The 57,125-nt window shown below is 33.2% G+C and overlaps 7 protein-coding genes and 1 long non-coding RNA gene across 22 annotated transcripts; 6 read left to right on the top strand and 2 right to left on the bottom strand.

The window, feature by feature from the left end:
- The first annotated feature begins 1,668 nt into the window (after positions 1 to 1,668).
- On the top strand, positions 1,669 to 3,288 carry LOC133677579 (transcription termination factor MTEF18, mitochondrial-like). Its single transcript, XM_062099657.1, has one exon. It carries the CDS (start codon positions 1,669 to 1,671, stop codon positions 3,286 to 3,288), a length of 1,620 nt encoding a protein of 539 aa, XP_061955641.1.
- A 7,807-nt stretch (positions 3,289 to 11,095) lies between these two features.
- Positions 11,096 to 15,031, top strand: LOC133676838 (squamosa promoter-binding-like protein 9). Its single transcript, XM_062098610.1, has 3 exons — positions 11,096 to 11,752; positions 13,950 to 14,089; positions 14,209 to 15,031. Exons 1-3 carry the CDS (start codon positions 11,370 to 11,372, stop codon positions 14,832 to 14,834), a joined length of 1,149 nt encoding a protein of 382 aa, XP_061954594.1. The 5' UTR covers positions 11,096 to 11,369; the 3' UTR covers positions 14,835 to 15,031.
- Positions 15,032 to 16,775: 1,744 nt separating this feature from the next.
- Positions 16,776 to 20,641, bottom strand: LOC133677668 (uncharacterized). 14 transcript variants are annotated; one of them, XR_009835805.1, is made up of 6 exons: positions 20,492 to 20,641; positions 19,368 to 19,904; positions 18,047 to 18,112; positions 17,717 to 17,872; positions 17,489 to 17,589; positions 16,776 to 17,315 (listed from the first exon to the last, which is right to left on the bottom strand). XR_009835805.1 is itself a non-coding variant. In XM_062099785.1 (4 exons), the coding sequence occupies exons 1-4, from the start codon at positions 20,627 to 20,629 to the stop codon at positions 17,813 to 17,815; spliced, it is 801 nt and encodes a 266-aa protein (XP_061955769.1). In that variant the 5' UTR covers positions 20,630 to 20,641; the 3' UTR covers positions 16,776 to 17,812. The 14 variants fall into 14 exon arrangements, 1 of the variants encoding a protein (XP_061955769.1); XR_009835808.1 differs by having other exon boundaries at positions 16,776 to 17,270; XR_009835809.1 differs by having other exon boundaries at positions 16,776 to 17,256.
- Positions 20,642 to 20,826: 185 nt separating this feature from the next.
- LOC133677578 (uncharacterized) lies at positions 20,827 to 22,326 on the top strand. The gene is made up of 3 exons (XM_062099656.1): positions 20,827 to 20,922; positions 21,115 to 21,247; positions 21,968 to 22,326. The coding sequence occupies exons 1-3, from the start codon at positions 20,827 to 20,829 to the stop codon at positions 22,324 to 22,326; spliced, it is 588 nt and encodes a 195-aa protein (XP_061955640.1).
- Positions 22,327 to 22,353: 27 nt separating this feature from the next.
- Positions 22,354 to 24,681, top strand: LOC133676812 (uncharacterized). 2 transcript variants are annotated; one of them, XR_009835668.1, is made up of 3 exons: positions 22,411 to 23,148; positions 23,244 to 24,146; positions 24,258 to 24,681. It is a non-coding gene; the product is annotated as an uncharacterized LOC133676812 (long non-coding RNA). The 2 variants fall into 2 exon arrangements; XR_009835667.1 differs by having other exon boundaries at positions 22,354 to 24,146.
- Positions 24,682 to 30,722: 6,041 nt separating this feature from the next.
- Positions 30,723 to 31,788, top strand: LOC133677577 (11-beta-hydroxysteroid dehydrogenase-like 4A). Its single transcript, XM_062099655.1, has 3 exons — positions 30,723 to 30,905; positions 31,018 to 31,210; positions 31,697 to 31,788. The coding sequence occupies exons 1-3, from the start codon at positions 30,723 to 30,725 to the stop codon at positions 31,786 to 31,788; spliced, it is 468 nt and encodes a 155-aa protein (XP_061955639.1).
- A 5,955-nt stretch (positions 31,789 to 37,743) lies between these two features.
- LOC133677729 (11-beta-hydroxysteroid dehydrogenase-like 4A) lies at positions 37,744 to 39,827 on the top strand. The gene is made up of 6 exons (XM_062099863.1): positions 37,744 to 38,089; positions 38,300 to 38,492; positions 38,600 to 38,682; positions 39,013 to 39,144; positions 39,238 to 39,366; positions 39,449 to 39,827. The coding sequence occupies exons 1-6, from the start codon at positions 37,901 to 37,903 to the stop codon at positions 39,650 to 39,652; spliced, it is 930 nt and encodes a 309-aa protein (XP_061955847.1). The 5' UTR covers positions 37,744 to 37,900; the 3' UTR covers positions 39,653 to 39,827.
- A 3,643-nt stretch (positions 39,828 to 43,470) lies between these two features.
- LOC133677340 (uncharacterized) lies at positions 43,471 to 49,918 on the bottom strand. Its single transcript, XM_062099318.1, has 9 exons — positions 49,286 to 49,918; positions 48,405 to 48,545; positions 47,748 to 48,131; positions 47,090 to 47,194; positions 46,353 to 46,493; positions 45,698 to 45,901; positions 45,300 to 45,392; positions 44,970 to 45,081; positions 43,471 to 43,781 (listed from the first exon to the last, which is right to left on the bottom strand). Exons 1-9 carry the CDS (start codon positions 49,769 to 49,771, stop codon positions 43,738 to 43,740), a joined length of 1,710 nt encoding a protein of 569 aa, XP_061955302.1. The 5' UTR covers positions 49,772 to 49,918; the 3' UTR covers positions 43,471 to 43,737.
- Positions 49,919 to 57,125: the final 7,207 nt, after the last annotated feature.

Raw genomic sequence — 57,125 nt, 5'->3', positions numbered from 1 at the left:
TTGTGGGGAAGAGGAGGACAATGGATGGTCGACTCTGAATGACATTTTTTTTAATATGAGAAATTGACTCATTAATTTTCTTTTTATTGGTTTTAGATGTTGTATCTTTGAGTGTTGCATCGACAACACTTGCATTACTTGTCTAACCATTGCAAAAGCATCCTCTGTTTTATAGAAGAAATGTGCTCAATAGTTTTATTTTAATTTTGAGTTTCCATTAAAAAAAAATGTTTAATGCATATGAAGAAGACTTTTCAAGATTTTCCACATCAAACTCTTATGCTTATGTTCATTTACTCTTCTCTACCATAGTAAATATGTCGATTTATTTGTTTTTTTTCAATATAATAGTTTTTTTTCTAAACTTTCTATTAATAACCGATAGATTTTGTTTGATATTGTTATTGTTTTTACTATTACGGATTTAAAAAGTAGGATTATAAAAAACACTTTTAATTACAGTTTTTTATTTATAAAAATAGGTTTAAAAAACATGTGTGTTTGTTAAAACTATTGTTAGATAAATTTTTATATGTATATTTTTATAATGGAAAACATGTTATTTTAACTTTTATAAAATTAAAAATTAAATTAGTATCATGTATGGAGCACAATGCAAACATTAGATACTATTTAGTTAATCAAATGATTTTTCTATATGATTAAACAAAACACATGAGCCACTATAATATCAATTCTACTATATGATTTAACAAGAACAAATCTAGCATTAAAATTATGTTGTACCAAAGTGTAAACAAGATCAGAGACCCAAGAAATTCTTCTCCTTTACACAAAAGCCTTGGAATGGCAGGAAATCATCCTTTCTTCTTTCTTTTTTTTGTTCAGCTGAAAATTAAACAGAAGAACTAAACAATAAGAAACACAACGCCCATAGAATCATCTAGCAAGAGGCTACTCCCATATAGAACTGTACTCAATCTTTTTGGCTGAATTATTAGCCAAATAATCAGCACATGAGTTTGCTTCCCTAAGTGAAAAGAGAATATCAATCGCCCAATCTCCCTTCAACACCTCCCCAATATCCATGATGAGAGGACTAAACTTATAGAAAAGAGATAGATCATCACGCATGAGTCGGATGGCATCCATCGAGCGAGAGTTCCAAAGTACTTTCCTCTCTGTTTCTTTTCTTCTTTTTTTGGCCTTTTAAGATTAGAAGTCTTTAAAGTCATGGAGTAAAGTGTAATAGGTAGAAAGTTTGAGGATGCCACTATAGCTTAGTTTTATGCTATTGAGGCAAAAATAGCCTCTCCCCGATCCCTATTTAGCTTTCATCCTTATAAACCCGTGAGGAGTGAGGACTTGCCGCTCAGCAGCCCCTTCCAAGTTCCATGCTTTGCTCCACTGAACCAGATAGAAAGGGAGGAAATCCTGCCCCCTATATCTCAAAATCTCTCTTAGAAATCACTAAACTCACCAAGCCTACCACACTAACAAGGTAAGAAACTCTCCAAGAAACTCGCTTTTATACATTTCTAGTGAACTTATCATACTTTAGCCTTTCTTTTTGTTTGTTAACTCTCTAGCTATCACCGCTCTTCATTTCTCATCAAAATAACCATGACCCATTTTGGAAAATTTAAGATTTTCAATTGGGTTTCTTCCAATTTTGTTGGTAGCTACAAAACCCCGTTGTCCTCAATGATGTCATTATTCAACATTGCAGAAAGCCCTATGTTCTATAGGACCAAGAGGATAGTTCAAGCTGAAAATGGACAAAGCATAAACCCAGTTTCTAGGATAGCAGCCCAAACTGCGTTATTAGAGTATCTGTACGTCACTAGAAACATACAGTTTACGGATGCAGATAATATGAGTAAAAATTCACCTCATTTTCTTGAAAAGTTATTAGCAAAGGTTGATATTGATGCAGATATCGGGCATTCCATTACCCGTTTCTTGTGTTTTCACCCTATTAATGAATTTGAGCCTTTCTTTGAGAGTTTGGGTCTAAAACCTCGTGATTATAATCCTCTTCTTCCACGTGATCTGATGTTTTTATGTGACGATGATTTACTTTTAGAGAATTATCATGTTTTGTGTAATTATGGGATTGCAAGAAGTAAGATAGGAAAGATTTATAAGGAAGCCACGGAAGTTTTCGGGTATGATTATGGGGTCTTGGTGCTGAAACTAAAAGCTTATGAGGAATTGGGGCTTGTGCAGTCTTTTATGATGAAGTTGGTTGTTTGTAGCCCTTATCTTTTGATTGGAGAGGTGAATGCAGACTTTATCAAGGTATTAGAGATATTGAGAAAAGAGGGAGTTGATATCAGTAGGATAGAGGAGCATTTGTCTGAGAAGAGTTCTTATGACTGGAGCAAGTTGCTTGCACTGCTCAACTTATTTAGGCATGCAGGTTACAATGAGGAGCAGCTAGGTGGACTCATAAGCCGGCATCTGGGGATTTTCTTTGAGGATTCAGTGGATAGGATATATTTGCTAATCGGTTTCCTCCTCAAATTTGGATCCACGATGAATCAGATATGTTCTATGTTTTTGTGGTTCCCGCAAATGGAATTTGAGGAATTCTTTTCAAATTTAAGGCATTGCTTTCTGTTCTTGAATGAGATCCAGATGGAGGCACATGAGATTCAGAGTATTTTCCGTTCTCACCCACTAATGCTTGGTTCATGTAGATTGAAGAAACCCAACACATTGCGTTTAGCTTTGCATGCTGCAGAGAAGAGAATGTGTGAAGTCATCCAAGAGAGCCCACAAGTTTTGAAGAAATGGGTGATGGGATCGAAAGTTAAACGATTGCCAAACTTGAGACTTAAATCGCGGAAGCTGAAGACCAAGTTCTTGTTGGACTTGGGAATTGTAGATAACTCAAATAAAATAGGAAAAGCACTCAAGGTTTTCCGGGGCAGTGGAGAAAAGTTCCAAGAGAGGTTTGATTGTATTGTGGAAGCTGGTGTGAGCAGAAAAGATGTTCGTGAAATGATAAAAGCATCTCCTCAAATTCTTGGCCAATCGAAAGATGTTCTTGAAATGAAGATTGATTTTCTTGTAAATAAGGTGGGTTATCCAGTATCATATTTGGTCACTTTCCCATCATATCTTAATTTCACAACGCAAAGAGTGGAGCTTAGGTTAGCAATGTATAATTGGCTCAAAGATCAAGGACAATCTGTGTCCATGCTTTCCTTGAGAAGTTTAATTTCTCTCTCAGACAAAAAGTTCATTAATGAGTATGTAAATAGTCATCCTAGAGGCCCTGAAATTTGGCAGAATTTGAAGAAAGAAATTTATGCTGAATAAAAAGCCTATAAAAAGTTCATTTATACTTTCCTTGATGAGTTTTTCTTGTTAGTTTTCACTTCTTCTGTCACCCTTTCCATAAGAACAGAATGTCTCAAGTGATTTTAGGCGAGGATTGTTGAATTTTCATGCATCCCTATTCTCCAGCATTGTACTAAATTCGTTGCCCGCGCTTCACCGCGGAACTTGATCTTAGTTGCTTGGTGCTTGGTGCTTGGATAGAAAAGAACTTCTTTTTATTTTCTTTCTTGTAATTCCAGTGAAGATGTCATCTATTTAGGGCACTGTTTAGTCTACAACGAACTAAAACAACATAAACAGCTATGTCGTTCGGAATGTTAATTGTGATTCATCTTTGAAAAATTCATCTGAGCCTAATAGAATAGAATTCTGTATGTAAAATATTTACAATTCAGAAAACAAAATGCATTGCAAGGATGCCACCCAAAATTTTAAAAATGTTGCTAAGATAGACCCAAAAATGCTGGAACGAACAAAGGAATCAGTCTTGTCGCAGCAACAACAAATCAGAAGGCACAAACTTTTTGCATAGAAACTTGTTGAATGAACTGATCTTCCCTATGATTTATGATTCGTATTAGCAAAGTGTTGGATTAAAAAAGACAAAAAGTCTAAAAATCATCTTGTAGGTTTTAATGAAACTCAGACATATGAAAGGAAACAACACACATGCAAGAAACACATGGCAATCTGAAAAGGCAAATGAAAAAACATATATTCATGCAAAATAAATGAAAATACTTCAATAATACAACATTCAACTAATTAAAATACCAAAATATATAAATATATCTCATTCAATTATCTACATTTATGTCGTTTATTGGATAATCCGGGCTCATCAACAGAATGACTGAATCCAGCTCTTGCACCTTCTCATGTAACCTTGTTCTCTAAAATTTATACCTATATTTGAAAATGATTGGATTTACCTCTTGCACCTACTTGAGTGGCCTTGTTCTCTATCACAACATTATTAATACTTAATCTCTCTCTAAAAGTTTAAGTCTAGTGAAGCAAGCATTGGACCACCAGAACATATATGTATAATTTTATAACTTTTGTTTTCTTCGTCAATATTACAAAGTATAAATGTAGCCTCTCAACCCTCCTGTAGAATAAAACCAACTAAATATTAATAAAACATTAATATTAAATTAAAATATCAATACATAAAATCCAATGTTTAAGATAAATTAATTATAACAAATTTAGATTAATTACAATTTTTTTGAATCTATTGGGCATGTTACTCTTACTACATGTATCCAGATAGAGAAGTTTGCTCGAGATCCATAGTAATGACACAATGTATGATACTCATGTATCAAATAAAATACTCTTAATTTGAAATCACAAGATGCATCTTTGTAAATATTTTATTTCTTTGTGCATCCTACTATAATTCATAAGATTCATGACTGCTTAATCACTCATAATCATTATTTTTATCATGACAAGTTGTGGCCTGCAAAGCATCACTCGTATTGATATCGACTAGAATGTGTTGTTTATAGTTGAACTGGTGCATTACTTCTTCAGAAAGTGTTGGGGCAGCCGCGACAACAAAGGTGACAATGGATTTTGAACTTAAAAACATCCAAGGATACTTAGAGATTAGAATGAGTTTGATTTTTGATTGTTTGAAGAGCAAAATAAAAGTGTTTGGTAAGTTTTTTAAAGAGATAAGTGGTGAGGGCGTCAGTCGGTTTAGAGAGAGAGGATGTTGTGTTTAATCTATATGTTCTTTGATCTGAAAAAAAGTTTAAATTTTAATCGATGTCGCGTTTTTAAAACACGACATATAAGTTGTCGTGTTTAGAAATTGCGATATTTAATAAATATTGCTATTTAGAAACGTAATAAGGTGATAATGTATTATTTCATTAATTTTTTTAAAAAAAAGTGTTATTTCATCCAAACTTTAAATTTATCATGCTAAATTTGAAAGAAAAACAAACTCTTTCTAATTATTTTTTCATCCAACAAGAAAATTATGGTCATATTGAAGCTGTAGCCAATTTAGGGGTAAATGGATTCGTCACAATTTGAATCTCTACCGTTTATTATTTACAAAAACCTCCTTTGATTTTTAAAATTATTTACATAAGAATATAAATACAAAACAGTAACCAAACACATCTAAGTTATTAAATTACTAGGTGATGATGTTTGCCTTTGGTTCAAGAGAGTGCTGGGAGCTGGTCGAATTGTGTTTCTAGAAAAACTTGAATTTTGTTCTTTAAATTAATTTTTTTATTGTTTTAATGTATTAATATTAAAAATTAAAGAAATAAAAAATATATTATTTTAATATATTTCTAAATAAAAAACATCTTAAAAAGATATTCATACTACACTTCTAAAAATCATTATTTAATAATTGGAATACCAGGCAGATTATGATTTTTAAGATCATCAGTATGCTTGAAAGCGTATATGCAACAAATGGAAATCATTTGGATTTTGATTAAAGCCAATTTCATTTTGTATTGCAAACCTAACCAGCAGCACATGTTGGTAGTGCTTCGGGTCCCTTCCCGGAGCTTAGATGTGACAAATTAAAGATGATGGAAATCTTGAAAAGACAAGAAATACCATTTTCTTCTACCACCATTTATTCTCTTTTGTTTGAGAATACCTTTGCCATGAGCTTATAAAAAGAGTATTTGATACATATACATATATACATACATACATACATATATATATATATATATATATATATATATATATATATTATTAAACCTCGTGTAAAAATATTTCTTTTTAGTTTAACATGGATGTCCGGACCAGCTTGCACGCACCTCGATTAATCCCACGAGTCCTGAAGTGAATGACCATGTAAGCCTACATCCAGTGACCATCATATAAGCAATCACAGGATTCGAACCTAAAACTATAGAAGGAGCAAACCTTTTGGTCCCAAGATCTTACCACTGGACCACCATCTAAATGGTTTGTAAGGGTGTCTGAAAATATAGTTATAATTATTTTTTAAAGTTTTTTTTAAATATATTGAAATAATATTTTTTATTTTTAAAAATTATTTTTAATGTCATAGCATTAAAACAATTAAAAAACATAAAAAAATTAAATAATAAAAAATTAATTTTTTTAAAAAACGTGATTTCATTTATTTTTTCTAAACGGTAATTTAAAAGTAAATAGCTGAGATGAATACAATTTTCACCTGGTTAGGCTTTGGTGAACAAAGGGTACATTTTAATCTAACCAAGGGGTGCGGTGTTTTTAATTTCATAACTTCGGTGGGTCTTTCCCCGTTATAACACAGTTTGGTAAATAGATTACGGGAAAAAAAAAACTAAACTAAACTTTAAATATTAGTTTTGTACATAATCATTTAGGATAAATTAAAAGCCAAAATATATATCTCATATAAATTAATTTATATTTAGAAAAAAATTATAAATATACAATGATTAAGAAAGAAAAAATATCTAAATTGATATAGCAAGAAAGAGAAATAAAAAAAAAGTAAATAATAGATCATTGGAAGATTTTATTTTTAACACATTTGTTATCATTAAAAAATTTTGATAAAATAATTTTAACCACGGCATTAAATATTATCAACCAATATCATAATTAATTAAAAATTTTGTTTTGAGATAATTTAAGATTAAAATAATTTACAAGTTTTGTTCATAGTTAATTTTAGGAGGATCGTGTTAGGGGTGCGTTTCAACCAGAGTTTAAAAAAATAATTTTTTTTATTTTTAAATTATTTAAATTAAAAATAATATTATTTTAATATATTTTAAAATAAATAAAATATCTTTAAAAATATCATAACTATTTTAAAGAAATAAAGAAAAAAAGACCGACCCCGGATCATCCGATTTCCAAAACAGGACCTCGTACTGCGCTTTTTTGGCTGTTCAACTCTGGTTCACTGTACACGAACCTAGGATGGGATGGGAAGTGTCATTCTGACCTCTTACATTACCAATGAGAGAGAGAGAGAGAGAGAGAGAGAGAGAGAGAGAGAGAGAGCCCCTTGGTGGTGGTATGGGCATCCTCACCTCGCCTGTGCTTCACTCTCTTATTTCCGCAGCCAAATCCGCCATATCCATCTTCATGGAGGGAGGAACTCCCCCTCCTTTCTGGGCAAGCCACGCGCTATCAGAGTTTTGTGTAATAAAAAAGAAAGAAAATTTTTATTTTTTGTTATAAATTAAGTGTTTTGTTTATACGAGAAACCCCGCTGTCGGAGGGGAAAGGACTATAAATATATATATATCCTTCTAAAATGTGGCATCTCGAGTATTTGAATCTACCAAGAGGCTCGCAATTTGGTGATCCAACTGGGATAACAATTTTTTGGAGTTTTAATGGAGAATTGGATTATAATTTAGAAATGTTTTCAATATTTCAGACAGTGCTTGAGAATATGATGGAATGCGAGAGGAAGGAAAATGAGGGAGAAGAAAGTGCAGCTGCTAGTGGGTTCTAGAAGAACTAGCTCGATTTGATTTCATATTTTATGTATAGTTTTCAGTTTATTTCCATGGGTTTACAATTACTCTCTACTTATTTTTAGATTTTTTAATCATTATCTAGATCTATTATTTTAAAAGATATCTCAATGTAAACTAATAGTAAACTTGCACCATGAAAGAACCAACACATCTGTGTGTTTAGAAGATTAGTGGTTTTAAAAGTTTTGTTTTTAATTATTTTTAGTTTTATCTTTTAATATCATGTTTGTTGTAGATTTGTATTTTTTATGGTTTTATACTGATCTCATGTCTTAAGTCATGAATTTGATAAATTTACTAGGGTTGATTCAAGTCTTTTTTTTTTTTGCATTGCTTTTTTTTATTATTATTTTTAAATTTTGAACCTTCAACACTTTATTCATTTGAGAATTAAATTTTATAATTTTATTCAATTTGTTTTTTACAGATTTACCTTAGTCTTATACTATCATTATTAAGTCATATATTTGGCTTACTGGCTTGATCAATAAACTTAGGTTATTTTTAAAAAAATTTCACCCTTCAACATTTTATTTGTTGAGAATTGAGATTCTTTTTTTTTATTTTGCTTTTTATACGACCATTCCGTTCTCATTTAATTTTTATCTTGTTTACATATAAGATTATAGAGATCTTTTAAGAAAATTGATATTTGCAAGCTTTTTTCTTTTGCATTAAATCATTGTTCTTTTTTTTTCTCTTGATTTGTTGTCAATGTTTTTTTTCTAATTATATTATTAAACTAATCAAGTTTATCGAACTCAAACAAATTAATTTCCCAAATCTCATGTTTTATTGCTTCTTTAAAAATGTTAGTATCATTTTAATATTTTTTTACATTGTTTTATTCACTTTTCTTTTCACAAAGTTATCTTGATCTCATGACTAGGTTACAAATTTGGCTTACTGGTTTGGATAGACTGGAGTTGGTTTTTTTTTTCTTAGTTTCATCATTCGATATTTTATTTGTTGAGAATTGAGATTCAATTTTCTTTTTATTTTACTTTTTATGCAATCATCTCATTCTCATTTAATTTTTTTTTGTTTACAAATAAGATTATGGAGACCTTTTAAGAATATCAAAGTGATACATTTCCATGATATTTACAAGTTTTTTTCTTTTGCATTGAATCATTGTCAAATTTTTTATCTTGATTTATTATCAATGTTTTTTTTTCTAATCCTATTAGTAAATTAACTAAATTTATTGAACTCAATCAAATCAATTACCCGAATCTCATATTTTCTTGCTTCTTTAAAAATGTTAGCATCACTTTAATTTTTTTGTTATGTTTTAAAAATATACCTAGCTCGCGAGGTAGCGCGAGCCACCTATCTAGTAGATACTAGATAAATATTTCTTCAATTATCAACAAATTAAAAGGGCACTAGTTAAAATTTGCGGAGCAAAACTCATTTTATAGTGTATTGCTACACTGAATTGATGTTTTTACCTTCCATAATACAAGCCAAGTGAGACTATAATAAAGCGTAAAATAGTTTTTTTACGAGGTTTAGCTAGCATTTTCAAATTGAATAAGGGAAATTAGTCTCTTTATATTTTTGTTGCATAGCAGAATTATTAATTTACTATTAAAATAAAAATTATTGCATGGATAATAGGGGCTTCAAGGTCTTTTTCTTTCAAAACAAATAAAAGACTAAACTACCCTTAAAAGAGAAAAAAACTAAACATGTTGTTTGGTGCATTTTATCATGGTTTTCTTTTATTCTCAATTTACATGGGAAAAAAATGTTATTAAAAAGATAAAGTGATTGACATGCGGAAGTGGATATCATCTGCGTCTTTCAGACATTACATCTAACGATGTTCAATGTTAAAAAATAGCCAACCATTGTATCCCATGAAAACACAATGTGGTGGCGCAACTGATGGTGTGGAGGTTCAATCCATGGTGGTTTGTTGGTAGCGAATGTTTTTCTCTGCCCTCTCTTTTCTCTCTCTTACAGTAGAGATTCACGTTTGAATTTTCAAAATTCAATTATGTTATTTAGTTTGTATATATTTCAAACTTAATTCTCATTATTTTGATTGCTATTTATGTTTATTTTCATGTCTTTTGAAGTATTTTTTTCAATTTTGTCTTTTAGTATTTTATTTTATTTTATCCCATCCACTCTCAATTATTTTGATTGCTTTTTTTTTTAATTATTCTCTTGATTTTTTTTTATCAATCTTGCCCCTCAAACATTTTATTTTATTTAATTTTTGTATCTAATTTTGATTCTTATTCTTTTGATTATTATTTTTAATTATTTTCTTAATTTGTTTTGTTTTTCAATTTAACCCCTAATTATTTTCTTTCATTTAGTTTTTGTATTAAATTTAGTCCTCATTGTTTTAATTGTTATTTTTTTTAATGACTAGGAATTTTGCTTCATTATTTTTTCATGTTTGCCTTCTATGGGTTAATCATTTTCTCATGATCGGGTTAATGGTTTTGAATGTTAGCCTGATTTAAGTTCGATATGTTTTTAGGTCTTTTTTAATAAAATATTTTTTTTTTCAGTTTCATCATTTGACATTGAGTTATTAGGCCTTGATCTTTGTGAGTTGTTTCACTTTTATTTTTTTGGGTCATCTCAATCTTGTATTTTGGACAACGAGTTAATCTGATTAACCCATATTGCCTAGAGTTTTTTTCCTTGATGTTTTTGTTTTTTAAAAATGTTTATTATTTAATATTAATTTATTAAACCCGAGCTTTATAATGTTTTTTTATTTATTTTCTGGAGGAGTATTCCAATCATATGAAGTTACATATCAACGAAATTATTCCGGTTTAATCTTGGTTATCATATCGCATGGGTTTTTTTTTTTATTATTAAATTGGAAATAGTTTAGCTAGCATGAGGACACCGCGTGGCACCTAGTATAATTGAGAGGGAATCACCATCCATCAGTAGAAGAACAAAAGAAATGTACTTCCAAGAACAGGAAAGAAAAAACCCAAGCATAAAACAACAGCTCAGTTGAGGTCAATTCCACCATACCCAAACCTCCAGACAGAGAGTTCAATCGGACAAAAGAAAAAAACAGTAGCAATCAAGAACATCAAAGAAAAAGCCACTCCTATGTGTAAAACGACAGTTGGAGTTTAGTTGCCTTGTGTAAACCAAAAGCTCCCCACAAGTAGACCTCCTCGAGAAGTACCCCCCCCCCCCTCTCTCTCCCCCTCCCTCTCTCTCTATACATCTCCATCTGCCTTTTTCTCCATTATTTTGGACAGACAATAATACATAGTGAGACTCTCCACTCTCCAGTCTCAAGTCAGCCAGTGTACTACAGTTTTCTGTGCTGGCATGGGCCATTGTCAAATGCCTTCTTTTCACTGCTTTTTATTCTCTTTTTTACCTCCCTCTCTCTCTCTCTCACCTAAAAAAGAAAAGAAAAACTAAAAAATAGTACCATCTTCCATATCTTTCTTTCTACTAGGAGTTCTATCTTCCATATCTTTCTTTCCCTGTACTTTTCTCTCCTTTTCTACAACCACAAAAACACAACTCAATGACCCACTAAACATTCACACACCATGAATGAACTCTAGGCACTTACTAATGGAAATGGATTCAGGCTCCCTAACCGAGTCAGCTACTTCCAATGCAACTTCTCCGCCAGCTGAGTCTGTTAATGGATTGAAATTTGGTAAGAAGATTTACTTTGAGGATCACGCGGGGGTCGGTGCTCCGGCTAAGAGCGGAACTGGGTCATCCTCATCCGGTTCCGGGTCAGGGTCATCTAGGAAGGCTCAGGGTGGACAGCACCAGCAGCCACCAAGGTGTCAAGTTGAAGGGTGCAAAGTAGATCTGAGTGATGCTAAGACTTACTATTCAAGGCACAAAGTTTGTAGTATGCACTCCAAGTCTCCTAGAGTTATTGTTGCTGGTTTGGTGCAAAGATTTTGCCAGCAATGTAGCAGGTCAGTTTGTCTATGTTTCTTTCTCTCGATGCCCTTACTTAACTTTTTTTTTTATTATTATTCTTTCTGTCTGTTGGGGGTTAATTTTGTTTCTGTTGGGGGTGTTGTTTTTATATTTCTTCCAAGTTATAGCTATGGAACTTTGTTATACCCTATTATTTATGTATGGTGAATTTTCTGTTCTGTTTTATTGAGTGTATCTTTCTCTCTTTTTTTCAAGGAAAATTATTTGTTGGGGAAACCAAGATTATTTACATACAAATAGTTTATCTTCATCTTGTGGTAGATAATGTCCTCAGTTTCTTAAGCTATTCAGGCTTTGTATTATGTTGATTGAAGTTTCCTGTACTAGCTATTCATGAATAAGTGGTAGCTTTCGTTGTTTTATCGTTGGCTTTTTTTTTTTTTTTTTGGTGTTAGTCAGTTTCTTGTCATCGCAGCTAGCTATTTGTAAGTTTGTAGCTGTTGATTTTGATGGGCTTTTGGACTTTTTGAATGTAAAGAAAATTTTTAATCTTTGGTAATCTTTTGGATGTACTAGGCGACCAAATTGGTTTTTTTACTTTAAATTTTTTGAATATTGGTAGTTTTGTTGGATCATCCTCGTGAGGTTTTTTGTCTTTGGATGTCTGTCATGGATTAATAATTATTCTGGAAAAAAGTAAGTACTACTGTGGGTAATGCGGCGTTTTCATAGTTACTTTTCTGGGAGTTCAGTAAGTATTCCCTTTCTGAACATTGTATCCATAAATGGTAAATGGTCCTTCCATAGGAGACAGGAAAGCTCATAAATAGATGAAGAGGTCTAATTCTGTTTCCGAAATTGACCGTCTTGTTTAATTCTTGGATTTTCTTTTTATGGTTAAAGGAATTTGTTGTGGCAACAGAAACTACATTTTTGGTTGGGGACTTTTAGACATGAAGCTATTGAGCTTCTTCTTATTGGCAGCCAAAGAAAAACTGAAGAAACCAGCGGATACATGATGTTTGTGCTTCTGCCTTCGTTTAACAGTGCAAACAAACGTTTCCCACTTGCTCCTCAAGTTAGTTTGGTCTCGATGACATGATTTAAGAAGAGGATGCATATCGACTCTGAACTAATTATTCCACCAACTTATCTGTAGTCCTTGAGACTTCATGAATATGAAAGCGAAGGGTCAAGATAGTGTGAAATTGATGGCATTTGCTGTTCTTACACAGCCTGTTCTTGTCTTAAGCACTGACAGAACGAGTTGGTGAGATTTGTCAATTTTCTACAAACAGGAAGACTTGGAGGGTCTCCTTGGGTGGCATTCTTAAGAGGTTAAATTGTTGCAAATAGTGAAATTTGTCACAGAAATTGGTTTCTAACTCACAATAGTCATCTAGATGAAGTTCATGATGCACATAAATAAGCTTCTCTTATCTACAATATCATCCTGATTGTGAGACTTTCCTCGGTCTGGAGGCAAAATATCCTTACCTTATTGTCCTCCTTTTGCTGCGAGTTCTAACTAGGACCTGTATTTCTGCTTGTTTGCCAAGCTGAGCTGAAGAATTTGAGTTCTGGGAGCTGGTATATCTGTTATTTATTGTTTTGGATGTGCTTGAAACTCATGTTTAAAAGTATTCTGAAATAAAGTATTTGGTCTTGCTCTTGCTAGTGTCATTGGGACCATTACATATGCATTGAATTGTAACAATTATGAGGCTATACCTAGTCATGTCTATGTCTAGTCCTGGAGATTCCAGTTTTAATCAAATCCTGTTTGTTTCTATTGTTATATGTAGCTCGATATTGTTGGATTCCTTTCTTGATAAGAGTCTATATCTCATATGTTGGATTCCTTTCTTGATAAGAACAACAGGATGTGTGCGATAATTAGAATTTCAATTTGAAAGATGCTCGTTCTACTGTGTGTGGTCTGCACTTGCAAATCTTTGCCAAGTTTATAAGATGCCTCTAAACTAAGGCGCAGCACTTCAACTTGGTAGGATAGAAGGTTTGTGCCTGCACAGTTGTGTAAAGAATTCGACTGTCAGGAAAGGAGTCTTAAATGTTCCCATCCTAGTTTCAAGTTGTTGCAAAAATCATATGCTGTTGTGCTGAATCCTTGTATTACTTGTTTGTTTATCAGTTTTTTCCCTGTGCAGAGATAGGTGGTCCTGGTGTTTTCCTATCATTTTCAGTACTAATAGCTTTGTTAGTCTTACCCAGATTTCATCTACTTCCTGAATTTGACCAAGGAAAACGAAGTTGCCGCAGGCGCCTAGCTGGCCATAATGAGCGACGGAGGAAGCCACCATCTGGATCAGTGTTGTCTGCTCGCCATGGCCGATTCTCTCCCTCTTTGTTTGGTGAGACATTACCTGAAGATGTCATTTGCAACGCCCCTTTAGTTTACTTTCTTCCCACTGTCGTAGTTAAGCTTTCCATCTTGAGTCTATAACTCAATATTTGATTCTTGCAATGGCAGATAATAGCAGCAGAGCTGGAGGCCTTCTTGTGGACTTCAGTGCATATCCAAGGCATACTGGGAGAGATGGATGGCCTGCAGCAAGGTCTTCTGAGCTTACCCCCGGGAATGATACTGCTGCCACAGGAAGGTCTATATCTCATATGTGGCAGATAAGCTCCCAGAATCCTCCATCCAACCTTTGCTTGCAAGGCTCAACTGGCGGGACTGGCCTTTTCAGTTCAGGAATTCCTCCGGGAGAATGCTTCACAGGAGTTGCTGTTTCAGACTCGAGCTGTGCTCTCTCTCTTCTGTCAAATCAACCATGGGGCTCCACAAACCGAGCATCAAGTCTTGCGGTGAATGACTTGTTTAGTGCCGAAGAGGCACCCGTGGTTCAATCAACAGCTCACCATGGTGCGGCTGTCAATCAGTATCCAATTCCTTGGAGCTTCAAGAGCAATGAAGGAAGTAACAGTTCACATGAGATGTGCCCTGATCTAGGTCTGGGTCAAATTTCACTGCCTCTCAGCAGTCAACTTGCTGGTCAGCTCGAGCAGTCTCAACAGAATAGGAGGCAATACATGGACCTCGAGCATTCCAGGGCTTATGACTCTTCAACCCAGCACATCCACTGGTCACTTTAAGTGGCCCTGCCTTGTTGGTTATTAAAGGCTACTCGGATTAATAACTAGGAAGGTGAACTTCTGCCTGATCTTTTGTTTCGGTTAAACCCAGGATGATTACTCTTTGGCTCTTGCCCGTGTTTTGATTGTAACATATAGACAAGCAAGGTGCTGTACTTCTTATGCCAGCTTTAAAGGTTGTCAAGAATTATCTATTATGATTGTAGGAGTTCCTTCAAAGATTTTAGGCCATGATGATGGGATCTTAAGCCTAGTTACCCTGCGCAAGGGAACTCGGTGGCTCGCGAGTTCCCATGGCAACTGGCGATTCGATTCTGTTATCTCGGAATGGATATGCCTTTAGCACGTTCTCATTTTCTGGTCTTCTGAAAGAGGGCAGACAGATAGGGATACCTGCAATGACAGGTGATCAGTTACTTCAGCTGACGAGGTTAGCATGAGTTGGACTATAGTGCTCCTGCGTGATCGGTATCTCCGATGTATAAGAAACGTCACAGCCACAGCCACATTCAACCACTTTTCAAGATTGAGAAATGAGGACAGAGGAACCTCAACCTTTTTATCAAAAAAAAGAGATCTTGACAGAAAAGCCATGATTTGTATTAGTTGTTTTACCAGCCTACTCCGTGGGTCGTAATGATTTCAGCGCAGAAAAAAAAAAACCAGGTTTTTGTAATGTTTCTAGATTTTAATCATGAATTAAATGATAACTTAGATTCATTTGTAAAATTAATAATATTTTAAAAAATAAATTAAAAAACTCAATTATAAATTAATTTAATTTTAAAAAATTAAATTAAAAAAAAATATTTAATTAAAAAAATAAAATTAACTCAAGCCAATTAAGCAAAATAATGATGAAAGTCAGTCGTGCATATTAGAAGATTAATTTTCATTTAATTATACGATAATAAAACATAAAATATTTGTTTTTTGTATGAAACAATATATTTTTTTAAAAGTAAAGAAACCGTGATAGGCACATCGAGTCAAGATAAGAAAGTTAGATTATTGATGACAAAAAGTGAAAATGTGTATTTTTAGGTTTGAGTTAAAAATGATGTGGATTAACCTATTATTCGGATAATAGACTTAATTGGATTCAATGATTTGTTTTATCAATTTTTTTAAACAAAACATAAAATAGCTAAATAAAAAAAATTCAAAAAAAGACTAGCTGCGTGGGTCTGGGCATTAAAAAACAAACCTAGGTGAGTGGGCCTTCCAGCTCTGCTCATTCGCCTAAGCCTATCTTATTTTTTTATTTCTTAAAGGGGTGAATGGCACATTTTTTTTTTAAAAAAGACAATAGATGATGTGTAGTCTGTTTTTTACAGATTCCAACGACAAGGGTCGCATGAAAATTCAAGGTTTGGTTTTTTCGATTAAAAACTCATTTCAATCTATTTTTGACCCAAATCACTCATAAAACACTCTAAACAACTTGACAAACCTATTCATGGCCACACAAATCTCAAAAAACAGTTTAAAAAATCAAAATCAACTTAAAACCAAAACTATTCCCCAACCATATCTACCTCCTTAGGCAAGGAGAAGGAAAAAAAACATTTAGTCAAACTCTCCCATGAAATGGAACTCAATGACATAAAAATCAATATTTTTTTTGGTCTGAATCTCTCTATCTTGGAATCCAACGAACCTCTCTCTCTTCTAACAAAAAATTAAAAAAAATAAAGGAAATAAAGTTTGATACTAAAATTGAATTTCAAAAAACTAAAGGCATCGATTGCCTAATAGCTAAAAAAGTTGGGGACAAAAATGAACTTTTAAAATGAAATTCTGAGACACCTCTATTTTACTTTCTCCTTTTACTTTAGTCCTTCATCTTTCAATTCAACTCTTTTCTAAAAAAAAAAAAGCAATTAAATACTAATTTATACTCAAAAGAGCTCAATTGTGCCAAAATAATAATAATAATAATTCAAGAATCAAAATATTTTTTTTTAAAAAATTAACTAATTAAATTTATAGTAATTTGTAAGAGAATAAACCGTTAAAAAATTACAATGAATTACCCACAGGGAGAATAAAGAGGATAAGACAAATGGAGGACCCTGTCCCTGTCTATCCATGGTTGAGGACTGGGCCTCCCTAGCTAGCATATGGCTACCCTATTTGAGTCTCTATGATAGCGAATTGCACAGCTCTACCTCAACAAGCTTCTCAAGGGATATCCATGTCCCTCCCACGTCTCTATTAGTCCACTCTTGAGATCATCCATGGCTAAGCATATCCAGCTCCTTGGAATTTGCCTCGTCGGAGAGGAGGAAGGCAGTCAACCAATGTCTGCAACGTGACCTTTATATAGGGCCAGCCCCCAATCGCGTGCAAAGTGGACACACTATCCCTTTATCTTGTTCACCACTTGCCACATGACATGTCAACCACTGAAATTGCGTCCCTGGATTAATGGACCTTCAATTTAAAAGATACTTCAAAACATATGATGCCTGTCTCAATCTGATTAAAGTATACACAAGACATTATAGAAACATGTTACACAGGCAAGAGAACTAATACTTGTGATTTCTATCTTGAACATGTGTCTTGATTTAGCTGAAAATTGGCACCAAATTGCCGAAAGTGTAAACATGCATATCCAATTAACTGGATGGTGTTTAAAATCCTCTTACATGCACAAACACTCCTGCTTCTCGCATAAATTAGTAAATAGTGATCCAGCCTATGAAGAATGGTTGATATTGATGACCATAGATCTCATTCCCAGCAACATCTAAATAATAAATTTGAATGATTAGGCGCCTTCCCTTTTTGACTCGATCCTCTCCAGAAAGCACCATTACATATGACTGAAAAGAACAACCATTTGTGAAAATGAAAAAGAATTATATCAAACTCACTCGATTGTGAGCAAGCTCACGTGCAAGAGCAATATGCAAAGTGCAACTTGCAGATGTTGAACAAGTTTGCATAAGTGCCTCTTGCACTAGCAACATCTAGTGGTCGTCTTCGTTTATTCCAGGGCAGTTGGATTGGAGGGCTTCCACTGTTTCGTACTGAAACAAACATCATGTGCATGTATAAACAGTCAGAAGAGCAAGAGAAGAGGTTAGTGCCACACACTGGCGTCTTTCTAAATGTGCAAAAAACATAAGTGCGCAGCCATCATTTTTTAATACTTCAGGTTCAGTGTTGATGTGGGATAACTAATAATGACACACACAGCTTACCTGAAAGCCACAAAACGGGCAGTATTGATATTCATCTCTCAGTTTCATCAACAGTTCTTGCAAATCCTGCATCCAAATAAGAGCTTCATTCCATGCTCCAGAAGAAATCAAAGATAATACTTCTCGAAGTAAAGAAGATTGAACAAAATTATTAATGAAGAATTGTGAAGGATATAGTTGGCAATTGCTCTACTTCGAGGCTGGATTATTTATAATTTGTAGTCATATTGTATATAACCATATATTTGTTTCCTAGATAACTGCATTTATGGTCAGCTCTATGCATCCTATCAATCCCATTAGTCAAAGCACAGAAATTTCAAAATTTGACTCATCCAATCAAATCCCAAAGGTAGACATAAATAATCTATACAAGACTGCACCAGATTTCCATATACATGTACCTTAAGGAAAAGATAAAAAAAAGAAGCACAAACCAACTCTCAAATTGACAATTAAAAACTGTACATTGTGTGTGGAAAGTAAAAGAAAAGAGGATTCCCCAGAGTATCAAAAGGCTGGGGAAAACAATTTGTAGATGATGCTCTGGTCTTGAGAGAGAAAAAGCAATCAAAGATCATCTGGCCAGCATTTTCTGGAGTTTTTATATACATTTCCTAAGCCAAAAAGCAATCAATTATTATAATATTTGCGCCCCAAAAAAATAAAAAAGAATCAATTATTTGTAACAAGGTACTTTAGTAAACATCAAAGGAGGTGCACATACAAGCTTAAAATACATAGATTCTTCATAAGACATATTTATATCATCGTCGACACTTTTTCTAGGTTACTGGTTAAATGTTGGGAGAAGTTAACAACCTAGCACCTATTACACCTAAAAGTGTGAATGTAGTTGGTGTTCAAGGCAAAACACAATAAAAATGACTATCCATCATGGCATTTTCCTTGATATGAGAATCTGAGAAGGACAAGGAAAAAGAAAAGGTCGAACCACAAAAAGTTCTTCCTAACAACAGCCCAACTGGCATTCAAATGCTGATAAAATAACTTGAACCCAGAAAAATAAATCATGGAAATCAAAATTTGGTAATTGGTTCATAAATAATTTAATCTCAAAGGAATTAACAAAACACCAGAACATTAATATACAATAGCTACAGCTACAGCTAAACCTTGTGGCTACAAAGACATTTGGCAAGTTAACACCAAAATGCATGTATGCCAATATCAAATAACATGAACTATATGAGCTCAGGTTAAATACATTCCTCAACTAAATGCAATCCCACTTAATTTACTAAACAGCATAACTAACTAAACGAATGTTAAGTGCAGACAACGATTTTAGAAAATCTACCTCTTCTGTTATCTCTTCCTCTTCCTCCTCATCCTGTTCACCATCCTCTTCATCTTCATTCTTCTTTGGTTCCACAACTTCTTTGTTCTCCAATTGATCAAGAGCTGCTTTTGCTTTCATAAAATTTACTACAACTCTTCGACTTCGCCATTGAGACTTTTGCCTTGACCCAAACTCTTCCATTAAATCCCTCTCCTTCATTCTGTTCCTTTCTGCCTCAATCTCTTCTCTCTTCCTCTTCTCCTTATGCGGTTCCTCTCTTCCAATCCCTACTCGTGTCCGCCGAATCTGAATCCCCACTGGCTCAGCTCTTCCTGAACCCTCCTTACCAAGGGCTGAACCAGGGGTGTAACCCATTTGCTTTAACAACTTAAACCCAATGTTAGATGGAGGAATTGGAGCTTCTATTCTTGCCATGGTTTGCTCATCCTCCTCTTGTTGCTTTTTCTCCCTTTCAAGTCTTCGTTGTTCTTGCCAGCTAATGTTTTTGGACTTCTTATTGAATGATTGAAAAGTTGGTGTTTCCTTGTTGATGCTCTGCACAAATGATCACAATCTCAACAAAAAACCACAAATTAAAAACATGAGTTAAAATATAGAACACTATTAGCTTGAAACTTTTCACTTCCAACACATAATATGCTTGGGAAATATATAACTGAGAAAGTTACAAGCATATTCTTTGAAAAACACTCCCCATAAATATATAGTTCCAATTAAATAAAAAAAGCCCGTGTACTTTCCTAAACAAAACCACAAGAACACACTTACACCCCTTTTTAGATGCAAAATCTACATTAACATAGCTATCTAAGTAAAGTTCTTTACCTTTATTTTTTTCTATATCACTCCTTCCACTAGAAAAAGAAAGCTTTACCATATAAATCTTCAACCAACAGTGCTTTGAATCAATTCAGGTTTCTAACAGGATAATCAAATTGCATTAGGGTTTTTTTTTAATCATACAATGAAATACAAAATGCCTATTCTGAATATCAAAAATCTCTACCAAAGCCTTGATACGATAAATTTTAAAAAAGTTCTTAAATTTGTTTCTTAGAATGATAATATAAAATAAATGCTTTAGAGACTTCATTATTACAAGGAAACAACCAGATACTGACCTTTTTGGCAGAGGATTTTGAAGGGTTTGTTGTTTCAGGAGGAAGAAACTGAGACAGGTCTCCCATGTAATCGTCTTCATCTGCTTCTTCATGCTGTTTTGGTTCACTGTCTCTTTGCTTTTCTGTTGATTCTGCCATTCTTTGTTGATACACAATGACAGAGAGCTCAAAACACAATTTTTCGAGGAACTATATGGGCCAATTTTGGGCCCATAAAAAGACTTTTTGGCAGCCCAATTCCCAAAGAGCCCAAAAAGAGTGCTGCTTGATGCCACGTGTACTCAATAGCCGTAACTGTCTTTGGCTGAAGTGGCTGATCTCAGTTATACACACATATGTCACGTGACCAATCACCTTTCTTTATGACTCCCTCTCTCGCAGCAGTAAACAGAAAGTCAGAAACCGCTCCAAATTCTCTCCCTCTCGCTCATGTAAGAATTTTCTGCTCTGTTTGGTCACTGAGAAAACAAAAAAGGAAAGGGAAACTAAGAATCTTTCCTTCATTTTTTAATTTGTTAGTCTCTGTAGTATCCAAGCTTTAAATTCATCTTCATTTTCTCGGGAACCAAACAGGAGCCAGAGAAAAAATTGTAAAGATTTGAGTGCTTCCTGTTTGTTTATAGGCGAAAGAAAGTGATGAAGTGTGGTTTCTTGGATCTACAATGCCGAACCAGAGGCTGCACTCATGTTTTACAGTGATTGTGTTCTTGGCGATTCTTGCTTTGCAAGCTTGTGCTTCTACTAATCCTCCTGATGGTAAATCCTATCAATTTCATTGTTAACCTTTCCTTTTTTAGTGATCTAATGAGTGTTCTTGTGTGGTTTGTGAGAATGTTGTTTTTCGTTTTTCTGGACATAATTCACAGGAATGCATGTTCTTTCTCGTCTGTTTGGATGATAAGAAAATGCAGGGATTTAAGGGCAGGATTTGTAATCAGAACTATTATTTAGTGACTCATCAACAGGGAATAAATTTTTCTTTTTATGCTTTTTAATTCTTTGGAAGATGCAGAGGATAGACTCCAGATTCAATTAACAGTTTAATGTCATTTTCTTATAAAAATAAAGATCTTAATTCAATTTTCTTTTCTTCTTCTTGGTTTGCTCAGAAACCAAACAGAAGGTCAGAGAAAAAAAACACATTTTTAGCTTCCTTTCCTTTTAGCGGGAAAATGCAAGGGAGAAAATTGGCGGGGAAAATAAGAGAATAGGATGCGATTCACTATAATCTCGAAGTTTCCCGTTATTTTTAGGCAATCATCTAGTGTTTTAAATTAATTCTAAATAGTGATGATTTGGGCTTAATTGCATCATTTTGACTCGTTTTTATGTGCTTGTTTATCACCCAATAAACTATTGACTGATTATCCTGGATAAATAATCACATAATTTTATTCTATTTTAAAGTGATTTTGTGGAACCTTATGATTTCAGTTGGTTGAACATTGCTAATATTTACATAACTGTTCTCGAAAGAACATGATGATATACAGTCATTCATAGCACTTCAAGATCTATACAAGGCAGGAGTAACCTGTTGTGCATACTGGACCGAAAGCAAACACAAAACAAGCAGATTTACGTGGTTCCCCAAAACCGAGTACGTCCACGGAGACAGCAGATTGTATATTAATGGAGGAATGATACAAACACTCAACTCAACCCAATACAACCCACAAAAAACCAGTGTTTCACTCTTACACTCTTTTCTCTCAAATCTTCACTTGCACTCACTCTCCCAGTTGCACTCACCACACTTCTCTGCACACTTCTTGCACACACACTGCACTCTTCCTCTCTCGTTCTTGTCTTCAGTCTTGAATCTGTTTACATGAGAAAGGGAAGCATAAATATAGTGGTTGTAAAGGAGAGGGTGGTTGATTGTGAAGAGGGTAGTTGAAGGTGGTTGAGAGTGGTTGAGAAAAATGTTAACAATTGTAAATGTTGACAATTTGGTACAAATCTCCACCTTGGCAAGATTTTTCCATGCAATCCTTGTGATCAATCTGCTGCTTTACAACTACCCTGTCCTTTACATTTGCAATTGTCAAGGTGGAGATTTGTAGCAAATTGTCAACATTTGCAATTGTCAACATTTTTCTCAACCACTCTCAACCACCTTTAACTACCCTCTCCACCATCAACCACCCTCTCCTTTACAACCACTATATTTATGCTTCCCTTTCTCATGTAAACAGATTCAAGACTGAAGACAAGAACGAGAGAGGAAGAGTGCAGTGTGTGTGCAAGAAGTGTGCAGAGAAGTGTGGTGAGTGCAACTGGGAGAGTGAGTGCAAGTGAAGATTTGAGAGAAAAGAGTGTAAGAGTAAAACACTGGTTTTTTATGGGTTGGGTTGAGTTGAGTGTTTGTATCATTCCTCCATTAATATACAATCTGCTGCCTCCGTGGACGTACTCGGTTTTGGGGAACCACGTAAATCTGCTTGTTTTGTGTTTGCTTTCGGTCCAGTATGCGCAACACCCCCCCAACACACACACACACAGAGCTAAAGGGATGGAGTAGATCCATGTAGGGAATCATGGACTGGAGAGTCAGGAATATGTAATTTTTTCCTCTGCGTTACTCTCAGGAATATCCAAAGCAATCACTTTAGTGGTGTAGTTCCAACACAATTTCAGCTAATTCCCAATCTATGGTGAGTTTGGAAGATTTCAGCTTCTAGCTAATATGCATTAATTTCCTTCCCTTATCTACCTTTTAGTAGGATTGACGGAACTCGGTTCTATGAAGGGGCAAATTATCCTGCCTGGAAACTTCCTTTGGATAACGGATCCATTTGGAAAAATTGTAATGGTCCCTCATCGACCGAGTCAAGTGCCATTGAGAATTATCTCAAGGTAAAAAGGACACAAGAAGAAAAGATTGGGCCCTGGTGGAAAAGTAAGATTGTTAAAATGAAGGTAAGTGCGTGACTAATCTTCTCAGTTTTTTCGTTGTCACACAACATTGTAGGATACTACTGCAACAGTAGGCTGATAACGTGAAAAGTTTCTGCATGTTTCTTTGACTTGTAAATGTTTCAAGGAGACTTCTTTTAGAGAAACTTGGACCGTTGTTTGTCAGAAACGTTTTTACAAGAGAATCTGTGAGCTTCAGGTTTCTTTCTTTCTCAAATCCCTTGTATGTTTGCTGTTTTCATGTCATTCAAACTGCATCAAATGCATCTCTAGTCAAGTTAACCATTTATGTAAGTGGTAGTGGACGAAGAAGGGCTCATTCAATGTTGACCACTGATACAAGCAGGCTTTTGAAAGTGCTATTGGTGACACTGGCTATATTGCTCCTGAACATGAGGAACCAGTAACTGACAACACAAAGGGTGACATTTATGCGTTTGGAGTGTTGCTTTTGGAGCTATTAACAGGAAGGAGGGGGCCTTTTGATAGGTCGACTTTATCCCCCCTGCCTCAACCAAATTGTCGAATAATATTCTGATATACTTGGTGTTTATTTGCTAAGAATTCTGTCTCTAACAAAGCTCAAGACCGAGAAAAGAGCAATCTTTGGTGAAAGGGGCTTCATATCTGCTGCATGATGATGAGAGTTTAATTCAGATGGTTGGTCCAGGCATAAAGAACAGTCTCCTTCAAGACCCTCTCTCGGTTTGCAGATGTCGTCTCACTGTGCATTCAGGTATTGGCACAAACATTTGTAAACAATTTCATCCGACAGTAAATTAGAAAAGTTGGATTTATGCGATTATTCATTGAGATTTTCCTTTTTTTTCCCCTGAAAATTGAACAGTCTGAGAAGTTCTTCCGCCCACCTATGTCTGAAATTGTTTCATCACTGACAAGTCTGCGGCAAAAATTCACTGCTGCAAAAAGTGGTGCAATGGAAGGTGCTGAAGTTGACCATTTTGAGAGGTCTTTCCGTTCAACTAATACCCGCTTCATAACCTCACCAACACCAAGTTACATTTCGGTTAGATTTTTGCAATCGGTCAGCTGATTCAGGAAATGATTTACTGTCAGAAGCATTGTACGAGCATGATATTTGCAATTCCAGTTAACTGCTTTTAGTACAAGATCCTTAGCAATCAAGCAATTGCTGCACGGCTTTCCATTACATGTATTATCAGTGTTAGCATAAGGAGTTAACCTCTCTGATTCATGTACTGTGATTTACGGAGTTTATTATCCAACATTAGACCTCTCTAACCTTTAAATGTCTGAAAGTAACAGCCCGAGGCCAATCGGAAGCAAAAAAGAACCCTATTTGGATCACTGGAGCTCAAAACTACCGTTCCCCCAAAATCCTACTTGGGTCGGCTTACAGTTGAAATTAATGTTTTTAGGAGTGAATGATCAAGCATGTACACCTGAGCACTGATGCCTAGTTAATTAGATAATACGTTTTTGTTATAACTCAATTTTTAACCCATTTTTTTTCTAAATATTCTCAACACAAAAAAAAATATATATATAAAAAAATAAAAAATATTTGGACATACTTATTATTTATCTTATTATGTCTTTTTCAAATACTTCAATTGTAAAAATCCGTTTTTGTTTCTACATCATTAACTATTTTTTCTTATCATTAATTTCAAAGTTTATTTTCTTGTCAATATTATATAATTTTTATCAACTTGAATGGTCGGAAAACTAAAATACTTATTACTGTATTTATCTTATCTCTCTTACAAATACTTCAATTGTCAATGTTTTTTTCTTTCTCTACATCATTAACTGTCTTTTCTTTATCATTTTCTTCTCTCTAGTTTAAAGTTTAATTTTTGTCAATATATTATCCAATATTATCCTCATATTTTTTTATATTATTTTTTTTGTTTTCTTACCATCCCAAATTAAGTTGATTGCATTAATTAAAATATAGAAAGTACTGTGCCGCAAATATAAAAAAGAAGAGGTCAGCTTATAAGTGGGTTTTTTTTTTAATCATAATTTTTTTAGATTTCTGCATACGCGTGTCTGGTGCTTTCAAGATTTCGTTAATAATCTCATCACATTTGACTTGCTATATATTGTGTCGGATCGTTCATCTCAATCCTTGAAGAAGAATATACAAAATATCACTAATACAAAAAGAAATTACGGCAATAGCATTATCCAAGCTGGTATTACCATATGAAATTAGCTATACCTCGTATGAATCATCAAGAATTTTATTTCTGTACTCTGTATCTAAAAGCTGGCTCCTTCATTCCTGGGGTGGAGTGAGTTAAAGTATTCAGAACATATGTCTGATTTTCCAGGCCCATGTTTGCCAAATTAGCATCATTGATGGCATCAACCTGAGGTGTTTCAGCACTAATATCCCAAGAAATTTCTGCTACAGAAATCTCAGTATGCACATTTTCTTCAACTTCATTCAGTGAAGGGTTCTATGAGATGTCACTTGCATTTACATTTTCACAAGGACCTAAATCATTACCACTATCATCTGTTTCTTCTACAGTACCAATATCCCAATCAATAGCCGGCCAAATATATTCCGGCTTTCCGAATTAGATTTCTTGCGAATTCCATAAACTCTTTTAGCCTCTAAGTATCCTATCCCTGGAAATAGTAATGGTAATGACAACAATTTCGTAATTATGAACAGAATAAATAGAAAACATGGACAATAAAAATTAACGAAATGAAACGAACCTTCAGGGTCTAGGGTCTAGAAATTGGGGTCGATTTCTTTGGGGAGAGAAGCGAATTCTTTTGAAATTCGAGCTCTAATTGATGCAATTCGTTTTCTCCATTCAGCAGGGTTTTGTTTTCGATCAACAAGCAAATATTTTTTATTATTAATATGAGTATCTAAGTAGTTTGCGCACATCTCAACTAATCTCATGGGCTTTGAAGTTAACAATCATATAAGCCTCTAGTAACCCTAATATTTATGATACTCGAATTGATGACTTCTAGAAAATAAACTTAAAATCTGCACAATTAAACTGCACCCCTCATTGTTATCAACGAGCCAATCTTCTTTTTTTTTCTTTTTTTTTTTTCAACGAGCCAATCTTGAGTACAAAAGTGATGGTGAAATTAATGTAAAACTACCGATAATGAGGAAATGAAAATCAAGTGATGGAATTCAGATACCTCGGAGACGAGAAAATGTGATATCGATAGGAAGGTTTCGGATGTCGTAGGGATTCTGCGTTGTCATTTCAGAAATGAATTCTTTTCTTGTGAATTTGTGGAATCGAAATCAAATTGCTTCTTTCTTTTTGCGTGCTTGTTTGCTATGTGAATGCAGAGCATGCGTGCTGTTTCATTTTCAATATTTTTATGCGTTTCTAGATAGGTTACCGCAGTCTATTTCTATAAACATGTATTATTTTTAATATATAATTAAGAGCTAGCAGCATTAACAGATATATAATTTGGTTTTCAAGTAATAAATAAATAATATATAAAAAAACTTGCTCGAACTGTATTAAATTTCATATAAAAATCAAATTGTAAAATATAAAGAAATATCAGTCTAATATAAATATTGTTTAAGCAACTTAAAACAAAAAGTAACATAATAAATAAATAAAGTATGAAAGCCTAACTTTTAGGTGAGAAATGAAGTTCTAACAATTGTTAGCAAGTAAAAAGTGGCAAATGCTTGTCAACACCTTGTTACTGCAATGACATGAATAACTTTGTTAAATGTCTGCAAAAATATTTTATGTATCTATCTATGTGTTTGAACCCAATATATAAAATGAATATGATGCATATTTCAAATACTTGCTTTAAAAGGTAAATTTTTCCCTGAGAGAAAACAACTTAAGAGCACCTAAAGCTTTTAAATTTTCTTGGATAAGCATTGGCCAAATAGTTTTCTCCATCAGATTCTGTATATATATATATATATATATAACTCCTAGGTATAAATCAAAAAACTTATGCACGCATCTAATTAAACAACCCAATAACCATTATGTAAAGTAATGAAAAAAAATCATCAACGATAAACAAAAATAAAATTGAGAAAATTAAGCGAAAAATGAAGATCAAGACATCTAACATCGTAACATGGATAATTTACCTGGTTATGTTGAATGAATTCCTCTATCAAAATAAATTTGTAATACAAAAACACATAAAATTTATTAAACAATTATTATATAAAAAAAAAACAATGAAAGGCTACACATATGAAGAATCTTATAAAAAATCAATATTAAAAAACAATTAATCAATATAAAATTAATAAAAAACCACATATGAGTTATATCTACCTCTCTAAAAATTAAACAAAACCAATATCATTTAAAAATAATCACAATCCAAGTTAGTGTCTTTTGTTTTTTCACCCAAAATCCTATTTTCAACCAATTTTTGACCTAAAACATCCTAGAGACCTTGTTAAACCAATTTATCGCTATCAAAAAGCCAACAAATGGTCCCAAAACCCGAAATCCACCTGAAATAAAAATTGAATGTAGATCTATTGTTTTAAGTGTTTTCAAGGTAAAAAAAAACCTAAACATAAGCCCCCCTCATCATATGAAAACTTTTGACACAAAAATCAACCGTTTTAGTGGTCGAAATCTTTCCCAACAACTACTTTTTCTTTCTATGTTGGAATCCGATGACCCTCTCTCTCTCCTCCCAACAGAAAAGAATTGAAAAAAAAATAGAAAAATAAAGTTAGGTATCAAAATGTATTATCTAGAAATTTAAAAGACTGATCACCTAATATCTAAAAAATATGAGGGATTAAGATATATGTTTCAATGAAACTTTTAACCCGCCCCCATGTTACCCGAGATTTTCACTTCAGTTCCTCAACTTTCAATTCAATCCTCCCTCTTAAAAAATATGCAATTGGAGGCTAATTTGAGTTCAAAAGAGTCAAATCACGCAAAATAAAAGTTTGAAGGTCAAAGTAAAAATTATTAAAAAATACATTGCTCCAATCCATAGTGAATTGTGAGAGAGTGTACAGTATTCTTAGCTACAATAAAAGCTTGATGCCTTTTAGCTTCATATATAATGTGGTTTCGGGTTGAGTCGAACAATTGATGGACCTAGAATTTGATAAAAAGAAGGATGATGTGGTAAATACAAGCTAATATGATATGGTGACACACAAGAAGCAGATGATGAGTAAACTCTGGCTCCAAAATATATTTATTACAAAAACCTAAAACATATATGTACTTGATTTAAGACCGATGGTTTTACCTAAAAAAATCACGCAAAACTATCTTTCATTGGTAAATTGATTTTTTCACATGATGTATTTATCTTTTTAAAATTGTTTAGGGACATGTCAGTTTTTTTACTATTTTTCAAACAATTAAAATTGACTCATTTGCCCTTGGTTCTAATATTTTTAATGGCTTTGCTACAAAGGCTTATTCATCATTTCATGAAGGTTTTTTGATAATGACTATTTAGTTATGGAAGCAAAGTGGCATTTGTATAAATAAAAAAAAAAAAGTTGTTGCACGCATCAACATGTCGGTCGCTCCACCCTCTTCGAATAGCATGTGTGACTGATTTTGATGATTAAAAAACTTATTTTATAATACCATTTGGTTCGTCTTAACCTCTTTTGGCTCCCTGTTAGGCACGTGTGGTGGATTGAAATGACTAAAACAAATAAAAGGGCGGAATGGATGCCTTTTAATAACTTTAGGGTGAAAAACCAATTTTATCCATGAAAACAAAACCAATAAATGATGGTTTAGGGGCTAATTCTATAATTTCACAGTAATCCATTTGTCATGGATAATAATACCTTTAATTTCATTTTATAATACACAGTAAAATAACCCTTATCCCCTTATTTTCATTAAATTAATTATCGTTAGTTTCTACTTCGGATTAATATTCCACTCTCAATCATTGGGTTTTGCTCTCTCAACTTTCCAGAGCTTATTTATTGAAGCCAACAGTTCCCATATTGTTTTTGGAACGACAACGACCCACATTTTGATATAATTGTAATTTTTGCTGCCCCTTTTTGGGTAACTTAAAAGGACTGATATTTATTGATCGTAGAAGGTATAGCCTGGCAGCCGTGATCTTTTCACTTGTTTAGATTTTTTCCTTACCACTTTACACTTGGCATATTTATAACCATTCTTTTTATTCTTATTTTTTTAGTTTTTTTTAAATAATATATTATTTTTTATTTTTTATACTTGAAATATTTATTATTTTACACTTGACTTATTTACACTATTTTTTTATAGTTTTTTTTTACAATTTTTTGAAAAATTATTATTATATGTAAATCTAAAAGGTACATGGAATTTATTGTGCAAAATGCAACATGAATCCTCTCATATATCGTGGATGCAATGTTCACAATATTTTTTTCATCCATTTTATTTTTCTAGCTCTTATTGCACATTATAAGTTAATTTAAACTAATTTGTTAGGGGAGGGTGAGATTAAAGAAAGGAAACTAAAATAAATAAATACAAAAACAAGAAGAATAGATGCCCTTCGAGAACTTTACGTGAAAAACCAATTTTGTTTTTGAAAACAAAACCAATAAATGATGCTTTAAAGGTTACTTATATGATTTTGCATTTTAAAAATATTTTTTAAAAAATTAAAATATTTTTATTTTTTTATTTGTTTTAAATTAATTTTTTTTTTATGTTTTCACATTATTTTAATATTTTAATATCAAAAATATATTTTTAAAAATAAAAAATAATTTTTTAATATATTTCTAAATAAAAAATATTATTAAACTCTCAAACAACCTTTAATTCTGTAATTAATTTACTATGTTCCCTTTTTCATTCCAATCATAGTAAAATGACCCTTATCCCCTTATTTACTGTCATTAAACCTATTAAAGTGTGTAATGTCATGAAGACGAATTCGATTTATTTTACCCATTTAGTATTTTACGTGATCATTAAATTAATTATCGTTAGTTTCTACTTTGGATTAATATTCCACTCTCAGTCATTGGGTTTTGCCTTCTCAACTTTCCAGAGCTTATTTATTGAAGCCAACAGTTCCCATATTGTTTTGGAACGACAACGACCCACGTTTTGATATAATTGTAATTTTTGCTGCCCATTTTTGGGTAACTTAAAAGGACTGATATTTATTGATCGTTGGAAAGACTGTGATGCATGTTAGTTAGTTAATTGATCGTTGAAAGACTGTGATATTGTATCTGTTAGTTGGGCTGCAAGCAACCCATGACAGAAAATAACTACATATAATTAGATCCCCCCCGTCTCTCTTGCTTGAACAAAGCACTCATAGCCTGACAGCCATGATCTTGATGCACAGAGCGTTGAATATTGTGCTTCCTCTTGCCATACTCATTTTACTCCTGATAATTCTACCACCTTATCTTGTGTTCAAGTTGCTGAGCTACATTAAAAGATCCATATTCAGTGAAAATGTGGCCGGAAAAGTTGTTCTCATCACTGGAGCATCTTCTGGCATTGGTGAGGTCTGTATCAATCCCAACGCACTTTAGAGTTTAAGGGGTTTTTTTTTTTTGTCTCTACTTGATATATAGTATTAATAATGCTGTTATTGTTTGTCTATGGCCTCAAATTAAGGATCTTGCTTACGAATATGCTGTAAGAGGAGCTAGATTGGCCCTTGTTGCAAGAAGAGAAGACCGTCTTAGAGCAGTTGCTGATAAAGCCCGCAATCTGGGTTCGCCAAATGTTTTTCAGGTCCGTGCGGACATTTCTAAGGTTGAAGACTGCAAACGAATCATTGATGAGACGTTGAACCACTTTGGCCAACGTAAGTCTACGTGCATCACTTGCAAATACTCTAGATGACGTATTAAAGTTCCAGTTAATTTCTAGGAAATACTTATGATCGATATCTAAAAACTGTTAAAAAAAAAGGTAAGATAAAAATGTATTAACTAAATATACAATAAAAAAACGATTTGCGTAAATATTTATTACTCTTAAGATATTAGAAGGGTAAACTTGTGGTTTTAGAAATTAATTTTATATGCTACGTGCGCATAATTAGAAAAACATATATTTTGTTCAGAATAATAATGAGGAAAGGACTTAGTAAAGATCTAATTAAATATTAATGATAGGAATTCTTGTTTTGTTACATCTAAGTATATCTGGTATGACTATACCGTACTGGAAATTTATTTCTTGTCTTGACATCAATGTACAAGGCATTAGACATTAATTTGTAGGTGAGGACGATAAATAATTTTGTTAGTTTTGATATCGCTCATGGCTTCTGGGTTCTGCGCTGCAGTTGATCATTTGGTTAATAACGCTGGGATTTCTCAAGCCGCGTATTTCGAAGATTGCACTGAAGTCTCTGATTTGACTCATATTATGGTATGAATCATCATCATCAACATGCCAGCACCCTTGGAAAACTGGATTTCTCATTGGTTCTAGACTTCTATCAAAACACTATATTATCAATAAAAATATTTAATAACAAATTAACAATATAACACCACACTCTCCTTCTGCTCTGATAGGATGTAAATTTCTGGGGCTCAACATTTTGCTCGCGTTTTGCTATTCCACATCTAAAGAGAAGCAAAGGGAAAATTGTTGTGATATCATCGATAGCTCCTTGGTCTCTAACACCAAAATTAAGCGTCTACAATGTATGTAAAATCCCAATTAGTAGTACATGCTTCCCTTGATCAATTTTCCATCTCTTTATTTGCTTTTCTGATTTTTAGTGTTTATCCTTGGCGACTTCAGGCAAGTAAGGCGGCTTTAATAAGCTTTTATGGCACCTTGAGGCTTGAGATCGGTTCGCATATTGGTATAACAATCGTGATGCCTGGGTTGATCGATACAGAAATGACCTCACCTTCTTCGCTAGCCAAGGTAAACACTCCAATAAATTAACTAGTTTTTGAAGTCTAAGCTTCACATTATAGTTGCAAAATGTAGCTGCTGCCAATAATTAACATTGTTTAGCCATAACTTCTGTGTAGTATTCTGTCAAGTATTGTCCACCAAATGAGCCGGCAAATCAATGTGCTAAGGCGATTGTGAAGAGCACCTGCCGTGGGGACAGATACTTGACCGAGCCATCTTGGTGGAACGCTTTGTTTATGTTCAAATCGTTATGTCCAGAAGCATTGGATTTGATTTTGTGCTGGGCTTTTATGGTTAATGGAGCACAAAAGGAAAGACGAATATAAGCAGCTGCTATTATTTTCCAAGATGAACCACGAAACATCAAATATATCAAGCTTCTATCAAGCTGCATTGGATTTGCTCGTGTGTGTGGACTCAAGATCTTAGAAAGCCTAAGGTTTTTTTATGTTTTCGGTCTATATCTACTGAAGTATGAAGAGAAGATTTTACCTATACTTAAGTGTGAGTGCTTGTAATTTAATTGAATATTAATAATGAGTTTTCCCTTGTTTTCTATTGTGTTAGATGAACAATTGAATGTTTTATTTATATATAATAATTGAAATTTTATATAAAAGCTATTGTTAAAAAAATTGAGCTAGCTAGAAAAAAAATTATGTTTGTGTACATAAAAGGAAAGAAAAAAAAAGAGCTTTATATACCAAATTGAAAAACTAAAGAAAATAACTTTTAAAAATTTAATTTGTGTATTTTTTTTGTAATTGTAGATATCGGGTCAGTTTATATATACTATAATTAATTTTCAGATTCACTGAACATCCTGTAAATTCAATAAACAAATAAAATACTATATGGATGACAAACATACATGAAAAAATCGAATTCGGATATAGAGAAAGAAACCAAGTCTGTATCTCTGCTATGGCACGAACTCAAGTGTGAATTTAATTTGTGTATTGTAAGATGGCTTTGATGCCCAATATAGATCCAGGCCTGAACAATTGAATGTTTGGCATTGTTTTTTCAATGAACAGATGATTTCATGTTATATACGAAGTCACGATGCATGGAAGAGACGTTTGTGAGAACGTTGATAGTACGTAAGACAGGACACTGACCTACACGACGTGGAAATAGGAATTAGGCCTCTTCTGTGAATTACTTACTATTCAAGCATTTGTGCTTCAGTACGTGGCACTGGAACCCCTCGTTGGGATTTTTTGTAATTCATTGAAAGGCTTGTTTGGCTTGGGTCAGAATTAATCGATCGTTGATTCATCATTTCTGTGAATTTAGTAAAATAACTTGGATATGAATTCGAGTTACGCTGTCATGGATCCGGATTTTTCTTTGCATAAAAAATTATATCTGGAAAAGATAATTGTTTTTTTTTTAACTGCACAGGGTATTTTAGATTGATCTAATGACATTAAGAGTATGTTTAGTAGTGTGGTTGTTGTTGCTTTTCAAATAACTTTTCGTGTTGAAATGCATGCCAATGATATTTTTTTATTTTTTAAAAATTATTTTTGACATTAGCACATCAAAACGATCCAAAACATACAAAATATATTAAATTTTAGCAACAAAATTTTTTTTGAATTTTTTGGGTTTCTAAGAGAAGGCTTTAAGATGGTATAACAGCTCTTTCATTTCTAATGTTTTTTTTTATATAATTTGTATTTGTTGGCTTTTTATTTTTCTTGTTTTCTTTCTATTTTTATCTTCTTCTATTTCCTACTTTTTTCTTATTTCTTATTTTTTTATTTTTTTTGGCTAACCCCTTCAATATATCATTTTTTTCCAAAAAAACAAAGATCATATCTAGATGTTGCTAGCGTTTTTTAAAGAAATTAAAAAACAAATAACTTGGGATATAGCCTTCATCAAGTTTAATGAGTTAGTATTATTTTAATAGGATGATAAGAAAAAAATTGGTAATGATAGTAAATAGATATTTAAAAAAAAAATAAAAACATTATAACTTGGAAAGAAAGCCTTTGGAAATATGTAATTGAATAAAAAGAGAACAAAAACTTGATTCAAGTCAACACGAGTTAGTGTAAAATACATGTAACCTAGGTAATAAAAGGTGAGCCAACATGGATTAACCCTCAAAACTTGTAGCTTAGGTTATGAGATTGAGATAACTCAATAAAATAGAAATTGAAAAAAGCCACAAAGCAATTTTTTTTATAAAAAAACTAAGTTGAATGATGAAATCGAAAAAACAAAAGATATCGACTTGCATTAATTTTTCAAGTTCATGATCCGGATCATTAGACCGAAAGCATTATACATAAAAAAACCTTGAAGCTCAATCTCCATCAAGTCAAATGTTGAAGGATGAAATCAAAGAAAAAAAAATCAATAACTTTTTAAGGGTAATTAAGTCATTTTACTATACTTAAAAAGATAGAAATATAATTATACCCCTAGACAATTCTTTCGTGACTGATACACTATGTGAAAATACCAAAACACCCCTACACAAAGGCAGTTGGTTTTTTTTCCTAGAATGACAAAAACATAGTACAGTAAATGTAAGTGCAAAATGTTTTGCCTTGAACTTTAGTTTTTTTTAATTAATTCTTTGGGTTTAAAAAAATTATAAATCCCCCGTTTTTTTTGTACATTTATTACTCATCACTTCCTTAGTTTGTTTTGTTGCTCGCACAATGTATTTTTTTTATTAAGTTAATATTAAAATATACATTAATTTTTTAAATCATGTGTTTTCCACGAATGGATTGCATGATTGATTTCAACGAATTAGTCTCAAAATCTTGTGTTAAGTTAATTAATGAGAAACTTGACGAATTAGAAATATAAGGATAGATTAAGACATTAACCCCTTTTTTTTACAAAAAAAATAGGATTATATTTTAGTCAGGATTTTCAATTTCACCAGCTACAAAGAGAACAAGGGCATCGAAATGGCATTTTCGACATTTGAGGAGGAGTTAATAGTAAACTCAAGTAGAAGAACTAACTAATATAATTTTCAAAACTAAAAGGACTATCTTGCAAATCACGAAGGGAGAAAAAAAAAACACACAACAACTAAAAATCAAACTCCATTTACTGCCTCAAATGTGGTCCGAAACAACCAGTTTGATGTGACAAAAAATCGAATCAAAATTTAAAACCGATAGCTACATTGCAAGCCTGGACCGGCAAGGTGGTCTTGTTGGATATCACTCCACAATTAATGTGTTATAAATTATTAAATTGTACTCAATTTCCAGCACATCTTTTTCTTATATAAAAATTACAAGAAATTTACTATATATTTGGAACCCACAAACTAAGAGAACGAGCAGTCAAAAGAAAAATCAATGGCGTTTTACATTCTTCTTGCTAAGTTCTGATTGTTATTATACAAAACCTTTTATGTTCTTGTTGCTATTGTTCGATTATAATTGTTGTTGTTAAACATGTAGCCATTAGGCAGTGTTATTTTTGAAGGAAACATGAGATAATTATGTTTTTTATGTTTGTTAGTTCATTAAAAAAATTATTTGAGTTTTTATATTTAATTTTTTTGTTAATTGGTCCACGTACGTACTTTAAAAATGATCAATTGAGTATAACTGTTTCCAAAAATATCATCTCAAGAGAATTTTTGAAATATGATTGATCCATTTATACAAGCAGCTCAAGAAATTATATTTCTTAAAAATATATATATTTTTTTATTAACGTAGATATCTGGGTTAGCTTTCGCACACCTCAACTAATCCCACGAATCAACCTTAAAGCTAACGACCATGTAAGCCTCCAGTGACCCTGAGGTTTGTAAAACTCGAACTAGTGACCTCTAGAAAGCAAACTTAGAGTCTAACCAATTAAACTACATCTCTCAAGGTTTCAAAAAAAATAAATATATATATATATACACACACACACAATAGTAGATTTAGCCAATTATTGTATATAAAGTAATAAATTTGGGTGTGTACATAATCTATCTTGCATCTAGCTTATTCTATTTTGAGTTATATTATCTATGTGAATGGTAATTTTTCACCGGCAATAATATTATTTTTTATTGTTATTTTTCACTGGTTTTAGTAGATTTTTTTTTCATTTATTTTCTCTCTCTCCTCATCTTGGATTTCATGTCAACACTTTTAAAAAATCAAACGTGTCCTATCAATTTATATTTATATTAAATTTAGTATTCATTATTTTAATTGCTATTTGTTTTACTTTTAATACTTTTTTTAAGTTGATTTTCTTTCAATTTCATCCTTCGGTATTTTATTTTAATTTTTATATCTAATTTAATCTTTATTTTTTTATTGCTATTTTCTTTTATCATTTTCTTGATTTATCTTATTTTTTATTTAGTCCCTCATTATTTTTTTTTCATTTAGTTTTTATACCAAACATGGTTTTCACTGTTTTGATTGATATTTGTTTTGTTTTTAAATTTTTGATGAACAGAAATTTTGCTTCATGATTTTTTCATGTTTTTCTTCTTTGAGGTAATCTTGGTCACTTGACTCAGATCACGAGTTTTAAAAATTAATCTGGTTTAACTTTATTCTTTTTTTTATAATTTTTTTCAATTTCATCCCTCCACATTAGATTATTAGGCCTAGATTTTTATTTTTTAAAAATATGGTTCTCACTGTTTTGATTGACATTAGTTGAGTTAACCTAGGTTGACTCGGGTTTTTTTTTAATGTTTTTTCTTAAATTGATTTTTTAAAAAATTTTATCTTTCATCATTTAGTTTGCTTGAAAGTTTACCTCTATTGTTTTACTCAATTTTTTATATGCCGGTTTATCCCAACCTCATGAATTTAGCTTGTTGACTCGAGTCAGATTTTTTTATCTTTTTTTTAAATTGATTTTTTTTTCAAATTATTCTTCAACCTTTACTTTGCTGATAATCGAGCTTCGAATTTTTTTTTTTTTTATGAGGTTATTTCATTTTCATTGATTTTTTTTTTGTTATCAAATAAAATCATTGAAATCTTTTAAGAATATTTAGAAGGTATCTTTTTGTAATATTGAGAAGTGATTTTGTTTTTTATTAGTCATTGTATTTTTTATTATTACTATTTATTTTTTTATAATTATATTATTAAATTAAACAATTTTATTGAATTCATTTGAAACAATGATATAGGTTTCATATTTTTCTTGTTCTTTTAAAAACACTACCTTTATCTAAATATTTTTTTCATATCACGACAAGTTTAACCCAATATTTAGCGAAGCATGCAGCAACCATCTATATAGTATTTATCTAAATAAAAACACTATCCGCATCATTCATACATATATATTTTTTTATTATATTTATCAAACATTATATATTATGAATGGTAGCAACGTCACTTAAAAAAAAAAACAAAGAAAGATGAATAAATTTACGACCGCACATGTACTAAATTTAAATGTCTACCTAAATGAGGCTGCCAAGGCTGGTATTTTTATCGAGTTATGATTCCGAAGCCAGATCGTGCTAGCCGGCCATCACATTAATTCAGCCAACTAGATAAACCAAAACTTCAACTAATTAATTGTTTCCAAGTTCACCAAGAGAGGCATAAAAACTCTTCGATTTCCTGTCTCATTTCAATTCTCAATTCGGAACATGGCAACGACTTCGATTCACAGATTGTTGAATATAGTGTTTCCTCTTACGATAATCATTTCAATCCTAGTAATCTTACCGCCATACCTCGTGTTCAAGTTGCTAAGTTACATAAAAAGATCTATGTTCACTGAAAATGTGGCTGGAAAAGTTGTGCTCATCACTGGAGCATCTTCTGGCATTGGTGAGGTCTGTATCAGTCTCAATTTTTTCCCCTTTTTGATAGATTCGCATGTGTACTGAATTGAAAACCCCCATTGGGCTCATGATTTTCTAAGATAAATTTTAACATGACTCGAACTTTCTTTTTTTCTTCTTTTTTTCCTCGATGAGCAACATCTACTGCTATATCTGATATTGATAATATTACTATTGTATTGTATGTGGCAAAAAACAAAGGGTCTTGCATACGAGTATGCTAGACGAGGAGCTAGATTAGCCCTTGTTGCAAGAAGAGAAGACCGTCTTAGAGAAGTCGCCGATAAAGCCCATGAGCTGGGTTCACCGGAGGCTTTTGTCATCCGCGCTGATGTTGCCAAAGTTGAAGATTGCAAACGTATTGTAGATGAGGCAGTGAACCACTTCGGTCAACGTAAGTATCCAAGCAAGGAATGGTTTCTCGGTTGTAATTATCTGCCAATTATGCCTAATAATTCTTTTAAGCTGTAACATGTCATGGCTTTTTTTCTTCTTTGACAGTGGATCATTTGGTTAGTAACGCCGGGATTTTGCGGGCTGAGTTGTTCGAAAATTGCAAGCTGTCTGATTTCGCTCCTATCTTGGTAACTTCAGCATGAATAAATTTTATTACTCGGAGTCAATATTAACACAACCTTAGGGTATTTCTGTACCCAAAATCCAATAGATCCCTACATCATATAATATTCAAATGGGACTTCTCCAGAGAAAACGGCAACGAGGGAAGCAAGAAAAATCTCTTGTGAATTTTGTTTTCTATAATGAAATTCCCCCAGGGAATTTGTTTAAGTTTACAGAGAGTGTGTATGGGAGTAAGAATGCATTAATTTTTAGTTCTAAGCCTGTCCAAATGATAGTTTTTTTAAACTATTATCATAAAAATAACAACATTCAATTTCCATCCTTGTCTCTAGGATGTCAATTTCTTGGGGGCAACATATTGCGCTCGCTTTGCTATTCCAGTCCTGAGGAAAAGCAAAGGGAAGATTGTTGCGATTACATCCGTGGCAGCATGGTCACCAGCTCCAAGGGCAACCTTCTACAATGTATGCATATCCCTAGCTAGTTTATGCAATTCTAATTAATGACCAGTTTCTTATTTCCGATCACTAACGATGGATCAATTGCAATGACTTCAGGCAAGCAAGGCAGCCTTGTTAAGCTTTTTTGAGACACTCAGAGTTGAATGCGATTCCCGTATTGGTATAACAATAGTGCTTCCAGGATTGATCGAGTCAGAAATGACTGTGCCTGATTCACTGTCAAAGGTAGGTCATTAGCCAAGTAAATAACAAGAACATTCACCATTTTTAGGAAGTTCACTTCTGATTGTGATCTATATATATATAGTTTCAAGCCAAGTTTCTCCCACCGATTGAGTCAACAAGACAATGTGCCGAAGCAATTGTGCATAGCGCTTGCCGTGGCGACATGTACTTGACAGAGCCATCTTGGTCGAATGCTCTTTTTATGCTCAAGCTGCTATGTCCTGAATTATTTGACTGGTTTTATCGTTGGAATTTTATGAGTGGACCTAAGATTGATCAGCTGTAAACATTGAAAACCTGAAACAACTATCTTCTGAAAATTGATGAGCCAAGTGCACTGTGATATTTTGTATCTTATCTTTTTAAGCTCAAATAAGATTTTCCTAGCTTTCGTGGGCAATGTTAGATGCTGTTACAAGATTTTATAATAAAGTTAGAAAATTAAAGTGTTTTTCAAGAAATTATTAGTGTTGATCTCTCATTCACGTATAAGAGAATTTCATATAATCATCAAGCTTGAATTTAAAAAGTTTGTTTTTAATGTAGTTGCTAATATTAATAGCTACTGAAAACTTACCTGATCATTAACTTCATGACCCGTGCAAATTAATCAAAATACACACAAGTTGACCTAACATTTACATGAAAAGAAGGAGGGGGAGGGGGAGGGGGATCCCATCATAATGATTTAGAGCTTAGATGATAATCTCCGGCAAGTAACGAGTGAGGCAGCTGGCTAATTAATTAAATTGTGATGGGTTGAGTAAATTAATGGCCCATGATTGGCTGATTAATTAAATTGCAATACCACGTGGCAGCAACCCTTTGCATCTGGGCCACGCCAGCAAATCAAACTTAAATTCATGAAGTTACCTCGATTTTTAATCATAAGACATTGTCTCGGTTATTATTATTATTATTTTTACACAATACAGACCCTACTTAAATTAAGCCATTTTATTTGGGATTTTATCCATTGAAGTTCAATGAAGAATTTTCAAACTTTAAATGGGCATGCAGAAATTTACTTTTTAAAGTTTTAATAGATTATATTTCACTATATTAGATTTGATTCTTAATTTGATGTTGTTGTTCCACGAATGTTCTTTTCGTTTTACTATTTTCCTATTAAAGAACAAGAAGTCACAATGAAGTGAATTCGCAATTAAAGGCATTACAATAGTAGATGTTGTTAGAAAATTATAGATCAATATATTAATTTCTCAAAAGTAAATTGTTTTTAGAGAAATTATGAGATATTTTCAGTGTACGTGTCGATCTTATCAGTGGATCTCACCATTACAAAAAATCTAACTCTTCTCTTGGAATATTGTACACCAAGAGAGGTCACTATGCATTACAAAAGTAATTTCAGAAAGGTTTTTTTTTATCCTTCAGTTTTTTTTATGTTTTGACCTTTTAATTTTTTTTATTTTATCCTTTAATGTTATAGCAATTTGAGTTTGAACTTCACGGATTGTTCTGCATGCCTACAAATAAGAATCGCAAGGTTTCGAGAAAATATTTCATTGCTTGGTTGATGTTTGATTTAGAAAAATAAATTTTAATTGGATTAGGTTAGAGAAATTAAAGTTTGGGGACTGAAATTGAAGTTTGCCAAGTATCAAGCCCCTTTAATTTTTCTCCTATTAAGGACTAGATGCAGGGGTAGGTAAATTTTCAAGCAATTCTTTTTCAGTTGCTAAACTTCTGATCCTTTTAAATTTGGTTTTTTTTTTTTTGGAATTGGCTTAATGGTTTGGTTTCATTACCCGGATACAGAGATCTCGCAATATTGAAAAAACATTCTAGTACTGGGTTGATGCTCAGTTTGTTAATATAAAACTAAATTGTGTTGATTTAGAGAAATTAGAAATTCAAGGATAAAACTTGGTACTAAAACAAATATGAGGGACTAAAGTGCACAGTTAGGCTATGAATGGTTGGCGCATGTAGCAAGTGAACGAAGCTGCAGTGCTCTTGCAATGCATGTGGCTTTCTACGATGGCTGAAAGTTGTCTTCTATGGTGGCTTTAGAAGCATCTCACCATGTTCTTCAATCTCAGAAAGCGTGTGGCATTTTTTTTCCTTTATTTTTTGGTTCTATCTCAAGCCAAATTTATAAGAAGGTACTTACTTATCTTTTATTTTTCTGATTTGGATTTTTTATATATAATTATTCATACGTAACAGGTTCTATCCATGGAGCTGCTCCAAAAATATCCTCTTCTCATATTGTTCTTTTCAATAGCAGTTTGAGAAGGCATTTATAGGACTTTAATCAGCAAAACCAGGTTAAATTCCTGATTCCAACCCTTCTTTTTCAAGCAATCTATCAGGTATGCAAAGCAAAGGGAAACGAGGGGGGTTTTTTGTGCAGGAACATTTGATTCTGAAGGTTCTACCGAGTTGCAAGAGCTGGCAAAGCCGGTTTGATCACAGTTCAAGGCAAGATCTCAGCGGTACTTTGAACTGTCCAGCACCTTGTAGAGCTTACATGATTATGTGGTTGAGCTCTTTCAGCAATTTCTCAATTCTAGCTATCAAATTCGGATAGGCGCTGATATTACCTTGAAAGAAAAGGGGGGAAAAAAGAAAACTTCGAGCCATCTGGGCATGGCTCAGACGGCTGAGCGTGCACAGTCAATTTTCGCCTTGGTCTGTCTGCAAATTTTCAACTGTAGAGCCTTTTTCCCTCACTAAGATTGATTTGGTACACGAAACAACACATTCATAGCATTCCATCATTCATAAAATATTCTCACGCTATCTCTGTTTACTAGCTGATTTCACGGCCATTCAAAACACTGTTTGCTACAGCCAAGAGGACCCGAGATTTCTTACACTGTGAATTACTTGTATAAAAAGCAAAAATTGACAGTTATGATTATGAAGGCAAGCTACACTGGCAGTGTCATCCGAGAGCGAACCGACTGAGATCATCTTCTTCGCAAGTAAGTTAGAGGTAAAAGAGATCCAGCTCCTTATGGCATAAAAAACCATATATTTACTTCTAGTTTTCTATACCAAAAAACTCCATCACTAAACTGACTTAGCTATAGGAGGGTTTCCTAAACAAACAAGGAACTCTGTTTTGCAGGTTAGTGACACTGTGACACAACATGAACAACCCAATCCATCAGTAGCCATGGAAAAGACCAACAAATCCATTGAAGTTTTTCTTTTTTTTGTTCTTTTGACTTCATCAGGTGCCGTATCTATTTATCACCTTATTCTTCCCGGTTCCCAGAGCAAGCAGAAAAGCTGTTTCAACTGGCCCCATCTAGCTACTCCTCGTGAGTTGTGATAATCCCAAGTTTTGCATGTGCAAACTGCAAGATGATCGTAGGTCCTCAAGCTCCCGCAACATAAGATACTGATGAACAGGAGAGAGAAGTTGATGGCCATCCATTTCAGGTCGGTGGTCATGTAATTTTTAACAATTAGCGAATACCTTTTTTTTGGTGAAATCGAATGTTATAATTAACAGCGATAGTCAGTGATATGAAACCCTAATCGAGCTCATATTTTAGCATGCCAACAAAATTGCAGCCTAGGGTTTTAGAACATCCGAAATTCAGAATCAACAATGAATCTCCTTTTAACATGCACTCCATCTGGATTTGTTATCTACCATTCACGAATGAAAATTACAACGCTTGGCTAATCAACATTAGTTTATTTTTTATGTGATTGAGCGAAAAATCATAAGCTATAACAATACCAATACCAAACAATCTCCTAGAGGTCATCAATTGTAGCGACGCTAATAATAACTTGATGTTTAAAATGGAAGGAGAAGAGTGAAATGCACACTTTGAAGACAATCATGAAATCCCTAAGAAAAAATACTCCACATTTGTGCATTACGAAAAACATTCCGCAGTATTCTGGCTGACCCAGAACAAATTTGAAGATATGCTTTCTTGGCTTTTTTTTCAGAAAGTTCCACTTTTTAATCCGAGGACTGATACTCCTGTTCATCAAATAAGACGCTCTGTGCCGGGAAATGACTGAATATTATAACCAACTGGGCAATAGGGGAAACTTCAAAGTTTAATAAAGAAAATCTTGATGGTGAGAGCAAAGGTAGGGGGCAGCAACGGAAAAATTCACAAGATTGTGAACCTAAATCAACAAAATTACAGTAAAATTTCCTTTCAAAAAATATTACAATGAGATTAGAGCATAGACAGTGCATTCTCTGCTCCAACCTTACCGGATAAATGTCCACTCCAAAGGATCAAAGTACACAGGGTTGATTCTCAGCTGTCTCTATATACTACCATTTGATATATCATTAAAACTGAAAGAACACCAGAAAGCTTCCTTCTGAAAACACCCTTGATTGCACCACACAATCATCCATCATTAATCACCTTGTAGGCAGTAAAGTTGTCTGACATTTCCTGAAGCTGTAACATCATAGGAAAGGCCAATGACAACCCAGTTAATATTTTTGAGCTTCTCATAGAAAATCTACGATAATGTATAGCATGAGTTCTGGATGCACAGTTTCACATTAGATAACAGACAGTAACAAATGCAGAGTTGCAAGGGGTAACATTAACACGATATTGATATATGGTTTATACTCTTATAATAGATGACGCAGGTATAGATAAGTATTGTTAGGTTGGGGATCACCACTTCCCCGCCAAGCTCTCTCCATGACAAGAGAGTTCTAGCTTCAATTTGTCACGTTAGAATCTTATCTTATACCCTCAGACAGTAAGATATTCCATTCATTGCACATGCTTTCTTTTTTAAAAGAAAAAAATCTCTAATGCTACCTTCTTTCCTAGAACGGTGAGTCTTTTGTAAAATCAAATACTTTACTCATACCTTTATAGCCCGCCTTCTAAATAACATAATCTGACCTAATAAAACTCATGCATATTCTAGAATGAAGAATTGATGGAGAAAGGGTATTACTATCTACCACTTATTCCCTATAACAGGAAGAATTTACCTATCTAAAGCCCCACAAATTGTCCTACCAATATGTTCCCAGCATGTGTAAATTTCCTCCGCCAATTTGCAGGCAGGCAACACACACTGGGTTGAAACAAATGTTATAGAGATTCAATGAATGGCAATTATGACTTGAAGGGCTGAGATTGCTATAACGAGCTGAATTGCAATTCAAGTAATCAGTGGGAAATTTAACCAATAAAAATGATTCAAAAGGAGGATACATGATCACAGCAAACATATTTCCTCAAACAAATAAACCATGCAAGCTATAACCATGGATCCTAAAAATAAAGCACTAGTGTATTTATTTTTTATATTCAGTATCAATACACAGATACATAGATCATTAAAATATCCATGCCTTGATATTACAGACACTTTTAACATAGATATGTAAAAATCATGTACATGAATAAAGTTAAATGCAGGAAACAAGATGCTTACATGCTTGTGCACACCCATGCACCCAACATTAGTGTGTGTCAGTCTATTCCTATATATCAATTTTGATTCTGAAGGTTTATAATGGTTGAATCAAACATCTACATTCAATCACAAACATATACATTTCTAGCATTTTACAATATTAATGAAGAAATAAAAAGAATTAAAGTGATGATTACTACCATATAGCCAGTCTTTAAATAATAGGTGGAGTGCACTTGACAATTCCCGCTTCTGATTTTCTTCAAGAGGAACTTCCCTCAATAATTGCTTTATCTCTCCCAGATTCTTTTGCTGGAAAAGAAAAGGAGGCATTACACTAAATCAAACACCAAAACCTAGCAGTTATTGTACATTGGAAAGAGGCAACAAAGGCAGAATCCAGGCTCATGAACTATATGCAGCACAGCCAAAATACAATTCCTATCATCTTATTATAAATGTTTCTCCAGAAGAATAAAAGAAAAGAAAGATCATCCTGTTGTAATCAGTTTGAACGCTAGAGCACATACATTTCTCTGCTGAGATGCCATATAAGCCTCGGGTAATTGAAACGGGTTATCTTTTGTTGGCCCTGGGGATTCACCTCCAAACCAGTTTGGAATCTGTCAATCAAGTGGGGGAAAAAAGCACATGAACTTTTTTGCAAGTAAAATTAACTCAAAAAAAAAACCACGAAATTCCATGTGATGGGTACTTAAAGAGGAAGAGACAAAAAAGAAAGAAAAAGGAGAGAAAACGCAAAATGATAATTTCAAATAATCTGGACATGAAACTTCACATACATGCAACAGATCAAATTAAAACTGCAAAATTCAACTGAAAATAAATAATGATATCAACAAGGAAATTAAAACAAACTACCAAATGGAACATTTCAATAATTAACACGGGAATGTATTATTCATACCAGAAAATTGGTAAATTGGTCAGGGTCCAGTCGTGCAGCTGATTCAGCTTGAACATCAGAGACACCAGCAGAATGGGACAATGAATCATGGGGATCAACCACTCCCAAGGCTAAAGTTTCATCCCATCTGTTGATATTTGCATCTATGCCTACGTCAGCCATGTGCTCCTCCAACTCTGAATAAAAGGTATTGTATGGTGCCACCTGATTAAAATTTAACAGAAAGCCAAAGTTAATCTTCATTAGCACTTGAAAAATAAAAGGGAGAAAGGATGTTCAATTATAGCCAATGAACTGCCTACAGGATTCAAAGGTACAGAGGTTTCATTTTTTTTACTTAATTAACAAATCACATCATTGTGATATACATGTTTTTTGAGAGTGAGGTTAAAGAGTTCAGCAAGGCCTTTCACAGGCCCACATCTAGCCATGACCAATACTATGAAATATAAGCATAAAGCTCCAAAACTTTAAAAAAAAAATTGAGGTTCAATTATTAGTAAGTTTTCTTTATGTTCAAAACCATACATGAAAGGTAAGTGGACACTTATATCACCATGAGAATTCTCTGCTCTGCAAGTCCTTAATTTATAATGTAGAATAATATAATGGCCATGACAGCTAACAGTTTACTGCACAAAACAGTCAAGCTCACCTGTAACTTATGGTTATCACCGACCATTAATGGTCGTTGATTTACCCCAAGAAAGAACACACACTCACGACAATTGGCAATGCAGACTCGTTTTGCTGCTGTAATAACATGAACTCGCTCACAATGTTCAATCCTCACAGCCTGTAAAAGACATCAAAAGGACATGCATGCCATTATTTTTCATCCAGAAAAACCCATAACACATGAGTTGATGATTAAATAACAGGAAAATCATTAGTAGGCTGACAGAGAAAGGGGCATCAATTTATGGGGAGCAAAACAAAAATTCACGACAAAGCATATATGTTTCCAGCAGAAAAGGCACACGCTGCAGGACTAATCACTCAGCAAAAGTAACAACTACTATGAAAAAATATAGCAGATGAAGGAATGTGGAAACGTACCCTCTCCATACAGAGAGTTGGCAACCATAGATTCCTCAGTAGATGTTCTTCACACAAATATCAAGTGGTATGTCCACACAGGAAGAATTAATAGATGCACTACAGATGCTAATGTAATATATGATAATGCCATATGCACTTGCATATACACTTGTAGACAGCAATGTGGTGAAAAATCAAATTATAAAAATTTAAACCATTCAATTTCTTGTAAGTTAAAGGAGGTGCACTTGGTAACTAAAAAAACTACAACTCAAGAAAGGTTTCCAGCTGGTCCGAACACTAGGTACTGAAACAGTCAATACTCAACAAAAATCAAACATTTGTTACTACCTTGCCAACAGCTCCAAGAACTATAGTGGAATCAGAGCATCCATAAATGGTAGCATATCTCAAAGGTGCTAAGATGTAAAGGATGGAATCATGACAATTCAGGACCTGCAACCACACAACAGTGTCAAAATGGCCAAAAAACAATACAAACTTGAAGCAGAAAAATTTATAACTATGCTGCATGGACAAAGCAAGCAAAGAAAAGTTCACCAAAACAATGGTCAAAAAAAGGCAAGGGCTCTTTTCTCTTCATGAGGTAGCTCACATGATAGATAATAACAAATTGGCATGGTGCAGACTGGTCCAGACAACACATAAATGTCAGAGAAAGCCAGGCGTATCCATGACCAAAGTTCATAACCAAATTTCTAAAGTCGGATCCCATCAGCATTGCAAGCTGATATAAGTTTAAATGTGATTTACACGTTAACAAAATTAAGGATTAAGCCTGCCATGCATTTTAAGAAGAAGAAAAAAACACGCTTTTAAGTCAAGCAGAACGATATTGAACTAAGCACAAAAATCTGCCAGATATCATTAAATAATCGCTATTAGAAGCGATAATTTCAAAATAGGAAATCATAAATTCACATAATGCTACCTAGTTATTTTTAAGAAACACAGACACAGAAAGATGAATATTCATTTCGATGCTAACCTTTACAGAAGAAGAACCTTTAAGATCCGATGCTTGCTTTACAAATGATGACTTAGAGATCCCCTCAATAAAACATGAACCCCTAGCACTAGGCGAGGTCTTGATTGAACTTGTACAGGCATCAGCCATGGCAACATCAGGATCAGATGAATTGGCTGGTCCATTTTCTTTTGCAGAAATTCTTTCAGTAATATGCTCCAAAGCAGATGCAATATTCTGTGAAATCCAATCAAGGACTTGTGTGGCAGGAACAGGAACGGCAGGCATGTCAGGATCAGAATTGGCAAAAAATGGAGCAGCTTGGCTTAAGGTGACTACTTCAGATCCCTTGTCACCAAATTGAATCAGAAATCCAAGGTGCTCAAATCCTTCCATAGAAAAAACCTAATACAGTGTAGTTAAACTAGCAAATTAATACCATGATGAAAAAGAAACCAACAAGCAGAAAATAAGTTATGAAGTCACCAAAAGATCCAATCATTAATATGCGTCAATAAAACTCCACAAGTTAAAAGCCTTAGAACATTTTTAAAATCATATTTATTCTGGAAATATACTCTCATGAGCAGAAAGTTATAATTCCTAAAGCATGCGTGCATAAAAGAAAACTTTTCTGTGTTAACCTAACCAAATGTAGAGACAACTGAATTGACAAACCAGAGACTCTTCTCCTTCTCCTTCCACGGACTCTGCCAAAAGAGAGAGAATGTTAGCCATGTGTTTTTGTAGGTAGGACAACTGATGAGCCTCTTCATCTGCCTGCGATGGCATAAACCGGCGGCTGTTGCTACGCACAAGCTGCAATCAAAGGAACGCTAGCTAAAAATCAACATGAACACATTACAATCAAATTTTCCAAAAATACCAAACAACAAACCACAAAACGTTAAAATGAGTTTTAAACTACATTATGTACATGCAAACACAACAAACAAAACAAAACATAATCCCTATAACATCTGTCAAATTGGTATTGTTTGCAGCATTCTAAGCATTGAAGGCATTAGCCAAAGCTGATGAATCCAAGATTGAAGACAAGCGTTTAGTGTCAACGCTGTGTAAACTCCAGTTAGCTCACCATAAAAAGCGAATACCAGGAGCATCAGCTAGCCAGAACTATAGTTCTACAGAATGAAGCTGCGCACCAGATAATTTGCCAAAACCTATCATCCAATCTCCCAAACCAGAAATTCAGAAAACAAAATCATTATCTTAAAACCCCGAGAAAAATTATCCAGAAATGGAATCATAAGCGTATTCATAGCCCGTTGAAATAACCCAGAACATAAAACAAAGAAAAAGAGCGCGCATTTTCTTGATTGCGATGATCATTATGATATGAAACGCATTTAACTGTTTCCTAAATGTTATCACATTGTATGATCATCAACCTAATCAACGATGAAATAAAAGATTTCCAACAAATTAATCACAGACAAAACATTTACAATCCCAATTAACATCATCACCATAAAAAAAAACACCAGCATTTATACAACTGGCCAAGTTAATCCCTCTAATTACGAAGAAAGAAATACCTGAAGCGGCGATAGAGCCGATAAGTAGCCATCGAAAGCTGAGGTCGACGGCCAAACATCAGCAACAGCAGCAGCATCTTTATGCGTTCTCGGCAACAACTTCTTGTAAGACTGGATGTATAGAAACAAAATCAGATCACGCAAATCGGCACCAGCTGAATCAACCTCATCGGGCGGAGCTTTCACGAGCGGGTCGGACTCGGAATTCAGGACCGACGCGAGCGTGTCGAGGATCAGCCTCGCGTGGTCGGCGGGGATCTGGAGAGAGTCAGCGAGTAAGGATGAGTTGACTCGGTTGTGAGGAGCGAGTTTTTGTTTGAGTTGTGTTAGGATTTGTGTCGTGTCAGGGAAGATTAGTTTGGGGATTGGTAAGAGTCCGTGCTCGAATGGCTCCCGTCGTGGGTGGATTAGGGAGCTTGAATTCGGGTTTGGAGTTGGAGCCGGGTCTGGACTCGGGTCGGTTGTGGACGTTGTCTCTGTTGTCATGGTTTTTCAGAGGGAGAGAGATTAGTTATTTTGTGTTTTAGAGATCTTGGAGAAATGATTAACGGTGGTTTTGTGAGACAAAGAAGGAGAGTGAGGGTTGCGGTTCAGTGTGGGTGTATACATGGGGAATAATTACGTGCCGTGAGGTGATTAGAAGGTTTGACACAGAAGGCAATCAGATTATGACATGTTTAGATGTTTTTATGGGAGCACGTGGAATGAGGTTTTCTATGGGATCCGCTTTCTATTTTTGTGATTAACTAAATCATTGACCGAAAAAAGAAAAATATTAATCCATGTTATCTACAAGTCAGTTAAAGTTTTTTTTAATATAAAAAAATATTTCAATATTAATTTTATTTTTTTAATAAAAAATAAATTATATGTGACTTCTTTTAATATAATTTGATTGACTTAGTTTTAAAAACAACCAATATAATCTATAAAAATATAGTTTGATTTTAAAAAAATTCAATATAATATCTTTTTTTAATATTAAAATAACAACATATTAAATTGACTTTGGTCAATCCGGGTTAACATGTTAAATCTGAAACCTCGGTTATGAGACTATGATTATAGAAAGCAAATCAAAACAAATTATAAAATTTAATTCTCAATTAATTCAATGTTGAATGATGAAATTGGAAAAAATATCAATTAAAAAATAAACAAAAAAACAACCTTAATTAACTTGTTAAACTCATAACCTGGATCATAAGACTGATATAATCTCATAAAACAAATCAAAATAAATAACAAAATTCAATTCTCAATTAACATAATGTTGAAGAAAACAATTTAAAAAAAAACATAAAAACAACCTGAGTCAATCTGTCAAACTCATGACTCAGGTCATGAAACTAAGATAACTTCATAAAAATAAAATTAAAAAAAAAACATGATTTAACTTGGATTATCATTTCAAATCCATGAATTTGGTTATAAGATTAAGATAACCATATAGAGAGCAAATCAAAATAAATTATGAAGATCAATTCTCAATCGACCCTTTTTCGGCCCCAATATTGAACTATGAGATTTATAAAAATTTAAATAAAAAAATTGGTATAAAAATGAGTCGGGTTAACCCGTTAAGCATTATTCTAGGGTTATGAAGCCGGAACAATCTGATAAAAAATAAACAAAAACAAATCATTAAATTTAATTCTCAATCAAACACAATATTAATTAATAAAATTAGGGGAAAGTTAATTAAAAAAAACTAAATCAAATGGTTTAATTCGCCAAATCCGTGACCCCGATCATGAGACAATGACAACTCAATATAAAATTCAATGTTGAACGACCTATGACCTATGACCCGAGTCATGAGACCGAGATAACCTCTTAGAAATAAAATAAAAAAACAACACAATTTAACCGGTGTTAAAATGTCAAAACCCTTAAACCTGATCATAAGACCAATATATTCTCATAGAAAAAGCAAATCAAAGTAAAATATGAAGTTCAATTCTTAATCAATCTAATATTGAATGATAAAATAAAAAAAAAAAAACGAAAACAACCCGAGTCAACTCGGGTTAACCCAATAAGCATTATTCTCTAGTTATTAGACTAGAATAACCTTACAGAAAACAAACAAACAACTCATGAGTCTAATTTCCAACCAACTCGATATTAAATGATGAGATTATAAAAAAAAATTAATTATGAAGAAAAAACTAAGTCAATCGGGTTAACCTACTAAACTCGCGATTCATGTCATGTGAGTGGAATAACCTAATAAAAAAACAAATCTAACATTAAATGATCAAATTAAATAAAATAAAAAATATTGATTGAAAAAGAAACAAAAAAACAATATTCATTGGAATAATTCTTTGTGAAGAGGTACAATAAAAAAAACCTCCTTAATGTTAATGTTAATTTCATGATTATTATTATTATTATTATTATTATTTTTGGATAAGTACATGTCATACCTAATTTATGTAATGAAGGACAAATTAGTCCTTGATCTTTAGAATGTTTCAATATTTTCCCAACCATGATGTTTAAGCTCATTTAGCCAGCCACCAAAGATGCATGCATTAGAAATTTAGTTTTTTTATTTATTTTCTTTACAGGACAAAGCTAAGGGATGTTCAAAGAACACCTTCAAAGAATATTTAGTAAGGCTTTGGACCATGTATTATGTTACATAGAGGAGGTAACATATTGATCGTAACTTGTTTAGAACCATTTAAGTTTACTAGACCAACCCTTTTATATCTCTATAAAAAAAACTTTGTTTTCTTGTAAAATACTTAAAAATTAAAACTTATATATTATTAATCCCATAATCATTAAAGATATGATATTATATATAAAAAAAATTAATCAAATTCTTGAGTTGACATACTATTTTTAAGATTAGTGGATTTATATTACTCATTGAAGATTATTAATTATCAATCAACTTGATTAATGCCATGTTAATCATATAATGATATAATATCACAAGTTTTAATTAGTTTTTTTTTTATGAGACAAATAACATGTAATACCTTGAAAGTTGAATAGAAAAGGATAATAGGTGATTATGTCAGTGGTAATTAAAACATTTCACATGTTTAAAAAAGTAATATATATATATATATATATATATTGATTTAAAAATCTAGTAATAATAAATAATATAATATAATTAATTAGGTTTCCTATTATGCCTTTTTGGAGGCGCATGAGAGTTCCTGGTGGCTAAATTTAGTCATCCATCATATAACTAGATATGCAGACATGCTCTCTTCCACATGGTGCAACATGTGTAGACATATCATGGTTGAATTGCCTTCGATAATTGATTGTTTGTGTTTTTTCTTTCTTTTTTCTCTTTTGATAACTAAAGTGCATAATTATCATCTGTTTGTTTGTTGTTTGATTAGGTCTAGCAAACACGCCACACTCAAGTTATTCGGGTCTGGTTATCATGCAAGACTCAAGGTACTTGGGTCTGGTATCCATGTTTGGTGTCAGACTTAGGTGTGGTTTCGCAACTATGCATGGCTGCTTGACCCAACCATGATTGGTGTTTTAGTATTTTAACGTCATATTTTTTAATCAAAAGGTTGTTGGCTCGTGTTTTACACGCCTCAACGAGTGGGCGGCGTTTATGCTATTAAGGAGGTGCATGAGATATTTTTCGATAGTCAAATCTGGTTATCCACCATATAACTAGATGGTAGATGTGCTCTCTAGCACATGGTGCAATGCATGTAGATATATCATGGTTGGATTGCCATTGACAATCAATTGTTTGTGTTTTTTTTTTTCTCTCTCTTGACAACTAAAGTGTACAATTGTCATTTTTTCATTGTTTGTTTGTTTGAAGTTTGCTCGGATTTGACTACTACGCCAAGCCCAAAAACCTTGGTCTGGCAACCGTGTTTGGTGTCAAACCTAGGCGCGGTCTAGCAATCATGCATATCTATGAGACCCAAAGCACTTCAAACATTCTCTATACACTTAATAGTTTTTTTATATATATTTTTAAAAATTAATATTGACCCACTATAAAGCGCGAACTAATATACTAGTGACATGCTAGAAAAAAAAAATTGTGTTGTTTTCGTTTTATGCAAGCATCCCTCTTAACTAGAACTTTTAGAATCATTGTTGGATCTTCTTAGTTTTTATTTCAAAAAAAATAATGACTCTACGCAGCATCATCTTTATATCAATCACAACTTTTTGTGTCTTTGGATATTATGACGTGCGGTGTTTTTTTTTTAAAAAAATATTTTTTTTTATTTTTAATATCAACACATCAAACTATTAAAAAATATTAAAAAAACTATATCAATTTAATGATTTTTTCAAGTCAAATATATTTTTATGCATCTTACAAACACAAAAATAAACGGTTTAATGGGTGACCTAAAGTGTAAAATTCTAAGCCTTTTCCAACTCGTCTTGTGGCAATGAACACAGGCCGGTGGTTTTGCAAATCTAGTTTGGAAATGTTGATTTAAATTAAGAGTTTGAAGTGTTCTTTGAATTTTACTGCGCCTTTTCCTACTGTAATGAAAAGGTGTTTTCAATTTTTCATTAGTGGCTCTTTTCATAACCCGCCTTTAATTTCCAGGCCATCTCTTAACTGTACTTATAGCTTAACAAAGGAGAGATTTGCCAGAGGCAACTTTCTCTATCACTTCCCAGAAATTATTTGGACCTCGATCTAGGCCAGTCCTATGCTGATGGGCCTCAAACTAAACCCTCAAATCTCTTGAAAGCGAGGCAGCCCGACAACAGTAAGGATCCCTCGCTGGCCATGATTCGTGGGCGATAGTTGTCTTTACAAAACAAAATTAAAATTAAAATAATTTTTATTTTATTTGTAACATTATTACATTAAAATAATAAAAAATATTAATTTAAAATTTTATAAAAAATATCAGAAACTAAAAAAAAAAAGTCAAACCGAACTCCTAGACACGACACAAGGCTCCAAACCCCCTCTGCACAGCATGGGCTTTTTTTGAGTAGTTCTGTCTCAGGTACAAATATGTTTGTAACTTTGATAGGCTTGTCACTTCTACGCCCCAACTATGCTAGCCAGTAGGCAGTAGTAGCCAGTGAGAACATACTCTTCCTTGAATCAGAAAAGCTTCAGTTCATTTTCTTTCTCAAAGCTTAAAGTGATAGCTTGGAATTTTTTTACGCTATTTATACAGAGAAGGACCATGACGTCAACATGAAAGCCAGAAAGGGAGAGATATGGAGCACGCAAACTGCTCCACGCTGTTCAGAAACATCAAGCATACTGAACTCTCCTTTGATTTTGCTCAAATTAAAACCATTGATCAGGTGATGGGAAAATCAACCATGTCTTTCTCCGCCACTTACAAGATCGTGCTGAAAAAGTTGGAAGGAAATAACAAAATCTATCCCAGTTGTGTCTTGCATGATGATGCATGCGTGAGACTTTGATTTACACTTTTAAAATAATAAAATGAACACGGCTAATAGCGACGGCAACCTAAAATCTCAGACAAGTGAGTGATAACTGATAAACCAAGACAGACAGGTCAATTACTTGCAAAAGTCACCCTTCCATGCCACATTGAGACTGGTTAACAGAGATATTCGGTTATTATTGACAGTGAGGGATCGATGGAATAATTTAGAGAAAATGATGCAGTTGATTGCGTGTAGAACCCACCACGCCAAGTGTCTACCTTTGATTGCAGATCCCGTCAATTATGTCGACAAAAAATATCGAACTTTCCGCGGATAAATCATCAAAGGTTGAATGAGCAATATCACCGTATAAGTTCTTGACGACACTTTGCATGCATGTCTCCATCTATCTCTGCATTCTGATGAAGTAAGTTGTTGCTAACGATGTGCAGGAGAATAAGCCGAATAATGGACTTGTAATTTTCCCTCTCGAATACAAAACTGTACTCCTGTAGAGTCAAAGCATGGCTTTTTTTTTACACATTTGGTATTTCGGGTCAATTTTCAGACTTTTGTTTATCATTTGGTGGATTTAAATACCTCTCATCTTTAAAAAAAAATATATTTTTATTTTATTTTCAACGTTTTCTTTTTCACCATTAATTAGCCTAGTGACTACAACACCCAATTCACACCCACCCCATGCAGGTTCGAACATGCTCTTTAAAAAGCATGCGGTACATCTATTCCATTTTAAGGTTGATTTTATTTTTTTCATAAACCCATTTTCAATTGTTAATAGTGTATTTGACAAGATGATCTCAAACGCAATTTTAAATGATTTTTTTTAATTTAACAAGGTAAAAACTTAGGTAATTTTTAACTTGTTGAGTCAGGTTTAATTTAAATTGGGTTTGTTTTTAAATTATATAAAAAGTTAACTTTGTTAAATTAAGGTGATTTAGTTAAAAATTAAGTGAGATTCAATATTTTTAATTTAAAATAGGAAATGTTTTAAAAATTAAGTTAACTTTGGCTCGTATTTTTTAATTCAATATCTAAAACTACATTATTTTATTTAAAAATCTCATTAGAATCAGGTAAACCCTCCCATAAATTTACCCAACTGACTCACAATCTTGTTCTTAAAACTACGAGCCAATTTGCACCTGTCTTCTTCTTCTTCTTTTTTTAAGAAAAAAACCCACCAAACTGATATTCTCTGATCAAAACATTGAAAAAATGTTTTCTCAAAGCAATATTATACCTTAATAAAAGAAAAAAACCATTATACCTAGCTAACAAACGAAAGAAACAGGCTAGGCAAACCTCCAAAACCATGGCTCAATTGTGGAGAAGTTTTAATTTGTCTTGCTTTCTTGCAAAGACGGAGCAGCTAACTCCCCTCTTTAGAGATGCTCGTGCCTGTGATGCGGGCTGCGGCGGTGTCACAAGCTAGCGGGTGTCCAACGAAAGCAATGCAATATCTCTGGTAGCGGGTGTTATAACCACTATTCTTACTAATAATTTATTGATAAAAGCAAGATTTTCATTAACAATTAAATTAAAATAAGCTATTTTCCCTTTTTTTTTTATCTCGTGATATAACCTTAATTCTTTTACCAAACTGTCCAGTTTGATAAAAGAGCCAAAGACACTGTTGAAAAAGAAAAAAAAAAAACCCAAGCCAAACATTGCAATTTACAAAACAACCCTTTTGTCCGTGTACGGCATTTATATTACCAACATTACCGTCAGCCGCAAACACTTACCATGAAGCCTACCTCAATGAAGGACACGTAATCCCTAAGCATGCTTTGATACTTCGACCTTAAGACAGACGTCAGGGATGTAAGTATCTGCGTACTCGACAAAGGTGCACGCTTTCCCACGTTGGAATTCCATCAGAGGACAGCAAAGCTTTTGTCACTATGAACTGTTTGGTAAATATGCAATTCACATGCAAGGCAACTTTTAGAAACAATGTTTAACTCTAGGCTACCCTTTTTCTTTTTTTCTTTCTTTCTTTTTCAAATAAAATACAGCCTATATCATCATATTCCCAAATTCACTTGGAAAAATGGCTTTAGATAGAGCATAATTAACTTGCCAAAGCTATAATTAATAATTCTAAATGTCTTTTTTATTCCCAGTGTGCGAGTCCAAATGCAATCTACCACCAAAACATTAATGAAATACTTTTGTATTGGCATAATTTGAAATTAAGTTTCAAATAATATTTCACAAAAATTTAATTTTTTATTTAAAATTAATTTTTTAAGTTTTTTTAATGTTTTAATATTCTAATATTAAAAATATTTTTTTAAAAAAATAATAAAAATATTATTCTAATACATTACCAAATAAAAAATATATTAAAAAACAATTATTACAATATATGCGCAAATTGTTCTTAGTCCCGTACCTAAATGGCTAAATGTATTAACTCTTG

This window comes from Populus nigra, chromosome 17, assembly GCF_951802175.1.
Source record: "Populus nigra chromosome 17, ddPopNigr1.1, whole genome shotgun sequence".
NCBI classification, from domain to species: domain Eukaryota; kingdom Viridiplantae; phylum Streptophyta; class Magnoliopsida; order Malpighiales; family Salicaceae; genus Populus; species Populus nigra.
Note: the sequence above shows the minus strand (reverse complement) of the source record. Positions and strands in the feature narration are given on the sequence as shown.

Coding starts and splice junctions, on each gene's coding strand:
- LOC133677577 (XM_062099655.1), top strand. CDS start 30,723: ATGATCTTGATGCACAGAGCGTTGAATATTGTGCTTCCTCTTGCCATA. Junction 30,906..31,017: donor CATCTTCTGGCATTGGTGAG/GTCTGTATCAAT, acceptor CCTCAAATTAAG/GATCTTGCTTACGAATATGC. Junction 31,211..31,696: donor GTTGAACCACTTTGGCCAAC/GTAAGTCTACGT, acceptor TCTGCGCTGCAG/TTGATCATTTGGTTAATAAC.
- LOC133676838 (XM_062098610.1), top strand. CDS start 11,370: ATGAACTCTAGGCACTTACTAATGGAAATGGATTCAGGCTCCCTAACC. Junction 11,753..13,949: donor TTTTGCCAGCAATGTAGCAG/GTCAGTTTGTCT, acceptor AGTCTTACCCAG/ATTTCATCTACTTCCTGAAT. Junction 14,090..14,208: donor ATTCTCTCCCTCTTTGTTTG/GTGAGACATTAC, acceptor TTGCAATGGCAG/ATAATAGCAGCAGAGCTGGA.
- LOC133677668 (XM_062099785.1), bottom strand. CDS start 20,629: ATGGCAGAATCAACAGAAAAGCAAAGAGACAGTGAACCAAAACAGCAT. Junction 19,905..20,491: donor CAAAATCCTCTGCCAAAAAG/GTCAGTATCTGG, acceptor TCATTTGTGCAG/AGCATCAACAAGGAAACACC. Junction 17,873..18,046: donor GCCCGTTTTGTGGCTTTCAG/GTAAGCTGTGTG, acceptor TGTTTGTTTCAG/TACGAAACAGTGGAAGCCCT.
- LOC133677340 (XM_062099318.1), bottom strand. CDS start 49,771: ATGACAACAGAGACAACGTCCACAACCGACCCGAGTCCAGACCCGGCT. Junction 48,132..48,404: donor GAGAAGGAGAAGAGTCTCTG/GTTTGTCAATTC, acceptor ACACTGTATTAG/GTTTTTTCTATGGAAGGATT. Junction 45,082..45,299: donor TGGCATCTCAGCAGAGAAAT/GTATGTGCTCTA, acceptor TTTCTTTTCCAG/CAAAAGAATCTGGGAGAGAT.
- LOC133677578 (XM_062099656.1), top strand. CDS start 20,827: ATGTCACGTGACCAATCACCTTTCTTTATGACTCCCTCTCTCGCAGCA. Junction 20,923..21,114: donor ATTCTCTCCCTCTCGCTCAT/GTAAGAATTTTC, acceptor GTTTGTTTATAG/GCGAAAGAAAGTGATGAAGT. Junction 21,248..21,967: donor TTCTACTAATCCTCCTGATG/GTAAATCCTATC, acceptor TGTTCTCGAAAG/AACATGATGATATACAGTCA.
- LOC133677579 (XM_062099657.1), top strand. CDS start 1,669: ATGTCATTATTCAACATTGCAGAAAGCCCTATGTTCTATAGGACCAAG.
- LOC133677729 (XM_062099863.1), top strand. CDS start 37,901: ATGGCAACGACTTCGATTCACAGATTGTTGAATATAGTGTTTCCTCTT. Junction 39,145..39,237: donor CAAGGGCAACCTTCTACAAT/GTATGCATATCC, acceptor CAATGACTTCAG/GCAAGCAAGGCAGCCTTGTT. Junction 39,367..39,448: donor TGCCTGATTCACTGTCAAAG/GTAGGTCATTAG, acceptor ATATATATATAG/TTTCAAGCCAAGTTTCTCCC.